Raw genomic sequence first — 72,089 nt, 5'->3', positions numbered from 1 at the left:
CTGCAGACAGGGGGGCAACGAGGGAGGATCCAGATGATGCTCTCTTTTTCCTTGGAGTGCAGTCGCAGAGGTAGGGACACTTCACGAGGCGGAAGCTAACGGCAACCGATGCTTGCTCCAGCTGAAAGGACTTGGGCCCGGAGTCTAGCCAGGAGTGAGGCCCCCTCCAGGGTGCAGGCTGAAGAGAGCGTCCAGAGCTGCAGAGGTACTTTTATGTCAGAGTAGGTTGGCGACCGACAATGTCTCAGGTGCCCAGTATGGCCCTGACTAAAGCTAAAATCCAACCTAATAATAACTAGGGCCACAAATAATTTTTAAACACAAACAAATCTGTCACCCTTGTTTCAAAAGAGCTCTGTGTGCACTAATTACACTGCCCAGGTATTGAGTTTCACCTACTCCTATAGCAACTATTCAGCAATATCCATGGGTCACAACGCTCTGTGGTAGCCCTTGGGGGGTGTATGGTAGTGGTGGTATGGTATCGGTATATGAGGGGTTAATGTTAACCCTATAGCTCGTGACGCCAGGCTGAGGGCTGGTATGCTGAGATAATGCTCCGGCCTATCGCCGCCCTTCCCAGTAACGATAGGTGCATGAAATGACTGAAGGTCCACAAGGAGATTGAACTTGAACAACTTTACTTAAGTGCTTGCGATACATCCAAGGCACAGTAACAGTCTCATACAAACAGTCCTTATATGGCTCAGTGACTGACAGTTGTTGCGGACCTTGAGCTATTTAGAAAGTCTCTGAATTTAGGGTAGATATTTGCAGATCCGTCCGGATTTAGGGGTTATTTTAGGTCCGGTGATGCTGCAGAGTATCTGGGGATTGATACACTCTCTATTCTGAATTACTCAGCCGTTGCCGCAAGGCTCGGGCCTAAATCACTGCAATAGTTGCTGTGCAGATCCTTCTCGTTTGACAGCCCAGGAACAAGAGAGAGAAAACATGTCCGCCACTCCCTTATATGGGCAGGGGGCAGGGTGAACCCGATTGGTCTGAACATCTGTCATTCACCATTACACAGAGTAATGGGATTGCATACGTCACCGGGCCTCCAAAGGTCCTTAAGCAGAATACCCTATAGTTTACCTAGTCACATGACCCGCAGGTCCTGCAACGCTATGGAACCGGTTATTAACCATTTATTTACATATATTACTATATTTACATCACCCTTACATAAATTACTAGGCTATTAGTTGGAATAGAGGCGACAAGGGGTAGGCTACACAACAGGGATCCCTACGTCCTAGGGACTCTGGCTATGGGGACCCACACATACATAGGTACCGTATAAGATGTGGTATCAAGACACCACATTATCTTCTATTTCACACCTTTTAGTACAATAAATCTCAGTGCACTCACTGTTTAGACATTCATATTGTTCTTTTATTCTTCTTCAATTTCTGTAGTTTTCAGAAGGTGTTACATACACAAGTTTCAAATAGCTTTCATTTCAAGTTAGCAGAGGTCTTATACGCTACTTGTGATTCATCAGGGTCTGACGGATGTTTCGGGGGGAATGCCCCCTTACTCATGCGTCACTCATTTCCAGTAATCAGTACCAAGACATGTGTTAAGGAGAGCACACTTTTGGTCTGGTGACCCTAGGGAACGCTGCTTCAATTGTATCCACATTCTAAGAATGGCAGAGCCACTACAGACAGTACAGTGACGTTACCATACAGCACTAACTTTTCCAGGCCATAAACTTTACATGCCAGAAGAGGCCTTAGCTGCTCCACTTATTTTGGCACCAGGACCAGGTTAGTTCAAGTTTTATTATTATTATAGTAAAAGGGCCACTGTTGCTTATTAGGGGTACAAAGATCAGTACTTTTATTTTGTAGGGGTACAAAAGGGTTATTATTCTAATGAGGCAATATATTTTTGTAGGGGGTACAAAGATTTGCATGGGCTTACTAAGAAGATCAACATTTCTTTGCGTGAGAGCACTATTAATATGTCGGGAAAAGAAGGGGAAGCATTATTAATTTGTGGGGCACAAATGGGGACAGTTTAACAGTGGAGTTTACAATTATTGTCTATAACAATTAGTGTCTGTGCAACAATATAATGGTACTATTGCTTGGGACTATCATTTTGGGGGTACTATCTGGCACTGTTATTTTTAGGGCTTCTGCAGATATGGTAATTTTTTAGGTTGTGACTAGAGGAAGTCTTCATGGTGGTCTTGGATAAATGGAATGAAGAGTGAAAAGTGAATAATTTTAAGAGAAGATTCTAACAGTAAAAGTGCCCATACAGCCAACAGTTACCTCCTCTGACCTTCTCATAAACACGAAAATTTGACAATGCCAAAAATGTATATGTTGTCTATGAAAAGAAGATGGATAAGCTGCAGCTAGATTGCTCTGACAGTGGCTTATCTCTCCCAGAACAATAGGGTTGGGCAGTTGCAATCGAGCATGCCCAACCCTTCTCCTTCCCCCCAACACTATCTGTCGAGGGTGTGTCAGTGCACCTTTAGTCACTGGATGTTTCTGTACTGTACAGGAAAGGTAGGTGTGGCACAGCACTGTGAACTAAAACAAAATGTACAAAGCTTTCAGAAGCCGAACTCAATGATTCCCCAGTCTAACCAAATACAACAATGAGAAGCAACGACTATTAAATTACTAATTACACTTACATCCTTCTATGGAGCAATATAGAAACTGTTTTGTTTGCACCTACCCCTTCCGAGTGCCATGGATTCTTCTGATGTAAGTGTCTTGGACTTCTACTTTGAACACATACTGAGCATCGGATAAGTTTTGCACGTATTTATAAATATCTGCCTCTGCATATATCCCCTGGTGTGACCATTAGCAATGTGGTGCCAATCGTATATTTCTGCATTTCAATACACTTTATTCATCCATAAGTTGACAGAGATTTTTCAGCTCTTTGGTGGCTCCAACGAAGAGTTGAAACATCTCTGTCAACTTGTGAGTGAATAAAGAATCACTTCTTCATATTAGCAGCATGCTCCATGGGATGGAATATACCAAGTGTAATAGTTTGTAGAACCACTCCAATAGCGGCAAAACAGCAGTCAGAGACAGGGAGACTGTAGTAATGTTTAAACAGGGTTTCTCCTGTCTTTTATTATTCAGCAACAAAACAAGTACAGCCTTTACACATAAACACAAAATAAATCCTGCTTTTCCAGGACTTACTATACAGACAATCTTCCCTCTCTATACAGGTGGCTTACTACCATTCACCCAAGAAAACTCAACAAATGTGTGATTAACACAGGTAAATATCTCTTTTTAAGGATGTGTTTACACGGCAGAATTTCTGCATGGAATTCTGCATGAAAATTCTGCATGAATTTATAGCCAATTTACTTCAATGGAATTCCTGCAGCAGAAATTCTGCTGTGTGAATGGGACAGAGAAATCCGATTGAAGTGAATTGGCTATAAATTCATACAGAATTTTCATGCAGAATTCCATGCAGAAATGATGGTGTGTGAACAAAGCCTGAGGCTGCAGCCTTCAGGGAAAAAGCTCCCAACAGAGAGTCAGATTTCTCTTAGCCTCCCAGCAGACTAACTAGGACTTGACAAAAGTCCTAGCCTCCCCTAGGTATTACGTTATGAGCTCCGGCCACACATGCTGGCCGTGAGCGCATGGTCCCCTTACCCGCTGTAGCCCCAGTCCGTCACTCTCCAGGTGTTTCTCCTGCCTCCGCCTTTGCTTCTCTGCTCCGGCGCGCGTGTCCCCGTCCCCTAGGGTGCGCGCGCAACGGAGCTTTAAGATTTAAAGGCCCAGTACGCTCATTAATGTAATACACCTGTGGCTCATTTATAAAATCCTCCACCGTCCTCAGTTTCCTGCTTTGTTGCCTTGAGCCTGAGAGAAAGCATTCCTGTTATTGCCTTGCCGTGTATCTGATCTCTTGCTTTGTGACTTGACCTTGCTCCTCCGCTGCCTGCCTACTGACCTCCTGCTACGTCTAGACTACGCTATTGTGCTGCCTGCCCTGACCGTCTACTATCCAGACTACGAGCTGCCTTATCCCTCCTGTGCCTCGCATCTCCTCAGCCGCCTGTGTGGTCAAGCCGTGCCAGGGGTAGCGACCTGCTTGTCGCCTGCAGCAGCAAGTCCATCCCGTTTTGCAGCTGGTGAAAACCAGCGGCACCTTAGACTCCGCTCCCTGGTATGGTCTTAGTCATCTGCCACACAGGTCCAGCGAACCCACATCCACCGGGGTTCCTGTCTTCAGAAACGTTAGTGTTACACTAGGATTTAGCTATTTTTAGATTTCCCATATCTCACCCAGCTTGCCCTGGTATCCACATACATAAGGTACCTTGGGGAAATATAGCAATCCCCAATGACCATTTCTGTCACTGTCATATGACATTGATGGAAATGTAAGAGCTGTAGAAAGATGTATACAAAGAAGTATAATTTAGTTAGTCAGGCTAGGTTCACATATATCAAGTGTCTGGCGTGCACCGGAGATAAACTGATGCTAGAACTGATCCCATTAATTTGAATAGGACAGTCCACAATCATCCAATGTCCCAATTTTTACACCGGAAGGTTGGACACGCCAGACAGCACTTGACAGGCCAACGCAGCTTGCTGCGTTCCCCTGTCCAGTGCCAGAAACAATAGACACCAAATGCCATACAACTGATGACAACTGATTCATGTTTTCATCAGTCGTGGCACCAGTTGCATCGAGATTTAGGCTGAGTTCACTTATGCCAGATGCCAGACATATGTGAACCCAGTCTAACAGCTTTATACACTGCTCAAAAATAAAGGGAACACTAAGATAACACATTCTAGATCTGAATGAATGAACTAATCATATAAAATACTTTTGTCTTTACAAAGTTGAACGTGCTGACAACAAAATCACACAACAATTATCAATGGAAATAAAATTTATCAACCCATGGAGGTCTGGATATGGAGTCACGCTCAAAATCAAAGTGGAAAGCCACACTGCAGGCTCATCCAACTTTGATGTAATGTCCTGAAAACAAGTCAAAATGAGGCTCAGTAGTGTGTGTGGCCTCCACGTGCCCGTATGACCTCCCTACTATGCCTGGGCATGCTCCTGATGAGGTGGACAGTCTGTGGTGCAACATGGCGTTGGTGGATGGAGTATGACATGATGTCCTAGATGTGCTCAATCGGAATCAGGTCTGGAGAATGGGCGGGCTAGTCCATAGCATCAATGCCTTCCTCTTGCAGGAACTGCTGACACACTCTAGCCACATGAGGTCTATCATTGTCTTGCATTAGGAGGAACCCAGGGCCAACCACATCAGCATTTGGTCTCACAAGGGGTCTGATTATCTCTTCTCAGTACCTAATGGCAGTCCGGCTACCTCTGGCAAGCACATGGAGGGCTGTTCGGCCCCCCAAAGAAATGCCACCTGACACCATTACTGACCCACTGTCAAACTGGTCATGCTGGGGGATGTTGCAGGCAGCAGAACATTCTACACGTCGTCTCCAGACTCTGTCACGTCTGTCACATGTGCTCAATGTGATCCTGCTTTCATCTGTGAAGAGCACAAGGCGCCAGTGGTGAATTTTCCAATCTTGTGTTCTCTGGCAAATGCAGAAATGATACTTCTTTGTATACATCTTTCTACAGCTCTTACATTTACGTCAATGTCATGTGACAGAAATGGACATTGGATTGCTAAATTTCCCCAAGGTACCTTATGTATTTGGATACCAGGGCAAGCTGGGTGAGATATGGGAAATCTAAAAAGAGCTTAATCCTAGGTGAGGCTAGGACTTTTGTCAAGTCCTAGTTAGTCTGCTGGCAGGCTAAGAGAAATCTGACTCTCTGTTGGGAGCTTTTTCCCTGAAGGATGCGGCCTCAGGCTTTGTTCACATGCCAGAATTTCTGCATTTGCCAGAGACAGGGCCGCCATCGGGGGGGTACAACCCATACAACTGTATGGGACCCGAAGCTTCAGGTGGCCCGGACATCCCTGGACCTTTTTTTTAAATTTATTTATTTTTTTATTGCCTTGTCAGTGAGTGTCTGCGACTGTCACTCACTGACCACTGGGTGCGGGCCGGGCCTCATTGTCCGGGGGGCCCGCAGATTTCATTACTTCTTTCTAGGGTGTGGGCCCCTTAAGAGTAATGGCAGGGCCGGACAGGCCAGGGGCTGATGGGAATAGGGACGTCACATGGCCCGCGCAGGCACGCACGTCTACTCCAATCACCTGACCTGTCCCTGCCCACGTCGTCCCCCCTCGATCTCCTGCTGAGACGATCCTCAGTGACTGGAGCAGCAGCTGCCTCCGCTGGCTCACGTCGCTGCACCGATCCCCGGCGGCGGCAGGGTAGGTGAACATGCAGGGGGGGGCTGGGGGCGTGTTATGGGGGTGACAAGAGGTGCATGGGGGTTATGAGGGTGATGAGAGGTGCAGGGGGTTTATGGGGTGATAAGAGATGCAGGGGGTTATGGGGGTGATAAGAGGTGCAGGGGGTTATAAGAGGTGTAGGGGGGTTATGGGGGTGATAAGAGGTGTAGGGGGGTTATGGGGGTGATAAGAAGTGCAGGGGGGGTTATGGGGGTGATAAGAAATGCAGGGGAGTTATGGGGGTGATGAGAGGTGCAGGGGGTTATGGGGGTGATGAGAGGTGTAGGGGGTTATGGAGGTGATGAGAGGTGCAGGGGGTTATGGAGGTAATGAGAGATGCAGGGATGGGTTACAGGGGTCATGAAAAGTGCAGGGGGGTTATGGGGGTGATGAGGAGAGGTGCGGGGGGGTTATAGTAGTGATGAGGAGATGTGTGGGGGGGTTAAAGTAGTGATGAGGAGAGGTGCGGGGGGGTTAAAGTAGTGATGAGGAGAGGTGCTGGCGGGTTATGGGGGTGATATGAGGAGTGGTGCGGGGGGGTTATGAGGGTGATGAAGAGAGTTGTGGAGGGGGTTATAGTTGTGATAAGATGAGTAGTGGGGGGGTTATAGTAGTGATGAGGAGAGGTGCGGGGGGGGGTTATAGTAGTGATGAGGAGAGGTGCGGAGGGGGGATTATAGTAGTGATGAGGAGAGGTGCGGGGGGGGGGTTATAGTACTGATGAGGAGAGGTGCGGGGGGGGGGTTGAGCTGTGGGGGCCCAGACCTTGAGCTGTGTAAGGGGCCCCGAAATTTCTGATGGCAGCCCTGGCCAGAGAACACAAGTTGTAAGCACAACCCCAACCAGTGGCTGTCGGTCCCTCATACCACCCTCATGGAGCCTGTTTCTGACTGTTTGAGTGGACACATGCACATTTGCTGCCTGCTGGAGGTCATTTTGCAGGGCTCTGGCAGTTCTCCTACTCCTCTTTGCACAAAGGTGGAGGTAGCGGTCCTGCTGCTGGGTTATTGCCCCTTCTATGGCCTCCTCCACATCTCCTGGTAGTACCTCCATGCTCTGGGCACTACACTGACAGACACAGCAAACCTTCTTGCCACAGCTCGCATTGATGTGCCATCCTGGATGAGCTGCACTACCTGAGCCACTTGTGTGGGTTGTAGACTCCATCTCATGCTACCACTAGAGTGAAAGCACCACCAGCATTCAAAAGTGACCAAAACATCAACCAGGAAGCATAGGAACTGAGAAGTGGTCTGTGGTCACCACCTGCATAACCACTCCTTTATTGGGGGTGTCTTGCGAATTGCCTATAATTCCCACCTGTTGTCTGTTCCATTTGCACAACAGCATGTGAAATTGATTGTCAATCAGTGTTGCTTCCTGAGAGGACAGTGGGATTTCACAGAAGTGTCATTGACTTGGAGTTACATTGTGTTGTTTAAGTGTTCCTTTAATTTTTTTGAGCAGTGTACATCCATTGTGCTAATGTGGCTGCAGGCTAACAAAAATGTATAATTTGAGTCTCTGTTCACACTGAAAACCTTAGTCCCTTCTGAATTCCACTCCTCTGTCTATACTGAGTAAATTACAGCATTAAAACCTGATCTATCAAGATCTATTATGAGAGGAAACAAAATGGGGTTCATCACATTTGTAAAGGATTCTTAAAAAAAAAAAAAAAAAGGGAACCCTAATGCTTGTGTAAACAAATCCAACGCTGTGTAAAGGCAAGCATGATATTTAGACTCTCTGAAAGAACATAGCTGAGTACAAACCCTTAAAAACTTACAATATAAAACATGTAACAACACAAAATGTAGGGGTTAGTGAAAAAAATAAAAAAATTTAAATAAATACATTTTAAGTGAATGAGGATGAACCTTAACAGTTTTGCTGGTAATCTACCATTAAATTGGTAACAGAATGTCGCAGATACACTTTGCCCTGTATAGCCAATTTTTTAAAAAAGCTATTCTAAAAGTGTACCTTAAATCTGTATTACTGAAAATCTCAAATTGCACAGAATTTGGCTTCTGTAATGACCATTTCTTATTTCAATTCCCATGATTCTTTGCAGGTAATCAGCGTCATTGATGACACTTTCTGGTTTCAGAGATTGTGGTAAAATAGCCGTGAATTTACTATTAAGAAAGAAAATGACAAGAAATAAATTACTTGTAAATGACTGCTTAATAATTCTGTTAAAATATATATTAAGATATGGCTGTAGAGTTCATGAAATAGAAAGAGGAAAGTCCCTTTAATCTTACACAATACATGACATTTTAAGGATTCCTATATGTTACGTGAGATAAACATTCTAAAGGTAAAGAAGGATCAGAGAATTTAAAGAAACATATGTATGTATCAAGCATGTCAAATGTACCCATTCCTCTGTGAAAGGGGTACTCCGGTGGAAAACTTTTTTTTTTTTTTTTTAAATCAACTGGAGCCAGAAAGTTAAACAGATTTGTAAATTACTTCTATTAAAAGATCTTAATCCTTCTAGTACTTATTAGCTGCTGAATATTAAAAAGGAAATTATTTTCTTTTTGGACCACAGTGCTCTCTGCTGACATCTCGGTCCATTTTAAGAACTGTCCAGAGTAGAAGAAAATCCCCATAGCAAACATATGCTACTCTGGACAGTTCCTAAAAGGGACAGAGATGTCAGCAGAGAGCACTGTGGTCATGATATCAGCAGAGAGCTCTGTGTCCCAAATAGAAAATGATTTCTCTGTAGTAATCAGCAGCTAATAAGTACTGGAAGGATTAAGATTTTTTTTAATAGAAGTAATTTACAAATCTGTTTAACTTTCTGGCACCAGTTGATTTAAAAAAAAAAAAAAAGTTTTCCACGGGAGTACCCCTTTAACCCCTTAACGACGCAGGACGTATATTTACGTCCTGCGCCGGCTCCCGCGATATGAAGCGGGATCGCGCCGCGATCCTGCATCATATCGCGTCGGTCCCGGCGCTCATCAACGGCCGGGACCCGCGGCTAATACCACACATCGCCGATCGCGGCGATGTGGGGTATTAACCCTTTAGAAGTGACAGTCAAAGCTGACCGCCGCTTCTAAAGTGAAACTGAGAGTATCCCGGCTGCTCAGTCGGGCTGTTCGGGACCGCCGCAGTGAAATCGCGGCATCCCGAACAGCTGACCGGACACCGGGAGGGCCCTTACCTGCCTCCTCGGTGTCCGATCGACGAATGACTGCTCCGTGCCTGAGATCCAGGCAGGAGCAGTCAAGCGCCGATAATGCTGATCACAGGCGTGTTAATACACGCCAGTGATCAGCATAGGAGATCAGTGTGTGCAGTGTTATAGGTCCCTATGGGACCTATAACACTGCAAAAAATTTTTTAAAAAAAGTGTTAATAAAGGTCATTTAACCCCTTCCCTAAGAAAAGTTTGAATCACCCCCCTTTTCCCATAAAAAAAAATAAAACAGTGTAAACAAAATAAATAAATAAACATATGTGGTATCGCCGCGTGCGTAAATGTCCGAACTATAAAAATATATCATTAATTAAACCGCACGGTCAATGGCGTACGCGCAAAAAAATTCCAAAGTCCAAAAAAGCTTATTTTGGTCACTTTTTATAACATTAAAAAAATGAATAAAAAGTGATCAAAAAGTCCGATCAAAACAAAAATCCTAACGATAAAAACCTCAGATCACGGCGCAAAAAATGAGTCCTCATACCGCCCTGTACGTGGAAAAATAAAAAAGTTATAGGGGTCAGAAAATGACATTTTTAAACATATAAATTTTCCTGCATGTAGTTATGATTTTTTCCAGAAGTGCGACAAAATCAAACCTATATAAGTAGGGTATCATTTTAACCGTATGGACCTACAGAATAATTATAAGGTGTAATTTTTACCGAAATATGCACTGCGTAGAAACGGAAGCCCCCAAAAGTTACAAAATGTTTTTTTTTTTTCGCTTTTGTCGCACAATGATTTTTTTTTCCATTTCGCCGTGCATTTTTGGGTAAAATGACTAATGTCACTGCAAAGTAGAATTAGCAACACAAAAAATAAGCCATAATATGGATTTTTAGGTGGAAAATTGAAAGGGTTATGATTTTTAAAAGGTAAGGAGGAAAAAACGAAAGTGCAAAAACGGAAAAACCCTGAGTCCTTAAGGGGTTAATCTATGCTCCCATTTACAAATGGGAAAAAAAAGTGAACCCTTTAGAATTAGCTGGACTTCTGCATACTATTACTGATATGTGGTCTGATTGTTCTGTAAGGGTGCGTTCACTCCGCGGAATCTCCTCTCACTGAATTCAGCGAGTGGAGATTCCATCTGGCGGTTGCCGCCAAAAATACTTCAGCACTAGGGCCGCGGGGCACTGAGCCGTCACCATTGACGGCTATGCAGTGCTCGCGGAATCCGTGCAAAGAATGAACGTTTTCTTTGTTTGCACAGAAAAATTTCAGCTGCGGAATTGTCCACCGCTGAAATTCCGCAGTGTGAATGGGTCTCGCGGAGACCAGTTCACACTAATGTTAAGTTCACCCCACGGAATTCCGCTTGCGGAATTCCGCCCGTGGAATTCCGTGGGAATTCCGTAGTGTGAACGTACCCTAAGGGTATAGTGACACATACCATATCCATTGCAGATTTGCTGCTGCGGATTTCGTGATGGTAAATCACTAGCAATAATACATAAAAATAATAGTTAAAAACAGCATCAAATCAGCAGCATATGCAGTACATGTGCATGTACCCTAAGCCAATATTATAGAGAAAGAATCTAAGTAAACCAATACCACACAAATATACAATTTCTGTCTTTAAGAATATTGAGTAAATATTAACAATGTAGGGGGATAAAGTAAGAGACTTCCCCTATAGCACCAATCACTTAAATAAACATTTCCTGTAGTTACAAATAAGATTAGCACAACATTGTGCATCAGTTTAACAATATTTCTGTAAGACTCACCGCAGACGGCAGGTACCCAGGGAGTAGATGACCCGTAATACCACGGTAGTCTGGAGCAGGTGAAGTAGTAGATCCGCTGGACCTGTGTGGCAGATGACACAGGCCGTGCCAGGGAGCGGAGTCTAAGGTGCCGCTGGTTTTCCCCAGAGCCTGCCGCAAGGCGGGTTGGACTTGCTGTGGCGGGCGACACCCAGGTCACTACCCCTGGCACAACTCGACCACACAGGCAGCTGAGGTGAAGCGTGGTACCAAAGGAATAGGCAAGACGTAGTCGGGCAGGCTAGAGGTCAGGGCAGGCGGCACAGGAGCATAGTTAGTAGGGTAGCAGAAGGTCAATAGGCTGGCGGCTAGAAACACAGTCGGGTCACGGAATACAGAGGTCTGGTACATGGCAAGGAAATAACTAATAGTGCTTTCTCTAAGGTGCAGGGCAAATAAAGATCAGGCAGGGGTGCTAAGGAGGAGCTAGAACTTATAAAAAAGGTGCAGGTGCAATTACTAATTACGGACGCACTGGCCCTTTAAATTTCACAGCTCCGGCGCGCGCTAGAAGGCGGGGGCACTCGCGTCAGAGCTGAGGGACAGAGGCCAGGGACTGAGGTGAGTTATGGGCTAGGACTCGCATGCGGGCGCGTCCCGCGATGTGAATCTCAGCCCCGCCGGGGGCCGGGACACAGGGAGAAGATGCGCTCACGGGCAGAATGTCCGGCCGGAGTGCCGCTTATGGGACAAAAAATTTTTGAGGAGATTACGGTCCAAGATGTTTTCCTCAGGCTCCCAGGACCTCTCCTCAGGACGAAAACCCCTCCAGTAAATCCAAAAACTTTTTTTGCCACGTACACTTTTAGAGGCCAGGATTTCTTTAACTTGAAAAATATCAGAGGAACCGGAGACAGGAGTTGGAGCGGAATTATTTCTTTGAGAATAACGGTTGATAACCAGAGGTTTGAGAAGAGAAATATGAAAGGAGTTAGGAATGCGTAAAGAAGGTGGCAAGCGTAGTTGCTGGATTGATTTTTTGTGATACCTCGAATGGACCCAGGAAACGAGGACCAAGTTTGTAACTTGGGATTTTAAACCAGATGAATTTAGAAGATAACCAAACTTTATCACCAGGAGAGAAGGATGGAGGAGATCTTCTTTTTTTTGTCTGCCTGAGTCTTCATTCATGAGGATGCCAGAGATAAAGATTGCCGAGTCTGTGGCCAAATGGAGGAGAAATCTCTGACAAGTTCATCTACAGCAGGGAGACTGGAAGAGACTGGGACAGGAAGAGGAGACCTAGGATGATGACCAAAAACAATAAAAAACGGAGATGTCTTTGTGGACTCAGAGTCCTTCTGATTGTAGGAAAATTCAGCCCAGGGAAGAAGATCTACCCAGTCGTCCTGACGGGTGGGCAGATTTATCCTTTCCATTGGACTGGGGGTGGTAGGCAGAGGAGAAATCCAAACTGCTGCCAAGGCAGGAACAGAGGGCTCGCCAGAATTTGGACACAAATTGCATTCCGCGGTTCGAGACTATGTTTTGTGGAAGACCATGAAGACAGAAAGAAGTGCTTGGCCAGTTGTGGAGCAGATGGGAGTCCAGGAAGAGGAATGAAATAAGCCATTTTAGAAAACCGGTCTACCACAACCCAGATGACTGTGTTATTGTGTGATGATGGAAGGTCAGTAATAAAATCCATAGGAATGTGAGTCCATGGAATCTCAGGGATGGGCAACGGCTGCAAAAGTTCCGCGGGTCTCTGTCGGGAGGTCATGTCTCGAGCACAAGTGGTACAGGAACGCACAAATTCAGAGACATCGTGTTCCAGACGTGGCCACCAATAGTGTCGAGAGATAAGAAGAAGTGTCTTGCATATTCCAGGATGGCAAGCCAATAAGGAAGAATGACCCCAGTTTAGAACTATGCGTCTCAATCTGACTGGTAAAAAGTTTTACCAGGAGGTTGCTGTAGAAGATCGGCAGGGGCTGCAGAAATCAGACGATCAGGAGGGATAATATGTCTTGGAGTAGGATCCAAACCCACCACATCAGAAGATCTGGAGAGGGCATCAGCTCTGATATTCTTATTAGCTGAACAGAAATAAATGAAAAAATTAAACCGGGAGAAGAACAACGACCACCTTGCCTGACGTGGGTTCAAACATTGGGCTGACTGAAGGTACAGGAGGTTCTTGTGGTCAGAATAAATACTGATCGGATGAGGTGATCCTTCCAACAGGTGTTGCCACTTCTCTTATAGCAAGCAGTCCGCGATCTCCGATGGAGTAGTTTCTCTCCTCAGGCGAGAAGGTTTTAGAAAAGAACCCGCAGGTCACAGTTTTACTCCATGGCACTTTTCTGGGTAAGAATGGAGCCTGCTCCGATGGAGGAAGCATCAACCTCCAAGGCAAAAGGTTTTTCCGAATCCGGTCTTGATAGCACGGGAGCTGAAGCAAAAGCAGACTTTAAGCTGGAGAAAGCTTCCTTTGCCTCAGGGGACCACAACTTCGGGCTAGCGCCCCTCTGTGTGAGACCTACGATGGGAGCAACCACAGAAGAAAAATGTGGGAAGGAACTGGCGGTAGTAGTTCAGGAAACATTGAAAAGCCCCGCAGACCGGTAGGGCGAGGCCAATCCAAAACCGCAGACAATTTTATTGGATCCATTTGTAATCCTTCATGAGAGACAATGTATTCTAGAAAAGGAAGACTGGATTTTTCAAAAAGGCATTTCTCCAGTTTGGCATAGAGATGATTCCTCCGTAGGCATCGTAGGACCAGACGAACATGAGTACGATGTTCTTCCAAGTTGGAAGAATAAATCAGTATGTCATCCAGATAAATGACTACACAGGTATAGAGAAGGTCTTGGAAGATATCATTGACGAATTCTTGGAAAACCGCTGGAGCATTGGAAAGGCCAAAAGGCATCACTAAGAGGGGCATTTACTAAGGGGTTTAGTCATTTTTTTTTTTTGGACTATTTTTGGCGCTAAATTGTCGCAATTGGGCCTACCCTATTTTTCGTGCGACTTTCTCTAGCAAGAGCTGGAAAGTCAAATTTTTTTTCCTACTTGATTTACGCTAGTTTGCATTTTTCACTTGCAGTGGTCAGGTATTTATTAACTGCGACAGTCGCAGCTGCGCAATAAACAGTCACAACGGCCGTAAAAAATGACTAAATTTACTCCAGCTCTAACATGGAGCAGGAAAAGCTACTGCCGTCCGGGCTCCAACATACTTTCTCCCTGCTACCCTCACTTCGCTACCGGGACACTGCAGTGATTTACATCCCCCCCCCTCTCACCTGCCAGCGCCACATAACTCCCATCTGTCTGCTAACTGTTGCAAGACTACAAGTCCCAGCATGCCCTTACAGTGAGGACACGCTGGGAGTTGTAGTCTTGTAGCAGCGGTAGCTGAGCGGCGCGGGCGGGAGACAAGGGGGGGGGGATGTATATCAGTGTCCCCATAAGTGAGGGTAGCGGGGAGGCAGTATGAGGAGCCCGGGCGGCTGCACTGTAATGTCAGCCCGGGCTCCTGCCCTGACAGCCAAAGGCTTTGGCTGTCAGGGCATGCTGGGTGTTGTAGTTTTGCAACAGCTGGAGGGCCACAGTTTGCAGACCACTGGTTTGTGGTCTGTAAACTGTAGTCCTCCAGCTGTTGCAAAACTAAACAGCTGAAGGGGACCGGCGAAGACGTTTACTTACCCTTCCGAGGCTCCACCAGGCACTTACCCTGTCACGCGGCAGTGTCTTGCGGCAATGTCGTGCGGCGCTGGATCCTACGGAAGCCGGTAAGTTGCCCAAGCCCTAAAACAGTGTTTCCCAACAGGGGTGCCTTCAGATGCTGCAAGACTACAACTCCCAGCATGCCTGGCAGCCTTTGGCTGTCCATGCATCCTGGGAGTTGTAGTTTTGCAACATCTGGAGGCCCCCTGGTTGGGAAACACTGGCCTAAAACAGTGTTTCCCAACCAGGGTGCCTCCAGATGTTGCAAGACTACAACTCCCAGCATGCCTGGCAGGGGCGGATCCAGAGTCGAGTCTCGGGAGGGGCACTATTAGAGTATTTTGTGTTGGCGGAGAGAAAATAAGATGTTGCTTACAGAACTTACAATATTATTAAATGTATCATACAGTCCTAACCTTGTTTAAGACTCTTAGGCCATGCTCACATGTCAGAATAATAATCAAATATACCAATTGCCACAGAATGGGAAAGTGCTAAAGAAGTTTTTACCATTTAAAACTACAGCTTCCAGTATGACCTAAGTAGTGGTAAGGGGATGCTGGGAGTTGTTGTTTCACCCATCATTACTGCAAAACTTACAAGTGACTCCAGCTCTGATGGGACACACACAGGAGAATACAGAATGATATCAGTGACTACAGGTTACGTCTTCTCTATAGTCTTTCCTTATCTAATTCTGATGGTACATAGTGTTGCTCGCGAATATTCGCAATTCGAATTTTATTCGCGAATATCGCATATTCGCGAATTCGCGAATATTCGCGAATATAGCGCTATATATTCGTAATTACGAATATTCTTTTTTTTTTTTTTTTTTCACAGTACACATCACAGTGATCATCCCTCTCTGCTTCCAGCTTATGTGGTGTAAGAAGGCTCTAATACTACTGTGTGAGACCGGTGTGCGCATTTTCGCATATGCGAACATTTGCATATGCATATGTTCGCATATGCGAATTGTCGTTTATGCTAATTTTTGTATATGTACATTTTCGCATATGTTAATTTTCGCACACGCGAATATTCGCATATGCGAAAATAAAACGAGAATGTTACGAATATGCGAATATTCGCGAATATGACGAATATTCCTCCATATATTCGCGAATATTCGCGAATTCGAATATGGCCTATGCCGCTCAACACTAATGGTACATACCGCCAGGACTTGTTCCAGCTAAATCTTCTCTCTGCAGAACTTGACGCCCAGATAGCTCCTCACTATGTCAGCGCATTCTGATCCTCTATATGAAAACAATTATTATTATAAACCTGCCAGACATTGTATTCTTCAAATATAATACGGGCACATACCTTCTGAATATAATTCTGACACACTGTACCCTCTGAATAAACAACACACTGTACCCTCTGAATATAATACCGCCACACACCGTACCCTCTGAATATAATACTATCATACACTGTACCCTCTGAATATAATACCGCCACACACCGTACCCTCTGAATATAATACTATCATACACTGCACACTCTGAATATAATACCGCGACACACCGTACCCTCTGAATATAATACTATCATACACTGCACCCTCTGAATATAATACTACCACACACTGTGCCCTCTGAATATACTACCACACTGTGCCCTCTAAATTTAATACTACCAAACACTGCCCTCTCTGAATATAATACTACCACACACTGTGCCCTCTAAATTTAATACTACCAAACACTGCCCTCTCTGAATATAATACTACCACACACTGCACTCTCTGAATATAACTTGCTGTGCAGTGCACTCTCTGAATAAAATACCCAAATGTATTGTTGCCCATAAAAAACGTACCACCCCAGAAATTCCCAGAACTATACTTCTGAAATGCAGAACACTCTGTGCCTTCACATATAGCAATAATGCCCCATCTTGTGCCCCTACATATAATAATTATGACCCATCCTGTTCCCCCCACATAATAATGCCCTGTGCTGTGCCCTTCACATATAATGCCCCCGTTCTTTGCCCCTCAAATATAATGCCCCCATCATGCGCCCCTCACATATAATGCCCCCTGTCCTGTCCCCTCAAGGGGCATTATATGTGAGGGGCACAGCACAGGGGGCATTATATGTTTGGGGCACATGACAGGAGCATTATATGTGAGGGGCACAGCACAGGGGGCATTATATGTGAGAGGCGCATGATGGTGCATTATATATGAGGGGCACAGGATGGGGGCATTATATATGAGGGGCACATGATGGGGGCATTATATATGAGGGGCGCATGATGGGGGCATTATATGTGAGGGGCACATGATGGGGGCATTATATGCGAGGGGCATAGCACAGAGGGCATTATATGTGTGGGACACAGCACAGGGGGAATTATATGTGAGGGGCGCATGATGGCGTATTATATATGAGGGGCACAGGATGGGGGCATTATATATGAGGGGCGCAGGATGGGGGCATTATATGTGTGGGGCACAGCACAGGGGGCATTATATGTGTGGGGCACAGCACAGGGGGAATTATATCATATAATGCCCCCTGTGCTGTGCCCCATACATATAATGCCCCCTGTGCTGTGCCCCTCACATATAATGCTCCCTGTGCTGTGACCCACACATATAATACCCCCTGTGCTGTGCCCCACACATATAATACCCCCCTGTGCTGTGCCCCCCACACATATAATTTATATGTGTGGGCACAGCACAGGGGGCATTATATGTGAGGGGCACAGCACAGAGGGCCCCCCTGTCATGTGCTCTTCACATATAGTGCCCCCAGTGCTTAGCCCTGCAGCCCCTCACATTAAAAATTCCCCTTTCTCTCCCCCCCCCCTAAGTTCCTTCCCCCCTCCTCCTGTACGATATAGTGCCCTTAACAGTGGCACATATTCTATCCCCCAAATCCCCTGGGCCCTGAGCATACTCTTAGTACTTACTGTATGCTGGCCGCGGGGATGGGATTTCCGGGCGCTGGCGCAATGATGTGACGTTATCGCGCCGGCCTACAGTGGATCGCGACCCTGCAGCTCGTGACAGCCAAAGGTTAGTGAATGGTGGAGCGGAAGCTTACAGCTTCGGCTCCACCATTCTAGGGGGGGGGGCAGCAATCTCGGGGGGGGGGGCCCGTTGCCCCCCCCTGGATCCGCCACTGATGCCTGGACAGCCTTTGGCTGTCCAGGCATCCTGGGAGTTGTAGTTTTGCAACATCTGGAGGAACCCTGGTTGGGAAACACTGGCCTAGAACAGTGTTTCCCAACCAGGGTGCCTCCAGATGTTGCAAAACTACAACTCCCAGGTTGGGAAACATTGTGCCCGGCCTCCGCCCCACCTTACTGTAAGGGCATGCTGGGAGTTGTAGTCCTGCAGCTGGGGGCAGGGGACAAGCTTGTCACTTGCCCACACATCTCCTGCACCACACAACTACAACTCCCAGCATATCCTTACTGTAATGGCATGCTGGCAGTTGTAATCGTGCAGGGCGGGAGATGTGTGAGCAGGTGATAATATATGCAATAACCCATTTTTTTTTTCTTTTCATTTCAGATCCGTGTATCCCGTGGACTCCTTCGGATATGGTGGACTACTATGATGACCAGCATTTTTCTTTGTTTGCTTTTAATAAAATGGTTAACGAGGGCTTGTGGGGGAGTGTTTTTTCCTTACTTTACTTGACAGGCTTAGTAGTGGAAGCTGTCTTATAGACAGAGTCCATTACTAAGCTGGGCTTAGCGTTAGCCACAAAAACAACTAGCGCTAACCCCCAATTATTACCCCGGTACCCAATGCCACAGGGGTGCCAGGAAGAGCCGGTACTAACAGGCACAAAGCGTCAAAAATGGCACGCCTAGGCGGTAACAGGCTGGCGTTATTAAGGCTGGGGAGGGCCAGTAACAATGGTCCTCGCCCACCCTGGTAACGTCAGGCTGTTACTGTTTGATTGGTATTTGGCTGAGAATAAAAATAGGGGGGACCCTATGCGTTGTTTTTTTAAAATAAATAATTAAATATTTTAAAAAAACACATAGGGTCCCCCCTATTTTTATTCTCAGCCAAATACCAACCAAACAGTAACAGCCTGATGTTACCAGGGTGGGCGAGGACCATTGTTACTAGCCCTCCCCAGCCTAAATAATGCCAGCCTGTTACCGCCTAGGCCCAGGAGCGCCATTTTTGACACTCCGGGCCTGTTGGTACCGGCTCTTCCCAGCACCCCTGTGGCGTTGGGTACTGGGGTAATAATTGGGGGTTAGCGCTAGCTGTTTTTGTGACTAACGCTAAGCCCGGCTTAGTAATGGACTCCGTCTGTAAGACAGCTTACACTACTAAGCCTGTCCAATAAAGTAAAAAAAAAAAAAACACAACAGGTTTAAAAGAAAATTTATTACAAAAAAATACTCCCCCACAAGCCCTCGTTAACCATTTTATTAACATCAAGCAAAGAAAAACTCTGGTCGTTGAAGTAGTCCTCCGAATCCGAAGGAGTCCACAGGATACACGGATCTGGAGAAGAAGTAACAAAAAATAAAAAAAGAGTAAGTACATTTAGGGAGAAAAAACTGTGTTAAAAAAATTTAAGAAACACACACACACACACACACTAAACGCCGTTTACCACTATTCTGAGCCATGACTACAATTTAGTTATTGAATTATTTAGATGTGGTGAAAAAGCTAAAAAAGAACTGAAAAACTAAATATCCAGAAGGAAACCTAGCAGCCAAACCTATTCAGACAGCAGGAAAAAGGAACAGACTATTTTTTCTACTACATGAAGTAAATTTCCCACTTTTGCCTACATGTGCCAAATTTATTAATGCCGTGCAACAATTTAGTAAATTTGTTGCAAAAGTGTAGAAAATGAAGTAGAAAAAAACAGGGTAAAAACCAGACTACATAGTAAAAAATTAGTAAATGCCCCTCAAAGTACTCAAAATGTCCATCGCGGGTGTTGAAAGCCGTTTTCCATTCGTCTCCCTCTCGAATTCAAATCAGGTTGTAGGCACCACGTAAATCCAGTTTGGAGAAGACTTTGGCCCCCTGAAGTCGATAAAAAAAGTTCTGAGATCAGAAGAAGAGGATAATGATTCTTGACCGTGACCTTGTTCAGACCTCTGTAATCAATACAAGGACAGAGAAAACCATCCTTCTTACTGACAAAGAAGAATCCGGCTCCAGCTGGTGACGAAGACTTCCGGATAAATCTTTTTGGAGGTTCTCTTGGATGTACTCTTGCATGGCTTGAGTCTCTGGGACAGATAAAGGATAGATTCTACCCTGAGGTGGCGTAGTCCCAGGCAGTAAATCAATCGGGCTGTCGTAAGGACGATGTAAAGGCAAAGTCTCAGCCTGTCTTTCGCAGAAGACATCAGAGAAATCTTGACAAGGCGTAGGCAGCCCTGGCATGGGAGAAGTTGAAGAAAGAATTTTAGGCTGGACCGACTATAGACAACGATTATGGCAGCATTGTCCCCAGCGAGTGACCTCTCCGGATTTCGAATCAAGCTGCGGGGAATGGAGTTGGAGCCAAGGAAGACTGAGAGGTATCTGGGAAGTACAATGTGGTAGCACAAAGAATTCAATCCTCTCCTTATGTGAGACCCCCACTTGCAGAAGGAGAGACTCCGTGCGATATAGTACTTTACAGTCCAGATTTTGTCCTGTGACGGAAGAGATGAACAGAGGCTTGGCAAGGTGACTCACTGGAAGGCGATTTTCATGCACGAGTGAGGAATCAATAAAATTGCCAGCAGAACCAGAGTCCAAAAATACAGTAGCAAAGAAAGAAGTCTGAGCAGAAATGTGGACTTGTATGGAAATATTCAAACGAGAAGAGACGGTGCACACACCCAGAGAAGTCCCTACTACATATCCTGAGTTCGGATATTTTCCTGGATTCTGAGAATGGGCAGGGCAGTCTTTGAGGAAATGCTCCAGACTGGCACAGTATAGGCACAAATTCTTGCTGCGATCTCGGAATCTTTCCTCCTGGGTGAGGAGAGTATGATCCTCTGGCATAGCCTTTTCAGAAAATCCACTTTCTTTTAGGAGCTCCTCCTGCCTTTCGGACAAAAGAACATCAATTCGTGCGGCCAAATGGATCAGCTCACACAGGTTAGACGGAAGATCTCGAGCAGCAAGTGCAACCTTTTATGCTACTAGAAAGTCCTTTTCTAAATATAGCACACAAGGCCTCGTCTTTCCAGGCCAATTCAGAAGCAAGGATATGAAACTGGACTGCATAGTCTCCCACAGAGGAAGTCCCTTGACTCAGGTTAAGAAGCGCAGACTCGACAGAGGAAACACGTGTGGGTTCTTCAAAAACGCTGCTTAATTCAGCCAGGAAAGCTGTGAGTTTGAAGGTAATTGGATCGCTACGATCCCAGAGCAGAGTAGCCCAGGCCAGGGCCTTCCCAGACAAGAGACTGGTCACAAAGGCAACCATAGCACCCTCCGTAGGAAACTGATCCGCCATGAGCTCCAGGTGCAAGGAGCACTGCATCACAAAGCCTCTACATTGCTTAGAATCTCCATCAAACTTTGAGGGAAGGGGAAGACGAAGCTTTGAAGCTGAAGGAACTGCAGAGACCAGTAGAGACTGCTGCTGCATAGGCAGATAGGCAGAAGTAACTGTGCCATGGCGGACAGTTGATTTAATTGCTGCGACTGGTGGGCCAACTGCTGCGGCTGACGGACCACTTCGGAGGAGAGATCCGAATCCACAGGCAGGGGTACCTCAGCGGGATCCATGGCTGGATCTTACTGTAAGACTCACCGCAGACTGCAGGTACCCAGGGAGTAGATGACCCATAATACCACGGTAGTCTGGAGCAAGTGAAGTAGTAGATCTGCTGGACCTGTGTGGCAGATGACGCAGGCCATGCCAGGGAGCGGAGTCTAAGGTGCCACTGGTTTTCACCAGAGCCCGAGGGTTGGACTTGCTGCGGCAGGCTACACCCAGGTCGCTACCCCTGGCACAACTCGACCACACAGGCGGCTGAGGTGAAGCGTGGTACCAAAGGAATAGGCAAGACATAGTCGGGCAGGCTAGAGGTCAGGGCAGGCGGCACAGAAGCGTAGTCAGTAGGGTAGCAGAAGGTCATTAGGCTAGCAGCTAGAAACACGGTCAGGTCACAGAATACAGAGGTCTGGTACACGGCAAGGAAATAACTAGTAGTGCTTTCTCTAAGGCGCAGGGCAAACAAAGATCTGGCAGGGGTGCAAAGGAGGAGCTAGAACTTATAAAAAGGTGCAGGTGCAATTACTAATTACAAGCGCACTGGCCCTTTAAATTTCACAGCTCCGGTGCGCATGCGCTAGAAAGTGGGGGCGCGTACGTCGGAGCTGAGGGACAGAGGCCGGGGACAGAGGTGAGTGACGGGCTAGGACTCGCAGGGGCCGGGACGCAGGGGAAGAATGTCCTGCCGGAGCGCCGCTTGTGACAATTTCTGGATGTCTTGTTTGCACAATCCTGTTCTGGTCATGCCGTAGCATCTTAATATGGCTAAGGTCATGACTTGGGGTCATGAACTGCTGCCCTGGGGAGTTGTTGGGGGTTGTACTAAAATATTCCACTTTTACTCCTGAAGTGTAGTGACAGTCTCAGAATGTGTAGATAATTTGTGTAACGGTGGATTGATGTACAACCTTTTCTTTTTCAATGCTTTTGGAGCCTTTTCTAGTTTCATACATCTAAACAGTGGCGTTGCGACCCGGGTGCGGGGGGTGCGGCCCGCACCGGGTGACACCAACCTTATGGGGTGACACCAAGACGCTCCGCAGCACCCACCCCCCCATCTGTGCCCGACCGACCTCCCATCCGTCAGCACCCCCCCCCCCCCCCGCGCTGTGTGTGCGGTGCGCCCGTCCGTCAGCAACCCCCCTCTTTCTCCGGCACTGTGCGCCCGTCCATCATCACACCCCCCCCCTCACCTTCACCAGCACTGTGCCCGGCCTCCGCTCCCACGTCTGCGCCGGCCTGACGTCACACCGCATGGCCGCGCAGGAGGACGTCAGTTACGTCACTCGCACGGCGCCCGGTGAGAAGGATCGCTGCGCTGGATGGGTGAGTGTGTGTGTCTGTCTCTATCTATGTTTGTGTATGTGACTGTGTGTGTGTATGAGACTCTGTGTGTGTGTGACTCTGTGTGTGTGTGTGTGTGACTGTGTATGTGTGTGTCTGTGAGTGTGTGTGTCTCTTTGACTGTGTGTGTCTGTGTGTGTCTCTCTCTCTGTGTTGTATGTGTTTTTTGTGTGTGTGTGTGTGTGTGTGGGGGGGGGGGGGGGTGGGGGGGGGTGGGGGTCGGTATAACCAGCAATCTATTGTGGGGAGACTTTGACCCATTGTGGGGAACCTGCAAGGGAACCTGCGGCCTAATGTGGGGAAACTACTACCAAGTGTGGGGAGTCTATGCTACCTTATGTGGGGAGTCTATGCTACCTTATGTGGGGAATCTGTGCTACCTTATGTGGGGAGTCTATGCTACCTTATGTGGGGAATCTGTGCTACCTAATGTGGGGAAATTGCTACCTAATGTGGGCTGTGCTACCTAATGTGGGGAAATTGCTACCTAATGTGGAGTAACTGGTACCTACCTAATGTGGGGGAACTGGTACCAAATGTGGGGAATCTATGCTGCCTAATGTGGGGAATAGATGCTACCTAATGTGGGGAAACTGCGACCTACCTAATGTGGGGGAACTGCTGCCTACCTAATGCTCCCCCCCTGGCAGTAGCACCCTCATCATCCACCAGAAACACCCCCCCCCCCCCCCAGCAGCACCTCCATCAGCAGATCCTGATGGTGGATGATGGCGGTGCTCCTGCCAGGAGGATGATCCTGCGGATGGATGATGGGGATGATACTGCCAGGGGGGATGGCCAGAGTAGCACCCTCATCATCCTCCGGCAACACCCCCCGAGTAGTAGCACCCCCATCATCCACTAGCAGCACCACCAATACCCCCCTCCCGTCGTAATAGCATCAGCTAACGGATGTTGAGGGGTGTTACTGAGGTTGTGGTATTATATTCAGAGGGTGCACTGTATGGCAACGTTATATTCAGAGGGCGCAGTTTGTGGTAGTATTATATTCAGAGGGCACAGTGGGTGGTAGTATTATATTCAGAGGGCGCAGTTTGTGGTAGTATTATTAGAGATGAGCGAACTTACAGTAAATTCGATTCGTCACAAACTTCTCGGCTCGGCAGTTGATGACTTTTCCTGCGTAAATTAGTTCAGCCTTCAGGTGCTCCGGTGGGCTGGAAAAGGTGGATACAATCCTAGGAAAGAGTCTCCTAGGACTGTATCCACCTTTTCCAGCCCACGGGAGCACCTGAAAGCTGAACTAATTTATGCAGGAAAAGTTATCAACTGCCGAGCAGAGAAGTTTGTGACGAGTTGAATTTACTGTAGTTTGCTCATCTCTAAGTATTATATTCAGAGGGCGCAGTGGGTGGTAGTATTATATTCAGAGGGTACAGTATGTGGCGGTATTATATTCAGGGGTACAGTATGTGGCAGATTTATATTCAGGGGTACAGTAAGTGGCAGATTTATATTCACGGGTACAGTATGTGGCAGATTTATATTCAGAGGGTACAGTATGTGGCAGATTTATATTCAGAGGGTACAGTATGTAGCAGATTTATATTCAGAGGGCGCAGTTTGTGGTAGTATGATATTCAGAGGGTACAGTATGTGGTAGTATTATATTCAGTGGGTACAGTGTGTGGCGGTATTATATTCAGGGGTACAGTATGTGGCAGATTTATATTCAGAGGGTACAGTATGTGTTGGTATTATATTCAGAATGTACAGTGTGTGGTAGTATTATATTCAGTGGGTATGGTGTATGGAAGGTTTATAATCAAAGAGTATAGTGTATAGTAGTATTATATTTAGAGGATACAGTGTCTGGCAGGTTTATAATAATAATTGTTTTCATATAGAGGATGAGAATGCGCTGACATAGTGAGGAGACGTCTGGGCATCACATTCTGCAGAGAGAAGTTTTAGCTGGATCAAGTCCTGGCGGTATGTACCATCTGAATTAGATAAGGAAAGACTATAGAGAAGACGTCACCTGTAGTCACTGATATCATTGTGTATTCTCCTCACTATAGAGAAGACGTCACCTGTAGTCACTGATATCATTCTGTATTCTCCTCACTATAGAGAAGACGTCACCTGTAGTCACTGATATCATTGTGTATTCTCCTCACTATAGAGAAGACGTCACCTGTAGTCACTGATATCATTGTGTATTCTCCTCACTATAGAGAAGACGTCACCTGTAGTCACTGATATCATTGTACATTCTCCTCACTATAGAGAAGACGTCACCTGTAGTCACTGATATCATTGTGTATTCTCCTCACTATAGAGAAGACGTCACCTGTAATCACTGATACCATTGTGTATTCTCCTCACTATAAAGAAGACGTCACCTGTAGTCACTGATGTCATTGTGTATTCTCCTCACTATAGAGAAGACGTCCCCTGTAGTCAGATATCATTGTGTATTCTCCTCACTATAGAGAAGATATCACCTGTAGTCACTGATACCATTGTACATTCTCCTCTCTACATCAGAGCTGTAGTCACTTGTCATTTCTACAGTTAGGTCAGTGAAACTACAACTCCCAGCATAACCTCACCACTGCTCAAAGGGGTACTCTACTGGAAAACATTTTTTTTAATCAGCTGGTGCTACAAAGTTAAACAGATTTGTAAATTACTTCTATTTAAAAATCTTAATCCTTCCAGTACTTATTAGCTGCTGTATAAGCGATTCACAGGAAGTTATTTTCCTTTTTAATTTATTTTCTGTCTGACCACAGTGCTCTGTGCTGACACCTCTGTCCATGTCAAGAACTGTCCATAGTAGGAGCAAATCCCCATAGCAAACCTCTCCTGCTCTGGACAGTTCCTGACATGGACAGAGGTGTCAGCAAATAGCACTGTGGTCAGACTGGAAAGAACTACACAACTTCCTGTGGAGCATACACCAGCTTATAAGTACTGTAAGTATTAAGATTTTAAATAGAAGTAATTTAAAAATCTGTTTAACTTTCTGGCACCAGTTGATATAAAAGTAAATGTTTTCCAGTGGAGTACCCCTTTAAGTAATTCTGGGAGCTGTATATTTAAATGGTGAAAACTTCTTTAACACTTTCCTATTCTGTGGAAACTGGTATATCTGATTATTATACTGGAATTTCTCACAATGCGCTACACCAGTGGTGTCTGTCACAACAGGCTAAAAACTTACTGAGGGGGGGGGGGGGTAGGTATGGGGGTGACACCATTTTCTACCGCACCGGGTGACACCAACCCTAGCAACGCCACTGCATCTAAATATGATGTCTTCTGAGGTCTTCTGGAAGGACAGATATTTTTAGTAATCAGGCATGTTCTTTTATTTCAAGGGCAAAGTATCTATGAAACCCATACTCCTAATCTCATCTTCTCAACTGAAACAAAAGTCATTAACAAAGAGGTTAATTTCTTTTTTTCTTCTTGCACTCTGGATGTTCACTCAATGTGCACACGTGAATATAACAACTGTGTTTCAGTTGGGTGGTGGCCTGTGCAATACCTTCTATTATTGCCCCTCAATAGAATATTGTCATGCAGTGTGCACATAAACCATACCATACAGTGCCTAACTAACATGAGCATACAGTATTGCCACCACCATATAATTAACTAATAATAAATGGAATAGTGCCTAAGTAGTAGTGCCACACATGGCATGAGAAAGAATTTTCATGGTTGCAAAATTCAGTTCATCAGTGGCAGATGATGCACTGAATAGAGCTGACCCTTACTCTAAAATTATTTTGTTTAATTAAAGGGTTATCAAGTCTTTTTTTTTTCCATTCTGTCCGGGCTGCAACAACATAAATAATAAACTTTTACTTTACCTCCCCCCACTCCCCCGGGGCAACAATATCAGTTTCCCATCCTACGGCCCTGGTCTTCTTCTGCATTCTTGGGCCCAACACGTCACACTACTCTGAGTTTACCACCCGCAGCAGTGATGTCCCACCTCTGCCGGTGATACGCTGAGATGCAGGCCCATTACATGACACTGTCCCTCAGCATATGACCAACAGTGGCTGGAAAGCGCTCTGCAGCACAATAAAGGGTCCCCATAATCAAGAAGAAGACTGAAGACTGGGGGTGAAGGACGGGAGACCAATGTTGGCCGCACTAGGGGAGCAGTGGCAGGCAAGTGAGAATGTTTTATTTTTGTTGTTGCAGCTTGGCCTAGTGGAAAAATCTAATAAATAAATAAAAGAAAAGAAAAGAAATGCTAGATAACCCCTTTAAAGGTAAAATAAAAAGAAATTTAATTGTTAAAATTTTTTATTGTGCCAATGTAGAAGATGCCAATTTTATCACTTGGCACCTGCAAGCATCTTTTTAATCTTTCTTTAAAATACTTTGAGCTGGTTAGAAGTAGATAATTGCTTATAATAATTTTGCTTCCAGCTTATGGTATAATACTTTTTGTGCCACCTAAGTTGACATTTTCTACATTTGGGAGAATGTATAATTATTGGCTTACAGGGATCATTTCTGAGTTCACAACAGAGCAGACAGAACTACCCCTTGGAAAAACTTCATAACTGCAAAGATAAACTCTACTGGAGTACTAGGCAAAAAAAAATTAGGCAGCTGTGGAAAGATAATTCAAAGTAAGTATGCTTCAAAGAGTAGAATTTATTTTATCAGATAACAAAATGCAAAGCAAATGAACAGACGGAATTTTGAATCAAATTAATATTAGGTCTGACCACAACATCCATTCTCCTAGGTACTCTTTTTGAAGGAACTAGGCAGGAAGATTGTTCCAAACATCTTGAAGAACTAACCACAGATTGTCTATGGAGGTAGGCTTGCTCAGCTCCTTGTCACGAAGCCGGCTGGCAGGTAGTGGACCCTCTGTGCCAGAGAGGGATTGGCGTGGACCGTGCTAGTGGACCGGTTCTAAGCCACTACTGGTTTTCACCAGAGCCCGCCGCAAAGCGGGATGGTCTTGCTGCGGCGGTAGTGACCAGGTCGTATCCACTAGCAACGGCTCACCTCTCTGGCTGCTGAAGATAGGCGCGGTACAAGGGAGTAGGCAGAAGCAAGGTCGGACGTAGCAGAAGGTCGGGGCAGGCAGCAAGGATCGTAGTCAGGGGCAACGGCAGAAGGTCTGGAAACACTGGCAAGGGACACACAAGGAACGCTTTCACTGGCACTAAGGCAACAAGATCCGGCAAGGGAGTGCAAGGGAAGTGAGGTAATATAGGGAGTGCACAGGTGATAACTCTAATTGGAACCACTGCGCCAATCAGCGGCGCAGTGGCCCTTTAAATCGCAGAGACCCGGCGCGCGCGCGCCCTAGGGAGCGGGGCCGCGCGCGCCGGGACAGAACAGACGGGGAGCGAGTCAGGTAGGAGAGCCGGGGTGCGCATCGCGAGCGGGCGCTACCCGCATCGCGAATCGCATCCCGGCTAGCAGCAGGATCGCAGCGCCCCGGGTCAGAGGACGTGACCGGGGCGCTGCAGCGGAGGAGGTGAAGCGAGCGCTCCGGGGAGGAGCGGGAACCCGGAGCGCTCGGCGTAACAGTACCCCCCCCCTTGGGTCTCCCCCTCTTCTTGGAGCCTGAGAACCTGAGGAGCAGACTTTTGTCAAGGATGTTGTCCTCAGGTTCCCAGGATCTCTCTTCAGGACCACAACCCTCCCAGTCTACTAAAAAAAAATTTTTTCCTCTGACCTTTTTGGCAGCCAAAATCTCCTTGACCGAGAAGACGTCCGAGGAGCCGGAAACAGGAGTGGGAGGAACAGATTTGGGAGAAAAACGGTTGAGGATGAGTGGTTTGAGAAGAGAGACGTGAAAGGCATTAGGGATACGAAGAGAAGGAGGAAGAAGAAGTTTATAAGAGACAGGATTAATTTGACACAGAATTTTGAAAGGACCGAGATAGCGTGGTCCCAACTTGTAGCTAGGGACACGGAAGCGGACATATTTAGCGGAGAGCCATACCTTGTCTCCAGGGGAAAAAACGGGGGGAGCTCTTCTTTTCTTATCCGCGAACCTCTTCATGCGTGAAGAAGCCTGTAAGAGAGAATTTTGGGTCTCTCTCCATATAATGGAAAGGTCACGAGAAATTTCATCCACAGCGGGCAGACCAGAGGGCAAGGGGGTAGGGAGGGGGGGAAGAGGGTGACGGCCGTACACCACGAAAAATGGGGATTTGGAGGAAGATTCAGAGACCCTGAAGTTATACGAGAATTCGGCCCATGGAAGGAGATCTGCCCAGTCATCCTGGCGGGAGGAAACAAAATGTCGCAAATAATCACCCAGGATCTGGTTAATTCTTTCTACTTGTCCATTGGACTGGGGATGATATGCAGAGGAAAAATTTAATTTAATCTTGAGTTGTTTACAGAGAGCTCTCCAGAATTTAGACACGAATTGGACCCCTCTATCCGAGACAATCTGCGTAGGCAACCCGTGAAGACGAAAAATGTGTACAAAAAATTGTTTAGCCAACTGAGGCGCAGAAGGAAGACCAGGAAGAGGAATGAAATGTGCCATTTTGGAGAATCGATCAACGACCACCCAAATAACGGTGTTGCCACGGGAAGGGGGTAAATCAGTAATAAAATCCATACCAATCAGAGACCAAGGCTGTTCGGGGACAGGCAGAGGATGAAGAAAACCAGCGGGCTTCTGGCGAGGAGTCTTATCCCGGGCACAGATAGTGCAGGCTCGCACAAAGTCCCCAACATCCGTCTCCAGAGTTGGCCACCAATAGAAGCGGGAGATGAGTTGCACAGATTTCTTGATGCCCGCATGACCTGCGAGATGGGAGGAGTGACCCCATTTGAGGATTCCGAGGCGTTGGCGTGGAGAAACAAAGGTCTTTCCTGGAGGAGTCTGTCTGATGGAGGCAGGAGAAGTGGAGATCAGGCAGTCAGGTGGAATGATGTGTTGCGGAGGGAGATCAACTTCTGAGGCATCCGAGGAACGAGAGAGAGCATCGGCTCTAATGTTCTTATCGGCAGGACGAAAGTGAATCTCAAAATTAAATCGGGCAAAGAACAGAGACCACCGGGCCTGGCGAGGATTCAGCCGTTGGGCCGACTGGAGGTAGGAGAGGTTCTTGTGGTCGGTGTAGATAATAACAGGAAATCTTGATCCCTCCAGCAGATGCCTCCATTCCTCAAGTGCTAATTTAATGGCTAGAAGTTCTCGATCCCCGATGGAGTAGTTCCTCTCCGCTGGAGAGAAGGTCCTAGAGAAAAAACCACAAGTGACAGCATGCCCGGAAGGATTTTTTTGTAGAAGAACAGCTCCAGCTCCTACTGAGGAGGCATCAACCTCCAATAGGAAGGGTTTGGAAGGGTCAGGTCTGGAGAGCACGGGAGCCGAAGAAAAGGCAGACTTGAGTTGTTTAAAGGAGTCTTCTGCTTGAGGAGGCCAGGACTTGGGATCAGCATTTTTCTTGGTTAAAGCCACGATAGGAGCCACAATGGTAGAAAAATGTGGAATAAATTGCCTGTAATAATTGGCGAACCCCAAAAAGCGTTGGATAGCACGGAGTCCGGAGGGGCGTGGCCAATTTAAGACGGCAGAGAGTTTGTCTGGATCCATCTGTAGTCCCTGGCCAGAGACCAAATATCCTAGAAAAGGAAGAGATTGGCATTCAAACAGACATTTCTCAATTTTGGCATAGAGTTGGTTGTCACGAAGTCTCTGAAGAACCATACGGACATGCCGGCGGTGTTCCTCTAGATTGGCAGAAAAAATTAGGATATCGTCCAGATATACCACAACACAGGAGTATAATAGATCACGAAAAATTTCATTGACAAAGTCTTGGAAGACGGCAGGGGCATTGCACAGTCCAAAGGGCATGACCAGATACTCAAAGTGTCCATCTCTGGTGTTAAATGCCGTTTTCCACTCGTCCCCCTCTCTGATGCGGATGAGGTTATAGGCGCCTCTTAAGTCCAATTTAGTGAAGATGTGGGCACCTTGGAGGCGATCAAAGAGTTCAGAGATGAGGGGTAAGGGGTAGCGGTTCTTAACCGTGATTTTATTAAGACCGCGGTAGTCAATGCAAGGACGTAGAGAGCCATCTTTTTTGGAGACAAAGAAAAATCCGGCTCCGGCAGGAGAGGAGGATTTACGGATAAAGCCCCTTTTTAGATTCTCCTGGACGTATTCGGACATGGCAAGAGTCTCTGGGGCAGAGAGAGGATAAATTCTGCCCCGGGGTGGAGTAGTACCCGGGAGGAGGTCGATAGGGCAATCATAAGGCCTGTGAGGAGGTAGAGTCTCAGCTTGTTTTTTGCAGAAAACATCCGCGAAGTCCATATAGGCCTTGGGGAGACCGGTTACTGGAGGAACCACAGAGTTACGGCAAGGGTTACTGGGAACCGGTTTTAGACAGTTCTTGGAACAAGAGGACCCCCAACTCTTGATCTCCCCAGTGGACCAATCCAGGGTTGGGGAATGAAGTTGAAGCCAGGGAAGTCCAAGGAGAATCTCCGAGGTGCAATTGGGGAGGACCAAAAGTTCAATCCTCTCATGATGAGATCCGATGCTCATAAGAAGGGGCTCCGTGCGGAAACGTATGGTACAGTCCAATCTTTCATTATTTACACAATTGATGTAGAGGGGTCTGGCGAGACTGGTCACTGGGATGTTGAACCTGTTGACGAGAGAGGCCAAAATAAAATTTCCTGCAGAACCAGAGTCCAAGAAGGCCACTGTAGAGAAGGAGAAGGCAGAAGCAGACATCCGCACAGGCACAGTAAGACGTGGAGAAGCAGAGTAGACATCAAGGACTGTCTCACCTATGTGCGGAGTCAGCGTACGTCTTTCCAGGCGGGGAGGACGGATAGGACAATCCCTCAGGAAGTGTTCGGTACTAGCACAGTACAGGCAGAGGTTCTCCATACGGCGTCGTGTCCTCTCTTGAGGTGTCAAGCGAGACCGGTCGACCTGCATAGCCTCCACGGCGGGAGGCACAGGAACAGATTGCAGGGGACCAGAGGAGAGAGGAGCCGAGGAGACGAAACGCCTCGTGCGAACAGAGTCCATATCTTGGCGGAGTTCCTGACGCCTTTCAGAAAAACGCATGTCAATGCGAGTGGCTAGGTGAATAAGTTCATGTAGATTAGCAGGAATTTCTCGTGCGGCCAGAACATCTTTAATGTTGCTGGATAGGCCTTTTTTGAAGGTCGCGCAGAGGGCCTCATTATTCCAGGACAATTCTGAAGCAAGTGTACGGAATTGTACGGCATACTCGCCAACGGAAGAATTACCCTGGACCAGGTTCAACAGGGCAGTCTCAGCAGAAGAGGCTCGGGCAGGTTCCTCAAAAACACTTCGGATTTCCGAGAAGAAGGAGTGTACTGAGGCAGTGACGGGGTCATTGCGGTCCCAGAGCGGTGTGGCCCATGACAGGGCTTTTCCGGACAGAAGACTGACTACGAAAGCCACCTTAGACCTTTCAGTGGGAAACAGGTCCGACATCATCTCCAGATGCAGGGAACATTGGGAAAGGAAGCCACGGCAAAACTTAGAGTCCCCATCAAACTTATCCGGCAAGGATAAGCGTATCCCAGGAGCGGCCACTCGCTGCGGAGGAGGTGCAGGAGCTGGCGGAGGAGATGACTGCTGAAGCTGTGGTAGCAACTGTTGTAGCATAACGGTCAGTTGAGACAGCTGTTGGCCTTGTTGCGCAATCTGTTGTGACTGCTGGGCGACCACCGTGGTGAGGTCAGCGACAACTGGCAGAGGAACTTCAGCGGGATCCATGGCCGGATCTACTGTCACGAAGCCGGCTGGCAGGTAGTGGACCCTCTGTGCCAGAGAGGGATTGGCGTGGACCGTGCTAGTGGACCGGTTCTAAGCCACTACTGGTTTTCACCAGAGCCCGCCGCAAAGCGGGATGGTCTTGCTGCGGCGGTAGTGACCAGGTCGTATCCACTAGCAACGGCTCACCTCTCTGGCTGCTGAAGATAGGCGCGGTACAAGGGAGTAGGCAGAAGCAAGGTCGGACGTAGCAGAAGGTCGGGGCAGGCAGCAAGGATCGTAGTCAGGGGCAACGGCAGAAGGTCTGGAAACACTGGCAAGGGACACACAAGGAACGCTTTCACTGGCACTAAGGCAACAAGATCCGGCAAGGGAGTGCAAGGGAAGTGAGGTAATATAGGGAGTGCACAGGTGATAACTCTAATTGGAACCACTGCGCCAATCAGCGGCGCAGTGGCCCTTTAAATCGCAGAGACCCGGCGCGCGCGCGCCCTAGGGAGCGGGGCCGCGCGCGCCGGGACAGAACAGACGGGGAGCGAGTCAGGTAGGAGAGCCGGGGTGCGCATCGCGAGCGGGCGCTACCCGCATCGCGAATCGCATCCCGGCTAGCAGCAGGATCGCAGCGCCCCGGGTCAGAGGACGTGACCGGGGCGCTGCAGCGGAGGAGGTGAAGCGAGCGCTCCGGGGAGGAGCGGGAACCCGGAGCGCTCGGCGTAACACTCCTTTTGTCTCTTTGTGTTATCCCAGACAGACTTGATGATGTTGAGATCAGGGTGGGGCCATATTATCATTTCCAGGGTGCCTAGTCCCTTTTTACTCTGAAGATAGTTCTAAAGACATTGATTTTTGGTCACAATTGTTTCATAAATACCAGATCTGGCCAGACTTTTCAGGTACTCTGGCGCTAAGACATCTTATCCCCTATCCAAAGGATAGGAGGTAAGATGCCTAACCGCGGGGGTCCCGCCGCTGGGGACCCCCGTGATCTTCCACGCCGCACCCCGTTAGAATCAGCCCCTGGAGCGTGCTCGCTCCGGGTCTGATTACTAGCGATCACAGGGACGGAGCATAGTGACGTCACGGCTTCACCCCGTGTGATTTCACGGCTACGCCCCCTCAATGCAAGCCTATGGAGGGGGTGTGACAGCTGTCACTCCCCCTCCGTAGCGGGACCCCAGCAGCGGGACCCCTGCGGTCAGGCATCTTATCCCCTATCCTTTGAATAGGGGATAAGATGTCTTAGCGCCGGAGTACCCCTTTAATCCCACTGGTTTCTGCAATTTCAAAGCTGATGGCACAGTTGGAAACCTTTCTATTTCAAAGTAAAGAAAGCATGATGTGTTTTTCATCTGTTGCACCACTGCATCTACGGTCCTCAACATTGCCCATTTTTTGTGCTTCTACAAAAGAGCTTAAAGGGGTACTACAGCCCTGAGACATCTTATCCCCTATCCAAAGGATAGTGGATAAGATGTCTCACCGTGGGGGTCCCGCCACTGGGGACCCCCGCAATCTTGTATTCGCCACCCACCTGTTTGAGCTGCACGCCGCGGTGCCAGCTTGCATAGTGGGGCGATGTCAAACGGGGCGGAGTCGTGACTTCACGATACTCCGGCCCCGTGGTCGCCATCCGGCTGTTTGTGAGCTGGCACCGTAGCGTGCAGCTCAAACAGGGGGGTGGCGAATGCAAGATTGCGAGGGTCCCCAGCGGATAGGGGATAAGATGTCTCAGGGCTGGAGTACCCATTTAAACAGCTCTTGAAATCCCAGTCTGCATTAAAATCTTTGACTAAGAAAGACTTTGCTAATGTAGTGTAACTACTTTGTACAGCAGTACTTAGTCTTGCCATAATGTATAACATATAACAGGTGTTTTCCACACCCGCACCTTTGTAGTAGAAGGTGGCTGTTTGTCACTGAGTTTTAAGCCTTCTACACAGCTGTTTCTGTTTCAGCTAATCACTGCGTTTCAACCTACATATGAAAATGATGATTGTTATCACCTTTTTGGTATAGTTGGTTAATTATACACCAGACTATAATCCTACAAATTCCCTGACTTTGTGCAAGTGTGCCTAGAAGAACTGATGCTGTTTTCAAGGCAATGGACGGTCACACCAAATATACATTTGATTTAGATTTATTTTCTGTTCATTCACTCTGCATTTTGTTATCTGATAAAAATAAACTATTGATACTTCTATTTTTGAAAGCATTCTTATTTTGTTGCATTCATTCATTGCCCACACCTTGGTACATAAAATGAGGATGCTGACACTAGGGGAGGATACATGTTAAAGGGTTAGCAACTGGCTCAGTGATAGGAAGAAGCGGGTGGGGATCAATGGAACTTACTCTTGTTAGGAAACCACAGGGGTCAGTACTGACACTAAACTGGGTAAGGTGATCACCACAGAGGAAGATAATAAAATATTACAGAGGGATCTGGGGAAGCTGAAGGCATAGGCACAGACATGACAAATTAAATTTAATGTGGATAAATGTAAGATTATGTACTCGGGCCGTAAAAACAAAATGTACAATTATGTGCTAAAGAATAAAACATTAGGTAAAACTTCTACCAAAATGGATTCTACTGAAAAGGCCAGTATGTTTAACTTTAGTGACCTGTGCAAGGCAGCGGCTACCAAGGCCAACAAAGTCATGGGGTGTATCAAGAGAGGCATAGAGGCTTGTGACAGGGACATTGTTTTTCCTCTATATAAATGATTAGTCAGACCACATAAGAAGTATTGTGTCATATTTTGGGCACCTGTATATAAGAAGGACATGGCCGAACTGGAGAGGGTGCTGAGGAGGGCGAGAAAAATAATTCATGGTATGGATGGATTACAGGACCAAGACAGGTTATCAAGCTAGGGACAATTACAAAGTATAAAAATATGAGAAAACAGTACAGAGATCTTTCTAGTGATATTTTTATACCTAGGCTGGTAACCATGAACAGGGGGCATCCTCTCAGGGCCGGACTGGCCTACCGGGATACCGGGAAAATTCCTGGTAGGCCGCTGCCCTGTGGGCAGGCAGTGGCTGGAGCGTAGGCTGCCTGAGTCCTGACAAGTCACTGTGTCAGTCTGTCAGCAGTGTCTGGACCTGTGTGCACCGCAGCTGCAGCATCACACACAGGTCTGAGGCTCCTGACAGGCTGACACAGTGAGCAGAGGTCCAGAGGTCTGGGGGTACAGAGTCTGTACTGGGAGCTGTACAGACAGGACACTCACCTCTACTCTCTGCCTCCTCACTGCTCCTGGCCCCTCCTCCTGTTGGCACACAGACTGCAGCTGCTCGGGGGAAGATCTACTATACTGGGTGAGAGGAAAAGGGAACCTAATGTTATTACAATGTAAGGGAAAGGGTGTGAGTCCTGTTTTTTGGTGTGTGTGGGGGGGTCTGGTAAGGGGGAGACCTGCTATTTGGGGGCTGCAGAGGGGGACCTGTGATGTGTGGGAGGGGCTGCAGAGGGGGACCTGTGATCCTGTGATGTAAAGGGGGACCTGTGATGTTAGGGGCTGCAGAGGGGGACATTTGATGTGGGGTGGGGGGCTGCAGAGGGGGGCCTGTGATGTGGGGGGGGGCTGCATAGGGGGGGACCTTTGATGATGGGGCCTGTAAAGGGGGAACTGTGATGTTGGGAGGCGGCAAAGGGGGGACCTGTGATGTGAGGGGCTGCAAAGGGGGGACCTGTGATGTGGGGGGCTACAAAGGGGGATCTGTGATTTGGGGGCGGCAAAGGGGGGACCTGTGATGTGGGGGGTTGTAATGTTGGTGGGTGCTGGTGGAGAGGGGAGACCAGTTATGTGGTTGTTGAAGAGGGGGGACCTGTGATATGAGAGTCTGGAAAAGGGTTACCTGTGATGTGGGGGGCTGAAGAGGGGATGCCTTTGATGTAGGGGGCTGGAGATGGGGGGACCTGTGATGTGCGGGCTGGAGACAGGGGGACCTGTGATGAGGGGGGACCTGTAATGTGGGGTAGGGGGTAGGTTCTGGGAAGAGGAGACCTGCTGTTACTACTTTGTAAGGGAGGGACACTTTGGTTCTCTTTTTTTTTGCAATTTATGTTGTTTATTCATTATCTCAAAATAACTATATTTGTTATCTATATATATATATATATATATATATATATATATATATATATATATATATATATAACTCAATGATGTGTATGTTTGAATGTGTGTGTATGTTCCAGCATCACGTCCAAACGGTTAGGGATATTAACATGAAACTTGGCCCACATGTTACTTATATGTCAACAATAAACATAGGATAGGTGATTTAACCCTTACTGATCCCCATTTGCCAGGGGCGAGGTTTATGTTTAAAGTCCCATACATGTCCATGGGAAATTTATGTTACTACATAACTTCCAAACGGCTAGAGATATTTCAATAATACTTGGTCACATGTTACTTATATTACCACTTAAAATATAAGATAGTTAATTTAACCCTTAACTACCCCTCATTTGTGAGGGTCAGGGTTTTTGTTTAAAGTCCCATGCAAATCAATAGGAAATGTATGTTCACACATAACTTCAGTATGGCTCGCGATATTTCAATACCTGGTACACATATTACGGGTCGGGATAGGAGGTCACCATAAGAGGTCGACATAGGAGGTCGGGATAAGAGGATGGGATATGAGGACAGGATAGGAGGTCAGGATAGGAGGACAGGATAGGAGGATGGGATAGGAGGTCGGGATAGGAGGTCGGAATAGGAGGACGAGATAGGAGGTCGGGATAGGAGATTGAGATAGGAGGACAGGATATGAGGACGGAATAGGAGGACGGGATAGGAGGTCAGGATAGGAGGTCGAGATAGGAGATTAGGATAGATGGACTGGATAGGAGGACGGGATAGGAGGTCTGTATAGGAGGTTGGGATAGGAGGTCAAGATAGGAGGTCGAGATAAGAGGACAGGATAGCAGGATGAGATAGGAGGTCGAGATAGGAGGACAGGATAGGAGGTTTTGATAGGAGGTAGAGATAGGAGGTCGAGATAGGAGGACGGGATAGGAGGTTGAGATAGGAGGTTGAGATAGGAGGACGGGATAAGAGGTCGGGATAGGAGGTCGAGATAGGAGGTAAGGATAAGAGGTCGAGATAGGAGGACGGGATATGAGGACAGGATAGGAGGTCAGGATAGGAGGTCGGGATAGGAGGATGGGATAAGAGGTTGGGATAGATGGACTGGATAGTAGGACGGGATAGGAGGTCGGGATAGGAGGTTGAGATAGGAGGTCAAGATAGGAGGTCGAGATAGGAAGACGGGATAGGAGGACGGGATAGTAGGTCGGGATAGGAGTTCAGGATAGGAGGTCAGGATAAGAGGTCGAGAGAGGAGGACGGGATATGAGGATGGGATAGGAGGTCAGGAAAGGAGGTCGGGATAGGAGGACGGGATAGGAGGTCAGGATAGGAGGACGGGATAGGAGGTTGGGATAGATGGACTGGACAGTAGGACAGGATAGGAGGTCAGGATAGGAGGTCGGGATAGGAGGTCGGGATAGGAGGTCGAGATAGGAGGTCGAGATAAGAGGTCGAGATAGGTGGACGGGATAGGAGGATGGGATAGGAGGTCGTGATAGGAGGTCGAGATAGGAGGTCGAGATAGGAGGACGGGATAGGAAGATGGGATAGGAGGACGGGATAGGAGGATGGGATAGGAGGTCGGGATAGGAGGTCAGGATAGGAGGTCAGGATAGGAGGTCAGGATAGGAGGTTGAGATAGGAGGACAGGATAGGAGGTCGGGATTGGAGGTCGGGATAGGAGGTCAGGATAGGAGGTAGAGATAGGAGGACGGGATAGGAGGTCAGGATAGGAGGTCGACATAGGAGGTCGACATAGGAGGTCGGGATAGGAGGTCAGGATAGGAGGTCGGAATATGAGGACGGGATATGAGGACGAGGTGTGAGGATGGGATATGAGTTGAGATATGATGATGGGATAGGAGGTCGGGATAGGAGGTCAGGATATGAGGATGGGATATGGGGTTGGGATATGACAACAATATATGAGGACAGGATATGAAGTCAAAAGCTTCCTCCTCTGTTTATTTTCCTCCCCAACAAGGATTAGGAAGGAAAAACCGGGCAACGCCGGATATTCAGCTAGTGTTTAACTACAATTAAGGGCAACCTGTTATCAGTTTTTTGTTGCCCAAACAACGGGCAGCATAAAACTGGTGCAGGCATCACGATCCCATGACACTCGGTCATTCAAAGTAATCTTAGTTTGTAAATGCCACCGGAGATTAGTCCTCGGGGCGGGTCTCAGCAGGGCAGGTGACGCATCTCTCCCTGTATCAGTGGTCTCCAAACTGTGGATCTCCAGCTGTTGCTAAACTAAAACTCCCAGCAAAATGACAACTCCCAGCATGCATAGACTGTTGTTGGAACACCTAACAGTCCACAGTTTCGAGACCTAGGGGAGATTTATCAATGCCTGTGCAAAGGAAATGTTGCCCAATTGATTGGTGACTGCTTCCAATAATGTTCTACTGTGAGACTGTTATGCTTACTACTATAAACTATTGGGATTGAGCACCCAATCTGTATGCAGGTACCTGCAAAGTCAGGAAAAGGTGTAGTGTTGGACTTTGTAGTGCTGACCACTGTCTTCCAGGGTCTCCTTATACACTGCTAGAGACAAGAGAGACGTGTCAATCAAGCCGGCTGGGCAGGGAGCATCCGCCAGGACCCGCCCCTGTGACTATTTACCTGTATCTTCTTAGTATTTTCAAACTATGTCTCAATGTCGCAATGCCTGCACCAGTGTTATGCTCCCCATGGTTTTTTAACCCTATGAAATATCTACTACGGGAGGGGGGACAGCAAAAAAAACAAAAACCCTCTCTAAAATTCCTCGCTTTTACACTGCCACTGAAATGACGGAATTCTGTTCCTGGTATCTGGCACTTTCGGTTAGGTGACTTGACGTCACATGGCCAGCCCTCCAATCAGCGCCTGAGGCTGGACATTGCTTCAGCCCGTAATTGAATGAGCAGCTGTGTGAGATCAGGTAACCTAACCCAGAAGTGCTGGACACTGGGAACTGAGTTCCGTGATTCTGGTGGTAACCCAAGTGCAAAAAAGTGAGGGATGCTTTTATTTTTTTAATTTTTTTTTTACTGTTTTCCCCAAGTGGATTTTACATAGTGTTAATACCACATTACTGTCTTGTATGTTGAAGCTGCACCCCTTTGCCTTCAGGGAGCAGCCACAGCATAGTTCTCTTATAGAGGCATGGCAAATCAAGTGCCAGGCTTCCCTGTCCCTTCCCTGCAGCCAATGACTGCTACAATGACGCAATGCTGTGTGGTTGGTACGACAATTTTTCCAGGGCTGGTTTTTAGCCCCAGTCCGGCCCTGCATCCTCTACATCTAGAGGAAAGAATGTTTCACCATCATCACAGACAGAGATTCTTTACTGAAAGAGCAGTGAGACTATGGAACTCTCTGCATCATGATGTTGTGATGTATGACTCAATAAACAGGTTCGAGGGGGGCCTGGATATTTTTTTTGAAAAATATACTACTACATGTTATGGATACTAGATTTATGGGGATAGAAAGTTGATCCAGGGTTTTATACTTATTGCCATATTAGAGTCAGGAAGGAATTTTTTGGAGCAATTGGCATCAGCCTCATGGAGTATTTTTGCCTTACACATCAACACAGTAGGCTCTTAGGTTGAACTCGATGGACTCTTGTCTTTTTTTCAACCTAACAAACTATGTTACCTGTCTAAAACATTTACATAAACCCGTACATGCTTAAGAAGGGGTCTGCTATTACTTAAACACCACAGATGGAATCAGAGGAACCAGTAAATCCTGTCACAGTCTGCTCTGTGACACCCTGGCTGTGACACTTCCTGTACCTGCTGGCGGGGCTGGGATTCGCCTTGCGGGACATGCCCACATGCGAGTCCCAGCCCATCACTCCCTTCCGCCCTCCTCTGTCCCTTCTGTCTTCTCGCAGCACTGGCACATATGCCCCCGTCTCCTATAGCACACCGACACTCTAAGATTTAAAGGGCCAGTGCACCTTTAAAGGAGTACTCTAGTGCAGAGTATTCCTGCTCTGTCCTGCCCGGGCTGCAAAATAAATGAAAAGGAACCATCTATCACCTTCCTGGGTTCCCGCGGAGCACCACTACAGCTGATCGGTCCTCCAGTCCATCTCCTTCATACTTCCGGGTGTAACGAAGCGTCACATGGCGCTCAGCCTATCTCCGGCCGTCGCGATGTTCTGCCTCGGCCAGCGATAGGCTGAGCGCCATGTGACGTTTCGTTACAACCGGAAGTATGAAGGAGATGGACCGGAGGACCGATCAGCTGTAGTGGCGCTCTGCGGGAACCCAGGAAGGTGAGAGATGGTTCATTTTCATTTATTTTGCAGCCCGGGCAGGACGGAGCAGGAATACTCTGCACTAGAGTACTCCTTTAATTAGTACATTCACCTGCATCTGCACTTCCTCCCATTCTCTGCCGGAAATTTGTTACCCTAGAGCCATTGTGAAAGTGTTATCTTCTTAGCTTTACCATGTACCTGACCTTCTGCTCCACTTTCCTGACTTTGCTCTTGTGCCGCCTGCCTATAGACCTTCTGCTTTGTTCCTGACTATGCACCTGTGACGCTAGCCCTGACCTCCTGCTATACTGACCACGACTTGCCTAATTCCTCCTGCGCCTCGCATTACCTCAGCCGCCTGTGTGGTCGAGTCGTGCCAGGAGTAGCGACCTAGGTGCTGTCTGCCGCAGCAAAATCATCCCGCTTTGCGGCGGGCTCCGGTGGAAACCAGCGGCACCTTAGACTCCACTCCCTGGCACGGCCTGCGTCATCAGCTACACAGGTCCAGTGAATCTACTACCACCTTGTGTATCCTGCCTACTGCCGTGAGTCTTTACAAATCCCTGTGGCAGAATAATACCTGTATCCTCATAAAGCACATCTGGATAAAACTGTAGATCACATCTGGCCAGGCATCACATGCTGCACTTTGGCCTCTCAAGAAATGCAAGCTCTGGGCCAATCATCTGCATTGTTGACCCTCACAGCCCTAAAGGTGGAATATTTAAAGTCCTGCTCAGTTTCCAGGCCTTGCTTGTGATTGCAGTTCACACCATTATTACCCACATTTGTTCCTGGGGATTTTTTTTTGTGTACCTAACTTCTGCTAGTCCATAACAATTCTTTTGCCCGCCTTTCTGTACCTTGTAGACCTCCTGGCTTGTACCTGGCTTTTCTGACATGGTTTTGTTTGTCTGTTTATTGGTTTACTGTTACCCATTTTGAGCTACCTGGTTTGTGCTTTTGTTTACTCATTGTATCCTGACCTGCTTTCTAACTATTGCACCATGTTTTTTTTATTGCCTTGGACTTTTCCATGCCTTGCATCCCACTAAGCATAGGGACCGTCGCCTAGTTAAGGATCTACCCTTAGGGTGGAGTGGTAAGAAGACAAGGAAAATGGCTGTGGGCAAGATCAGGGCTGCACAATTCCTTGTGTGACATGACAAAATCACAAGCCATACTGCAGTGTGGGCTGCGGATCTCCTCGGTTATGTCTGAAGCACAGGTGTTGGGCCCACTAAGTGACTGTCTCCTGTATTTCTATTGTTCAAGCACTTTATCATATATTTTATTTTGTTTCTCATATGCACTGTAAAATATGCTATTTATGTGTGTTGTATCTTTAAGAGCAGAGGAGCAGTGTAAGCCATGCGACCCTTCCTGCCCAATGGGAACCCCTAAATTCAGTAATATATAGTGTAGTGGGGGATGGAGTTGTCCCCAGTTGATAGCTGAGCACAAGTGAGGTAAAGAAATGAAGTGGTGTGTGGAGAAATCATGAAGGAGGCCCAAGAACAAATATCTTCTCAATCCTATCCAGCCATTCTGCAAGTGATCCACTATACAGTGGAAATTCAAGCCCTGGCGGAGAAAGTAACAGGACCATGTCAGAACCCTAGCCGGCCTGGAGAATCTTTAGTCTCATATCAAGTTAGTATTAATCAATTGGGTGAAAAACACCATAAGTCCCAGCAAGGCAAAAGGCTCTCAAAGGGTTACACTACATCCTGTTACGCCTAGCGCTCCGGGTCCCCGCTCCTCCCCGGAGCGCTCACGGCGTCTCTCTCCCTGCAGCGCCCCGGTCAGTCCCGCTGACCGGGAGCGCTGCACTGACATGGCCGTCGGTGATGCGATTCGCACAGCGGGACGCGCCCGCTCGCGAATCGCATCCCAGGTCACTTACCCGTCCCGGACCCCTCCTGTCATGTGCTGGCGCGCGCGGCTCCGCTCTCTAGGGCGCGCGCGCGCCAGCTCTCTGAGACTTAAAGGGCCAGTGCACCAATGATTGGTGCCTGGCCCAATTAGCTTAATTGGCTTCCACCTGCTCCCTGGCTATATCTGATCACCTCCCCTGCACTCCCTTGCCGGATCTTGTTGCCTTGTGCCAGTGAAAGCGTTTAGTGTTGTCCAAGCCTGTGTTACCTGAACTCCTGCTATCCATATTGACTACGAACCTTGCCGCCTGCCCCGACCTTCTGCTACGTCTGACCTTGCCTCTGCCTAGTCCTTCTGTCCCACGCCTTCTCAGCAGTCAGCGAGGTTGAGCCGTTGCTAGTGGATACGACCTGGTTGCTACTGCCGCAGCAAGACCATCCCGCTTTGCGGCGGGCTCTGGTGAAAACCAGTAGCCGCTTAGAACCGGTCCACCTGCACGGTCCACGCCAATCCCTCGCTGACACAGAGGATCCACTACCTGTAAGCCGAATCGTGACAGTAGATCCGGCCATGGATCCCGCTGAGGTGCCGCTGCCAAGTCTCGCTGACCTTACCACGGTGGTCGCTCAGCAATCGCAGCAAATTGCCCAACAAGGACAGCAGCTGTCGCAGTTGACCGCCACGTTACAGCAACTTCTGCCTCTGCTACAGCAGCAACCATCTCCTCCGCCAGCTCCTGCACCTCCTCCGCAGCGAGTGGCCGCTCCTAGCCTCCGCTTGTCCCTGCCGGACAAATTTGATGGGGACTCTAGACTCTGCCGTGGATTTTTGTCTCAGTGTTCCCTGCATATGGAGATGTTGTCGGACTTGTTTCCTACAGAACGGTCTAAGGTGGCGTTCGTAGTGAGCCTTCTTTCAGGAAAGGCCTTGTCTTGGGCCACACCGCTCTGGGACCGCAATGATCCTGCCACAGCCACAGTCCAGTCCTTCTTCGCTGAGGTTCGTAGTGTCTTCGAGGAGTCAGCCCAAGCTTCTTCTGCCGAGACTGCCCTGCTGAACCTGGTCCAGGGTAATTCTTCAGTGGGCGAGTACGCCATCCAATTTCGTACTCTTGCTTCCGAATTATCATGGAATAACGAGGCTCTCTGCGCAACCTTTAAAAAAGGCCTATCCAGTCGCATCAAGGATGTGCTGGCCGCACGAGAGATTCCTGCCAACCTGCAAGAACTTATCCATTTGGCCACCCGCATTGACATGCGTTTTTCTGAGAGACATCAAGAGCTCCGCCAGGAAAAAGACTTAGATCTCTGGGCACCTCTCCCACAGTATCCGCTGCAATCTACGCCTGGGCCTCCCGCCGAGGAGGCCATGCAAGTGGATCGGTCTCGCCTGACCCAGGAAGAGAGGAATCGCCGTAGGGAAGAAAATCTTTGTCTGTACTGTGCCAGTACCGAGCATTTCTTGGTGGATTGCCCTATTCGTCCTCCACGTCTGGGAAACGCACGCACGCACCCAGCTCACGTGGGTGTGGCGTCTCTTGGTTCAAAGTCTGCTTCTCCACGTCTCACGGTGCCCGTGCGGATTTCTTCTTCAGCCAACTCCTCCCTCTCAGCCGTGGCCTGCTTGGACTCTGGTGCCTCTGGGAATTTTATTCTGGATTCTTTTGTGAATAAATTCCGCATCCCGGTGACCCGTCTCGTCAAGCCGCTCTACATTTCCGCGGTCAACGGAGTCAGATTGGATTGCACCGTGCGTTACCGCACAGAACCCCTCTTGATGTGCATTGGACCCCACCACGAAAGGATTGAATTTTTCGTCCTCCCCAACTGCACCTCTGAGGTCCTCCTCGGTCTGCCATGGCTCCAGCTTCATTCTCCCACCCTTGACTGGACCACCGGGGAGATCAAGAACTGGGACTCTGCTTGCCACAAGAGATGCCTCTCCCCCCCTCCCAGTCCCGTCAGGCAAGCCTCAGTGCCTCCTCATGGCCCACGTCCTTGTGTCACCCTGCCCCGTGCCAAGCTTCACCCTCTGCCCTCCCTCCCCATTCCCACTCCTGCTGTACTGCCTGCCTTTGAGGAAACCCTCCATTCACTCCCGGTGTCCTCGTCCCAGGTAAAGCAGTTGTCGGACAAAAAAAGGGGGAGACCTAAGGGGGGGGTACTGTTACGCCTAGCGCTCCGGGTCCCCGCTCCTCCCCGGAGCGCTCACGGCGTCTCTCTCCCTGCAGCGCCCCGTTCAGTCCCGCTGACCGGGAGCGCTGCACTGACATGGCCGTCGGGGATGCGATTCGCACAGCGGGACGCGCCCGCTCGCGAATCGCATCCCAGGTCACTTACCCATCCCGGACCCCTCCTGTCATGTGCTGGCGCGCGCGGCTCCGCTCTCTAGGGCGCGCGCGCGCCAGCTCTCTGAGACTTAAAGGGCCAGTGCACCAATGATTGGTGCCTGGCCCAATTAGCTTAATTGGCTTCCACCTGCTCCCTGGCTATATCTGATCACCTCCCCTGCACTCTCTTGCCGGATCTTGTTGCCTTGTGCCAGTGAAAGCGTTTAGTGTTGTCCAAGCCTGTGTTACCTGAACTCCTGCTATCCATATTGACTACGAACCTTGCCGCCTGCCCCGACCTTCTGCTACGTCTGACCTTGCCTCTGCCTAGTCCTTCTGTCCCACGCCTTCTCAGCAGTCAGCGAGGTTGGGCCGTTGCTAGTGGATACGACCTGGTTGCTACTGCCGCAGCAAGACCATCCCGCTTTGCGGCGGGCTCTGGTTAAAACCAGTAGCCTCTTAGAACCGGTCCACCAGCACGGTCCACGCCAATCCCTCGCTGACACAGAGGATCCACTACCTGTAAGCCGAATCGTGACACATCCTCTCCACTCTACTCCATACTGTCTACGTGTAATAACATCTGCACCCTGCTTAGTAAAACCCGTAACCCGATGTCGGTGTGTTTCTTTACTCCCTGAATCTGGCCCAGGAGAAGCTGTCTCCAACCTCGGACCGTGTATAGGCTAACAGTACCCTGGCGTCACAAAGTGATCTAGTATTCCTTGCAGCCCTGTGTCACCACATTACCATCTCTGGTTTTACTAGAGCAGGCATAGACCTCATGATAGCTCTGGTAGGTTCAATGCAGAACCTTACTCAGCTGACATAGGAGTTAGCTGGGAAGGGACATCTAAAACATCTAGGAAGAGACATCTAAAACTCAGACTCAATAAGTTCAGGACATGACTGAAAGGCTTTATTACCAGGGACAGTTGATTTATGGATTGCTTGCAAAAATTCAGGAGCTTGATTCATTCCATGCTTATTCAGCAGCTGCCCCTGTTTCAGTTCCCTTGGAACTGGAATAATACCAGGTGAAGACTTCCAGGGAGTGGTGGGTTTCATGGAACTGACCAGGAATGGACACGTCCACATCCCCTTTCTTTCTAGTTTGCTACACTTGAAACTGGAAGGAATTCAAAGCTTTTCATAAAAGTTGCAAATTATATTTTCTTTAAGACCTTTTTCTTCTGGTACTGAGGCCCAGATAGTTGGGATTTCCCTTCTGTAAGAGTGTGTATTTTCCCTTGACCCTGACTCCATTGATTATTTTCAGTGGATTCTTTGTTTTCTATTTTAGGTCATAAGAGTGCTGAGCCGGATAGAGCTATGTATGCTGAGCCTCGGCTATGAAGTTTGAAACAAGGATGTGGACCTGAGGAAGAGTATTGCACTGAATTTAGAAAATAGTCCTCCAAATAAACCAACCCAGCATTGATTTGCCAGTTTACCGGCTGGGTTTTTCTGATTAACTTAAAGACATACTGAAAAAAACTGTCAAAAAATGGCCACTAGGGGTCCCCATGGCTCCTGGGACACATACCAATCCTGCAGTGTCCAGTGGTTATCGACATGTCATGGACACCATGAGTGATTGGCTGCAGGCAGGTCCAGGGCCCTCTGTGAGTCAGAGCAGAGTAAGGGAGGGGGAGGAGTCATCTCAGCGAGAAGAAGAGAGTGACACGCCTCATGCTTCTACATGGACAGAAACCTTACTGAGCAAATGATAGCAAGGAAGTAAAGGTAATTCTGAGAGAAATATAGGTCATAGACACATAAAAATTAGATGTATACGATCAGGATGAGAAACTGCGCAACATATAAGAGTTTCTTTTTTTTGTTGTTGGGGGGGGGGGGATGGGCAGCCTGGTGCGCTCAATAAATCCAAAAGCAAGACGATGATCCAGCACAATTGTAAATAAAAAAAAACAGCTTTATTAGGGATTTAGAAGACAACATGGGACACACATAAAGGTGGTAACGTCAGATGCGTTTCGAGTGCATGCACTCTTCCTCTGTGATGCCTGTCGATTACCACCTGCGGACTTAAATTTTCCCACTCTGGAGGAGGAGTATTGGGAAATAAATCTTTCACCTGCCGACCACAATGGGCAATGGCCAGTTACAAAAGGACAAAACATGCAAATAGTGAATCAATATAAATGTGAAACATTTCCTGTATATCAAAAAGTCTTAAAAACATATACATGTAAAATTCCTTGCTTATAGTAATAAATCAAATGTTATGACAAAGGTATGTTAATAATAAAACAACAACTCACATCGAATATTTAAACCGCAAGGTGATCAGGTTCCCAGTGTGAATTGCCAATATGCATCTCTTGCGGCAAGCTTGTTTTTTACATTACCTTTGTGTGGACCTAGTTTATCATGTTCATTGTTGTAGATTTTAAAACTTTTCACATTCCCCCCATGCACTGTTTGGAAATACAATAATGCAGCAGATTTGTTTATCATTGAGGACGGGTTGACATCATTAAAATGTTCTAGCGCTCTTACTTAAAATTTTCGTGAGGTTTGTCCCACATATTTCAAATTGCACTGTGTGCATTCTACATTGCTCATGTTGTAATTTGAATATTGTTTGATTTCAAACTTCTTGTTGCCTTCTGCATTTTCCAAATATTAACAGGGTTTGGCATAATTACACATCCTGCACACAGTGTGACCACACTTAAAAAATTCTTCATGGCTTAACCAATTTCCCTCCCTCTCCATTTCAGTAAGAACAGTGCTGGATGACAACTTGTCACCTAATGTGGGTGCTCTTTGGTTAAGCCATAAAGGATTTTTTAAGTGTGGTCACACTGTGTGCAGGACGTGTAGAAAAATGCAGATGTCAGCAAGAAGTTTGAAATTAAGAAACAATTTTTAAATTGTAACATGAACAATTTAGTTTACATCATAGAATGTACACAGTGCAATTTGAAATATGTGGGACAAACTTTGCGAAAATTAACCCCTTAAAGGGGTACTCCCGTGGAAAACTTTTTTTTTATTTTTTTAAATCAACTGGTGCCAGAAAGTTAAACAGATTTGTATATCACTTCTATTAAAAAATCTTAATCCTTCCAGTACTTTTTTAGTGGCTGTATCCTAAAGAGAAATCCAAAAAAGAAATACATTTCTTGTGATGTCCTGACACAGTGCTCTCTGCCGACCTCTGCTGTCCATTTTAGGAACTGTCCAGAGAAGAAGAAAATCCCCATAGCAAACATATGCTTCTCTGGACAGTAAGAAGCCCCTATGGTGCCAGAACAGCAAAAAAAAAAAAAAACACATGGCATATTATTTTGGAAACTACACACCTCAAGGAATGTAACAAGGGGTACAGTGAGCCTTAACACCCCCCAGGTGTTTGACAACTTTATATTTTTCCAAAAATTACTGTTCCAAAAATCTGTCAGACACCTGTGGGGTGTAAATGCTCACTGCACTCCTCATTACATTCTGTGAGGGGTGTAGTTTCCAAAATGGGGTCACATGTGGGGGGGGGGGTCCACTGTTCTGGCACTATGGGGCTTTGAAAACACACATGGCCTTCAATTCCGGACAAATTTTCTCTCCAGAAGCCCAATTGTCACGATGCCGGCTGGCAGGAGGTGGATCCTCTGTGCCAGAGAGGGATTGGCGTGGACCGTGCTAGTGGACCGGTTCTAAGTCACTACTGGTTTTCACCAGAGCCCGCCGCAAAGCGGGATGGTCTTGCTGCGGCGGTAGTGACCAGGTCGTATCCACTAGCAACGGCTCAACCTCTCTGACTGCTGAAGATAGGCGCGGTACAAGGGAGTAGACAGAAGCAAGGTCGGACGTAGCAGAAGGTCGGGGCAGGCAGCAAGGATCGTAGTCAGGGGCAACGGCAGGAGGTCTGGAACACAGGCTAGGAACACACAAGGAAACGCTTTCACTGGCACAATGGCAACAAGATCCGGCGAGGGAGTGCAGGGGAAGTGAGGTATACATAGGGAGTGCACAGGTGAACACACTGCTTAGAACCACTTGCGCCAATCAGCGGCGCAGTGGCCCTTTAAATCGCAGAGACCCGGCGCGCGCGCGCCCTAGGGAGCGGGGCCGCGCGCGCCGGGACAGGACCGACGGAGAGCGAGTCAGGTACGGGAGCCGGGATGCGCATCGCGAGCGGGCGCCACCCGCATCGCGAATCGCATCCCGGCTGGAGGCGGTATCGCAGCGCACCGGGTCAGTGGATCTGACCGGAGCGCTGCAGTAGCGAGAGTGTAGCGAGCGCTCCGGGGAGGAGCGGGGACCCGGAGCGCTCGGCGTAACAGTACCCCCCCCCTTGGGTCTCCCCCTCTTCTTAGAGCCTGAGAACCTGAGGAGCAGACTTTTGTCTAGGATATTGTCCTCAGGTTCCCAGGATCTCTCTTCAGGACCACAACCCTCCCAATCGACCAAAAAAAAAGTTTTCCCTCTGACCTTCTTGGAGGCCAGTATCTCCTTTACGGAGAAGATGTCCGAGGAGCCGGAAACAGGAGTGGGAGAAACAAGTTTGGGAGAGAAACGGTTGATGATGAGTGGTTTAAGAAGAGAAACGTGAAAGGCATTAGGAATACGAAGAGAAGGAGGAAGAAGAAGTTTGTAAGAGACAGGATTAATCTGGCACAAAATTTTGAAAGGACCAAGATAGCGTGGTCCCAATTTGTAGCTAGGGACACGGAAGCGGACATATTTAGCGGAGAGCCATACCTTGTCTCCAGGAGAAAAAATGGGGGGAGCTCTTCTTTTCTTATCCGCAAACTTCTTCATGCGTGATGAAGCCTGTAAGAGAGAATTTTGGGTCTCTTTCCATATGGTGGAAAGATCACGAGATATTTCATCCACAGCGGGCAAACCAGAGGGCAAGGGAGTAGGGAGGGGGGGAAGAGGGTGACGGCCGTACACCACGAAAAATGGGGATTTGGAGGAAGATTCAGAGACTCTGAAGTTATACGAGAATTCGGCCCATGGTAGAAGATCTGCCCAGTCATCCTGGCGGGAGGAAACAAAATGCCGTAAATAATCACCCAGGACCTGGTTAATTCTTTCTACTTGCCCATTGGATTGAGGATGATAGGCAGAAGAAAAGTTTAATTTAATCTTGAGTTGTTTACAGAGAGCCCTCCAGAATTTTGACACGAATTGGACGCCTCTGTCCGAGACGATCTGTGTGGGCAACCCGTGAAGACGAAAAATGTGTACAAAAAATTGTTTTGCCAACTGAGGCGCTGAAGGGAGACCAGGAAGAGGGATGAAATGTGCCATCTTGGAGAATCGATCAACGACCACCCAAACAACAGTGTTGCCACGGGATGGGGGTAAGTCTGTAATAAAGTCCATACCAATCAGAGACCAAGGCTGTTCGGGGACAGGCAGAGGATGGAGAAGACCAGCGGGCTTCTGGCGAGGAGTCTTATCCCGGGCACAGACAGTGCAGGCTCGCACAAAATCCACAACATCCGTCTCCAGAGTCGGCCACCAATAGAAACGAGAGATGAGTTGCACGGATTTCTTGATGCCCGCATGACCTGCGAGATGGGAGGAGTGACCCCATTTGAGGATTCTGAGGCGTTGGCGTGGAGAGACGAAGGTCTTCCCTGGAGGAGTTTGCCTGATGGAGGCTGGAGAAGTGGAGATCAGGCAGTCAGGAGGAATGATGTGTTGCGGAGAGAGCTCTACTTCCGAGGCATCCGAGGAACGAGAGAGAGCATCGGCCCTAATGTTCTTATCGGCAGGCCGAAAGTGAATTTCAAAATTAAATCGGGCAAAGAACAGAGACCACCTGGCCTGGCGAGGATTCAGCCGTTGGGCAGACTGGAGATAGGAGAGGTTCTTGTGATCGGTGTAAATAATAACTGGAAATCTTGATCCCTCCAGCAGATGCCTCCATTCCTCAAGTGCTAATTTAATGGCTAGTAGCTCTCGATCCCCGATGGAGTAGTTCCTCTCCGCCGGAGAGAAGGTCCTGGAAAAAAACCCACAAGTAACAGCATGCCCGGAAGAATTTTTTTGTAGAAGGACCGCTCCAGCTCCTACTGAGGAGGCATCAACCTCCAATAGGAAGGGTTTAGATGGGTCAGGTCTGGAGAGCACGGGAGCCGAAGAAAAGGCAGACTTGAGCTGTTTAAAGGCGTCTTCCGCTTGGGGAGGCCATGACTTAGGATTGGCATTCTTTTTGGTTAAAGCCACGATAGGAGCCACAATGGTAGAAAAATGTGGAATAAATTGTCTGTAATAATTGGCGAACCCCAAAAAACGTTGGATAGCACGGAGTCCGGAGAGGCGTGGCCAATCTAAGACGGCAGAGAGTTTGTCTGGATCCATTTGTAGTCCCTGGCCAGAGACCAAGTATCCTAGGAAAGGAAGAGATTGACATTCAAACAGACATTTCTCCATTTTGGCATAAAGTTGATTGTCACGAAGTCTCTGAAGAACCATGCGGACATGCTGGCGGTGTTCTTCAAGGTTGGCAGAAAAAATCAGGATATCGTCCAGATACACAACAACACAGGAATATAAGAGATCACGAAAAATTTCATTAACAAAGTCTTGGAAGACGGCAGGGGCGTTGCACAGGCCAAAGGGCATGACCAGATACTCAAAGTGTCCATCTCTAGTGTTAAATGCCGTTTTCCATTCATCCCCCTCTCTGATGCGGATGAGATTATAAGCACCTCTTAAGTCCAGTTTGGTAAAGATGTGGGCACCTTGGAGGCGATCAAAGAGTTCAGAGATGAGAGGTAGAGGATAGCGGTTCTTTTCCGTGATTTTATTAAGACCGCGGTAGTCAATGCAAGGACGTAGGGAGCCATCTTTTTTGGACACAAAGAAAAATCCGGCTCCGGCAGGAGAGGAGGATTTGCGGATAAAGCCCTTTTTTAAATTTTCCTGGATGTACTCAGACATAGCAAGAGTCTCTGGGGCAGAGAGAGGATAAATTCTGCCCCGGGGTGGAGTAGTGCCCGGGAGGAGGTCAATAGGACAGTCATAAGGCCTGTGAGGAGGTAGAGTCTCAGCTTGTTTTTTGCAAAAAACATCCGCAAAGTCCATATAGGTCTTAGGGAGACCGGTTACAGGGGGAACCACAGGGTCACGGCAAGGAGAACTGGGAACCGGTTTAAGGCAGTCCTTGAAACAAGAGGAACCCCAACTCTTGATCTCCCCAGTGGACCAATCCAGGGTTGGGGAATGGTGTTGAAGCCAGGGTAGTCCGAGGAGAATTTCGGAAGTGCAATTGGGGAGGACCAAAAACTCAATTTTCTCGTGATGAGGTCCGATGCACATTAGGAGGGGCTCCGTGCGGAAACGTATGGTACAGTCCAATCTTTCATTGTTAACACAATTGATGTAGAGGGGTCTGGCGAGACTGGTCACCGGGATGTTGAACCTTTTGATGAGAGAGGCCAAAATAAAATTTCCTGCAGATCCGGAATCCAAGAAGGCCATAGTAGAGAAGGAGAAGGTAGAGGCAGATATCCGCACAGGCACAGTAAGACGTGGAGAAGCAGAGTTGACATCAAGGACTGTCTCACCTTTGTGCGGAGTCAGCGTACGTCTTTCCAGGCGGGGAGGACGGATAGGACAATCCTTCAGGAAGTGTTCGGTACCGGCACAGTACAGGCAGAGATTCTCCATGCGGCGTCGTGTCCTCTCTTGAGGTGTCAGGCGAGACCGGTCGACCTGCATAACCTCCACGGCGGGAGGCACAGGAACGGATTGCAGGGGACCAGAGGAGAGAGGAGCCGGGGAGAAAAAACGCCTCGTGCGAACAAAGTCCATATCCTGGCGGAGCTCCTGACGCCTTTCGGAAAAACGCATGTCAATGCGAGTGGCTAGATGAATGAGTTCATGTAGGTTAGCAGGGATTTCTCGTGCGGCCAGAACATCTTTAATGTTGCTGGATAGGCCTTTTTTAAAGGTCGCGCAGAGGGCCTCATTATTCCAGGATAGTTCAGAAGCAAGAGTATGGAATTGTACGGCGTACTCGCCAACGGAAGAATTACCCTGGACCAGGTTCAACAGGGCAGTCTCAGCAGAAGAGGCTCGGGCAGGTTCCTCAAAGACACTTCGAATTTCCGAGAAGAAGGAGTGTACAGAGGCAGTGACGGGGTCATTGCGGTCCCAGAGCGGTGTGGCCCATGACAGAGCTTTCCCAGACAGAAGGCTGACTACGAAAGCCACCTTAGACCTTTCAGTAGGAAACTGGTCCGACATCATCTCCAAGTGCAGGGAACATTGAGAAAGAAAGCCACGGCAAAATTTAGAGTCCCCATCAAATTTATCCGGCAAGGATAGTCGTAGGCCTGAAGCGGCCACTCGCTGCGGAGGAGGTGCAGGAGCTGGCGGAGGAGATGATTGCTGAAGCTGTGGTAGTAGCTGCTGTAGCATCACGGTCAGTTGAGACAGCTGGTGGCCTTGTTGCGCTATCTGTTGTGACTGCTGGGCGACCACCGTGGTGAGGTCGGCGACAACTGGCAGAGGGACTTCAGCGGGATCCATGGCCGGATCTACTGTCACGATGCCGGCTGGCAGGAGGTGGATCCTCTGTGCCAGAGAGGGATTGGCGTGGACCGTGCTAGTGGACCGGTTCTAAGTCACTACTGGTTTTCACCAGAGCCCGCCGCAAAGCGGGATGGTCTTGCTGCGGCGGTAGTGACCAGGTCGTATCCACTAGCAACGGCTCAACCTCTCTGACTGCTGAAGATAGGCGCGGTACAAGGGAGTAGACAGAAGCAAGGTCGGACGTAGCAGAAGGTCGGGGCAGGCAGCAAGGATCGTAGTCAGGGGCAACGGCAGGAGGTCTGGAACACAGGCTAGGAACACACAAGGAAACGCTTTCACTGGCACAATGGCAACAAGATCCGGCGAGGGAGTGCAGGGGAAGTGAGGTATACAAAGGGAGTGCACAGGTGAACACACTGATTAGAACCACTTGCGCCAATCAGCGGCGCAGTGGCCCTTTAAATCGCAGAGACCCGGCGCGCGCGCGCCCTAGGGAGCGGGGCCGCGCGCGCCGGGACAGGACCGACGGAGAGCGAGTCAGGTACGGGAGCCGGGATGCGCATCGCGAGCGGGCGCCACCCGCATCGCGAATCGCATCCCGGCTGGAGGCGGTATCGCAGCGCACCGGGTCAGTGGATCTGACCGGAGCGCTGCAGTAGCGAGAGTGTAGCGAGCGCTCCGGGGAGGAGCGGGGACCCGGAGCGCTCGGCGTAACACCAATGGCGCTCCTTCTCTTCTGAGCATTGTAGTGCACCCACAGAGCACTTTACATTCACATATGGGGTATGTTCTTACTCAGAAGAAATGGAGTTACAAATTTTGGGGAGCTTTTTTTCCTATTTTCCCTTGTGAAAATGAAAAATTTAGGGTAACACCAGAATTTTAGTAATTTTTTTTTTCTAATTTTCACATCCAACAAAAATTCGTCAACCACCTGTGGGGTGTTAAGGCTGAGGGTATTTATTTTTTAGCGTTTATGTCAGAACCTCTGTTAAATCAGCCACCCCTGTGCAAATCACCAATTTAGGCCTCAAATGTACATAGTGCGCTCTCACTCCTGAGCCTTGTTGTGCGCCCGCAGAGCATTTTATGCCCACATATGGGGTATTTCCGTACACAGGAGAAATTGCCTTACAAATTTTGGGGGTCTTTTTTTCCTTTTAACGCTTGTGAAAATAAAAAGTGTGGGGCAACACCAGCATGTTAGTGTAAAATTTTATACTAACAGGCTGGTGTAGCCCCAACTTTTCCTTTTCACAAGGGGCAAAAGGAGAAAAAGCCCCCCAAAATTTGTGACACAATTTCTCCCGAGTACAGAAATCCCCAATATGTGGTCCTAAACTGTCTCCTTGAAATACGACAGGGCTCCAAAGTGAGAGAGCACCATGCGCATTTGAGAACTAAATTAGAGATTGCATAGGAGTGGACATAGGGGTATTCTACGCCAGTGATTCCCAAACAGAGTGCCTCCAGCTGTTGCCAAACTCCCAGCATGCCTGGATAGTCAGTGGCTGTCCGGGAATGCTGGGAGTTGTTGTTTTGCAACAGCTGACGGCTCCGTTTTGGAAACACTGCTGTACAATACTTTTTCATTTTTATTGGGGGGACAGTGTAAGGGAGTGTACAGTATATGTAGTGTTTTACCCTTTATTATGTGTTAGTGTAGTGTAGTGTTTTTAGGGTAAATTCGCAATAGCGGGTTTACAGTGAGTTTTCCGCTAGGAGTTCGTGCTGCAGAGAAAAATTTGCCGCAGCTCAAACTTCAAGCAGGAAACCTACTGTAAACCTGCCAGTGTGAATGTACCCTGTACATTCACATGGGGAGCAAACCTCCAGCTGTTTCGAAACTACAACTCCAAGCATGTACTGACTGACCGTGCATGCTGGGAGTTGTACTTTTGCAACAGCTGGAGGCACACTAGTTGGAAAATCTTCTGTTAGGTTCTGTTAACTAACTCAGCATTTTCCAACCAGTGTGCCTCCAGCTGTGGCAAAACTACAACTCCCAGCATGTACTGATCGCCGAAGGGCGTGCTGGGAGATGTAGTTATGCAACAGCTGGAGGTACGCAACTACAACTCCCAGCATGCTGAGACAGCTGTTTGCTGTTTGGGCATGCTGGGATTTGCAGTTTTGCAACATATGGAGGGCTACAGCTTAGAGACCACTGCACAGTGATCTCCAAACTGTGGCCCTCCAGATATTGCAAAACTACAAATCCCAGCATGCCCAAACAGCAAACTACTGTTTATGCATGCTAGGAGTTGTAGTTTTGCAAGGTCTAGAGGGCCACAGTTTAGAGACCACTGCACAGTGATCTCCAAACTGCAGCCCTCCAGCTGTTGCAAAACAGCAAATCCCAGCATACCTAAACAGCTGTCTGGCCATGCTGGGAGTTGTAGTTTTGCAACATCTGGAGGGCTACAGTTTAAAGACCACTGTAAAGTGGTCTCAAACTGTAGCCCTCCAGATGTTGCTAGGCGACTCACCGGCTTCCATAGGATCCAGGGAGCTTTATCGCCGTCCTCTTCTACCGCTGATCACCGCAGCCGATCACCGCCTGCTGCCGCCGCCTTCTACCACCTCCTCAGTTTCCCCATTCTGCCCGGCCTATTGTGGGTGGGCAGAATGGAGAAACCGAAAGTTAACCCCCGCCCCCAATTTGCTATTGGTCATCACTTAGTCGTCATTTAGTTTACAGTGAAATCATGTGCATCAAATCCTGCACATCAAATTATCCTACGTGTGAACATACCCTAAGCAAGGAATTTTACATGGATATGTTTTTAAGATTTTTTAATATACAGGAAATGTTTCACATTCATATTGATTAACTTTTTGCATGTTTTGTGCTTTTGTAACTGGCCATTGCCTATTGCGGTTGGCAGGTGAAAGATTTCTTTCCCAATACTCCTCCTCCAGAGTGGGAGTATTTAAGTCCGCAGGATGCAATGGATAGACGTCACAGAGGAAGAGCGCACATGCGCTGGAATTGAGTCTGACGTTACCACCTTCATGTGTATCCCGTGTTGTCTTCTAAAACCCCAATAAAGCGCGTCAAAGGAAGAAAGGATGGCACTTCGCAATGTGGATACAAATAGAACAACGTCCATTCCGCGGTTGGATGCCGCTTCTACTGGTTCCTACCTGTAGAAGCGGGGTTCAACCGCGAAACAGACGTTGTTCCATTTGTCTGCTCCCTCTCTTGTATCTGTGTAACCCACCGAATCTTGTAAGGTATTAAAACTGCATTATTTGTATCCACATTGAGAAGTGCAATCCTTTCTTCCTTTGACGTCAATTAAATGAATAGACTATGTTATTCAGGACAGGACAGATGATCCGAGCAAGGAACTCATTGTAACTGCTTCCTACACTGGCCAACAAATGAGGATCCTGAAGGGGGTCAGGGTACACTGCATAAACATGGGTTTCTAAACTAGAGAACCCCATAAATTAAAATAAATAAGCCTTAAATGCTTCATTAAACTATAGTAATGAAGTAGAAAAGACTTTCCACTGAGTCTGACTATAGACTGTTTTAACTTTTATACTCTAAGCAGCAACAGATTTTTTGTGAATCGATAAATCATTTAGACACCTGATATTCCATACAGGTGAACACCAATTTACGTCAGCAGAAGAGAAATCAATGAAATGATACTGTATTAAAAATTGTGATTCAACCTATAAACGCACTGAGATCCATAATATTGAATAGTCTTATTTTATGAGTACATTAGCCTAGTTGCATAGGTGTCCTTTTATCAATACTCTGTGCTCATCATCAGTTTTGGGTTAAAGCTTAGTTCTTCTAGTCCAGAGCTCTATATCCGATGTATTGTACTGTACTGTACAAAAATGGAGACACTTATTGCAATCTAGGACAATTGATTTAACCCCTTAACGACCAGGCTAATTTTGGCCTTCATGACCGAGCTCTATTTTTCAATTCTGGTATGTGTCTTCTTATGTGGTAAAAACTTTGAAATGCTTTTACTTATCACTTATAAGTGATTCTGAAATTGTTTATGCAAGACACATTGTACATTATGTTAATTATATATTTTGGTCCCAAATTAGCATTTTTCTAAATTTGAAATTATTTGCTTGTTAAAAAGAAAGTTATATCCCATAAATTAAATGCTAAGTCTTCTGTCTACTTTATGAATTTATTGATGAGAATGATTTGATACTTTTTTTTTTTTACTTTTTAGGACATTAGGTTTCTAATTTTAGCAGCAGTTTTTCAATTTTTAAAGAAAATTTTAAAATCAGATTTTTTAGAGACCCGTTCAATGCTCAGGTGGATTTGATGGAGGGCTTCTTTTTGAAGGATAATTTGACATTTTTTTGCTGGTACCATTTTGATCACTTTTATAGCATACTTGCCATTTGCAAAAACGTTTTATATAATGTAGATAATAACATTCTATGCATAATTGCATTATTTATTGGTTTATTATGTGTATATTTGTGGGTGAAAAAAATGCTGTCTTGTTCCTGCAGCTATTACCTGTGTTTCTCTGTGTGAAGACAACATTCAGGAAGTGAGGGCAAGGCAAGCAGGGCTCTGTTCAGGCTCCTGGCTTGTCAATCATTCTGCTGTGTGAGCTGGGAGGCATGTCATAGAGCCTCACTGCACAGAGCCCTGCTTGTCCCCCCACACTTCCTGTATTTTGTCTCTGCACAGAGACACACAGGCATTATCAGAAGACATCAGGGGAAATGAGGGGAATGTCATAGGCAGACATTTAAAAAAAAAAAACTGAAAAACACACAAATTTACTAAAGTTCCCATATACAATTTGGTGGATTTCAGCTCTGGAAAATCCAACAGCTCAGAGCATGTGTAAAAAAAGCAAGATGTAGGTAAAAGTCTCCACGGTGAACTACTGCTTCATTCACCTGGGGCACAAGGGACCTCAGTTCTAATGATTGGTGGGAGTTCCACTGGTCAGACCCCATCGGGGAAATAGATAAGAGGGGCAAGCTTAAGCTGTAATCAGTAATAGCACAGCACAGCAGAGTACAGAGTAGCCAAGCTGAAAAGGTGGTATAACAACGCTATAGCACCAGAGCTTAGAAGCTGAGATGCAGCCAGGTGGTGTAGGCTTGATGAGAAAACAGGCAGTGGATCGGTAACTGAGCGCTGTATTTTCTGCATCAGAAATTCTCCCACTGTATCCAGATGCTGGATACCCTAATCTGATCTGTGAATGTACCCTCTTAGCATGTACGGGCATTGTTATTGTATGAAGTACAAAAAGTGACGCTGTAAGGCTACATGGTGACTGTGACCATGACATGTATTAAGTGGCATTGAGCTCCTTGTTGCGCTCCCTGACTCATGCTGCATCGCAGCTAAAGTATGCTAATGGAGTTATGTTGCGACCTACAGATTATAGCGACCATTAGATTAAATGCATATTGCTTAATACAATGTAAAACCAGCCTCATACATACTGTAATTCAGGACAGGATTAATTCCTAATCCTAAATTTAGTTTCAAATTTATTTACATTTGCATTTGAGGCTTATTTACATTTGCATTTGAGGTTTTCACAATTTTGAAGGTAAGTAGAGGTATAATTGTTGTGAAATATTGTGGAATGCTTACTGAAATCTGAAGAATGTGTGGGGATTCATCTGAAAACAGATACATAACTGTAAAATTAAACCAGACATGGTGTGCAGCTCACAACTAAAAGATCCAAGGTTTAAGTGGTTAAATGCCGATCCCCACCAGCGAGAAAAATAAATAATGTAAATTATAAACCACACCTCAAAGACCTCACCATATAACATGGTGCATAATGATATTAATTGAAGACAGAATATATATGAAAAAAGGCAGATATTTTATTAAGACAATATAAATAATATAAAATAGGATAAGCATACACACACAATATATGAAAAAAGGACCAATTAACCTCCTACCACTGGGCCCTAGTGGTGGATGTTATAATGAATTGGCAGCAATGATTGCTATGTGATGCCGGCTCAATGGGAGCTGTCCTAGATAAGTCCAGTAACTAATGGTTCGGGTGGTAAATTTCCATTGGATGTAGGTCATTCTGGGCATATAGTTCTTATAAATTCATGATACATTGTTTTGCGGTTTTCTTTTGCCAGCGTTTTGTTTTCTTTGGCACACATTTCTTGTTGGAAAAATTTTCTCAAAAAACAATAAATGCATTTCACCCATGGAGTCCTGCTAGTTCTGTATGGTAACGGACCTGTTACACTCACCAGTGTGGTCACTTGCTGCGACAGACCTGATGGATAAACCGCTGATAGTTTGTCACTGGGAAAAGTTCTCACAGAGGCAGCCGGTGTTGGTCTGTGCTGAATTAGGCACATTCCAGCAGATACGGTGAAGATGGGGCTCCGGCAGGAGCACGGGGGTCACAGTCAGGCTGGAGCTCCTGCAGGGATAAGATGAGGCTCGTGGTCTCACTCGTAGCGGGTGACGTCTGGAGCTGAAGCAAGCTCTGATCACAGGTAAATCCCGGATGGTTCAAATGGATATTGGATGTTCCCGATAAATGCCGTTGGTGCTGTGTTCACATGAATAGGGTCTAGACGCGTTTCAGGGTATTTCATATGCTCATACGACCCCTTCCTCAGTAGATGAAAGTGTGTTAGGAATAATGGGATGCAGTCCTGTTTAAATAGCTGGTCCACATTTGTTTCTCATTTAGTTGCAATACATAAAACCTGTGAAATGGCCTATAAGGAGATGGATTTTCATAGCATATATGACATTACAAAACCTGGATTTTCTAGCATGTTTAGCGTAGTTGATGTTCAGCCCTAGTTCACACTAATACATTCTTAAGAACAAGGTACTTATAACCATTTGGAGACATAAGATATCAATTACAGTGGGGATCAAAAGTTTGGGCACCCCAGGTAAAAATTTATATTTATGTGCATAAAGAAGACAAGGAAATATGGAAAAATCTCCAAAAGGCCTCAAATTACAGATTAGACATTCTTATAATATGTCAACAAAAATTTGATTTTATTTCCATCATTTAAACTTTCAAAATAACAGAAAACAAAAAAATGTTGTCTGCAAAAGTTTGGGCACCCTGCAGAGTTACTATCTTGTACTGCCCCCTTTGGCAAGTATCACAGCTTGTAAACGCTTTTTGTAGCCAGCCAAGAGTCTTTCAATTCTTGTTTGAGGTATCTTTGCCCATTCTTCCTTACAAAAGTCTTCCAGTTCTTTGAGATTTCGGGGCTGTCTGTCACGCACTGCTCTTTTAAGGTCTATCCATAGATTTTCAATTATGTGGCGGTCAGGAGATTGTGAAGGCCATGGCAAAACCTTCAGTTTACGCCTCTTGATGTAATCCCCAGTGGATTTCGAGGTGTGTTTAGGGTCATTATCCATTTGTAGAAGCCATTCTCCCTTTAACTTCAGCTTTTTCACAGATGGCATCAAGTTAGCATCCAAAATTTGCTGAAATGTTATTGAATCCATTTTTCCTTCTACTCATGAGATGTTCCCTGTGCCACTGGCTGCAATACAACCCCAAAGCATGATTGATCCACCCCTATGCTTAACATTTGGACAGAGGTTCTTTTCATTAAATTCTGTTCCCCTTCTTCTCCAAACGTACCTTTGTTTATTCCGTCCAAAAAGTTAAATTTTAACCTCATCGGTCCACAGAACTTGTTTCCAAAATGTATCAGGCTTGTCTATATGTTCATTTGCAAAGTCCAAACGCTGATTTTTGTGTTGAGGATGTAGAAGAGGTTTTCTTCTGATGACTCTTCCATGAAGACCATATTTGTACAAGTATCTCTTTATAGTGGAATAGTGTACCACAACTTCAGTGTCTGCCAGATCTTTCTGGAGGGATTGTGCAGTCAAACGTGGGTTTTGAATTGCTTTTCTCACAATCCTGCGAGCTGTTCTGTGTGATATTTTTCTTGGTCTTCCAGATCTTACTTTAACTTCCACTGTTCATGATGACTGCCATTTCTTAATTACATTCGGAACAGAGGATATTGACATCTGAAATTTTCAGTTTCCGATTTCTAGACAACTGCTTAGAAGAACCCATGGTGCTGATTGTTGGGGCAAGGTCAGATGAGTCTGGGCATTTAACCCCTTAAGGACCCGGGGTTTTTCCGTTTTTGCATTTTCGTTTTTTCCTCCTTACCTTTAAAAAATCATAACTCTTTAAATTTTGCACCTACAAATCCATATGATTGCTTATTTTTTGTGCCACCAGTTCTATTTTGTAATGACATCAGTCATTTTACCCAAAAATTTACGGTGAAACGGAAAAAAAAATCAATGTGAGACAAAATTGAAAAAAGAAACACTATTGTGTATCTTTTGGGGGCTTCCGTTTCTACACAGTACATTTTTCGATAAAAATGATACCTTCTCTTTATTTTGTAGGTCCATACAATTAAAATGATACCCTACTTATGTAGGTTTGATTTTGTTCTACTTCCGGAAAAAATCATAACTACATACAAGACAATGTATATATTTAAAATTGTCATCTTCTGACTCCTATAACTTTTTTTTATTTATCCTCATATGGGGCGGTATGAGGGCTCATTTTTTGCGCCGTGATTTGAAGTTTTTAGCGGTGCCATTTTTGCATTCATAGGACTTATTGATCGGATTTTTTTTGCGAGTACGCAATTGACCGTGCAGTTTAATTAATTATATATTTTTATAATTCGGACATTTCCGCACGCTGTTTTTTTTTTTTATGGGAAAAGAGGGGTGATTCAAACTTTTATTAGGGAAGGTGTTAAATGATCTTTATTCACTTTTTTTCACTTTTTTTTTTTGCAATCTTATAGCTCCCATAGGGTGCTATAACACTGCACACACTGATCTTTTACATTGATCACTGGTTTCTCATAAGAAACCACTGATCGATGATTCTGCCGCTTGACTGCTCATGCCTGGATCTCAAGCACTGAGCAGTCATTCGGTGATCGGACAGCGAGGAGGCAGGTAGGGATCCTCCAGCTGTCATGTAAGCTGTTCGGGATGCCGTGATTTTGCCGCGGCGATCCTGAACAGCTCCCCGAGCTAACCGGCATGGTTTTACTTTTACTTTAGACCTTTGAGATTGACATCACCTGGTCTTCCCAGATGATGATTGAGAACAATACATGACACTGGCAGGCCTCAGCTTTGCAAAGGGGGCAGTGCACGCTATAAATTCTGCAGGGGGCCCAAACTTTTGCAGACGCCACTTTTTTTTGTTTCCTGTTATTTTGAAAGTGTAAATGATGTAAATAAAATCTAACTTTTGTTGACATATTATAAGACTGTCTAATCTGTAAATTGATGCCTTTTGGGGATTTTCCATCTTTTCTTGGCTTCTTTATGCACATTAGTAAAATGTTTTACCTTGGGTGCCCAAACTTTTGATCCCCACTGTACATAGCATATTCCTGAAATTAACAAAGGATAAATACAGTATTTATCGGCGTATAACGCGCACTTTTTAGGCTAAAATTTTTAGCCTAAAGTCTGTGTGCGTGTTATACGCCGATACACCCCCAGGAAAGGCAGGGGGAGAGAGGCCGTCGCTGCCCGCTTCTCTCCCCCTGCCTTTCCTGGGGTCTAGAGCGCTGCTGTCGGCCCTTCTCACCCCCTGGTTATCGGCGTCGGTGCCCGTTCTGCCCCCCTGACTATCGGTGCCGGCGCCGATAGCCAGGGGGAGAGAAGCGGCGCCGACAGCCAGGGGGAGAGAAGGGGCAGCGGCACCCATTGCCGGCGCCGCTGCCCCGTTGCCTCCCCCCATCCCCGGTGGCATAATCACCTGAGTCGGGTCCGCGCTGCTGCAGGCCTCCGTCGTGCGTCCCCGGCGTCGTTGCTATCCGCTGAACGGCGCGGCTCATGACGTCAGTGCGCCGCGCCGTGCATAGCAACGACGCTGGGGACGCACGACGGAGGCCCGCAGCAGCGCGGACCCGACTCAGGTAATTATGCCACCGGGGATGGGGGGAGGCAACGGGGCAACGGCGCCGGCAATGGGTGCCGCTGCCCCTTCTCTCCCCCTGGCTGTCGGCGCCGCTTCTCTCCCCCTGGCTATCGGCGCTGGCACCGATAGTCAGGGGGACAGAACGGGCAGCGGCGCCGATAGCCAGGGGAATAGAAGGGCCAACAGCCGCGCTCTAGACCCCAGGAAAGGCAGGGGGAGAGAAGCGTGCAGCGACGGCCTCTCTCCCGCTGCCTTTCCTGGGGGTATATCGGGGTATACACGCGCACACACGCACCCTCATTTTACCAAGGATATTTGGGTAAAAAACTTTTTACCCAAATATCCTTGGTAAAATGAGGGTGCATGTTATAGGCCGGTGCGTGGTATACCCTGATAAATACGGTATCTTATTAGCAGTATAAAAAATATAAAAATAAGAATAGAAGATTATAATAAAAATAATAAGAATAAGAATAATAGTAAAATAAAGATTTTAGTAAAATAAAGAATTAAAGATAAAGATGGAGATGAAATAATGCATCAAGGATAATATATATATATGTATATATATACATATATATCTAAAAATAGAAATGAAAATACAATTAAAAAAAAAAAGAAGAAGAAGATAACTAGGGGCTTGGAATAGGACCAAACGAGCACCGCTGTCTCAAAACAATCCGGTGGCACCTGCCGGTCCCAGACCAAACCCCTCAGAGGAAACCAAACAATTCAAAACTGGAGATGAGGTCTTTAAGTTCCAATGTATTGAACTCATAGATCTTCTTTCTCTCTGCCTTTGACATCCTAATCATATAGCTCCCGCCAAAGGTCTTTTGGCTCTTCCCACGTATTGTTTTCTGCAACTACACTCCAAAATATATAATATTCCCTTTGTGTTACACATAATGCAGTCCTCAATTTGCCACTTCAAGTCATTCAAATGAGAATGTACCACCGTGGTTTTTCTTGAACCGGTGGAAACCAAACAACTACTACAAGACCCACAGCGATGAAAACCTTTTGAACTCATCCAAGATTGAGTAATTTTATGTTTTGTAGGGGGCTTTACTGAGGGAGCTACTGTGATAAGTTTGGTGCTTCCGTGTAAATTATCGTCTGATGGCGTGGCAATAGTTCACCTAATGTTTTATCTTGCTTCACTATCTCCCAATATCTGGTAATGATTCGTTCTACTTTCTGGTGTGCATTATTGAAATGTAAAACTATCTAAAATCGGGTATAGAATTTTGAGATACGATTTCTTTGGTGGTAAAAAAAAGTTGTTCTGTCTAAAGCCTTGACCTTCTCTAGTAAATTTTTTAGCATAGTGTCTGGATATCCTGTCTTTTGGAACTGGCTAGTAAGTTGTTCAGTCTCCTGTAGAAATGTTTCATTCTCTGCACAATTCCGTTTTAAACGGCGATGCTGTCCAGTAGGGACATTTAATAACCAACATGGTAAATAGAAACTCTCAATTGATATAACTGTTCTTAGCTGTAGGTTTTGTAAATGTGTCACATTTTAAATGTCCTTCTATGACCCTAATCTCTAAATCTAAAAAATCTATGTGTGTGCTACTAATGGTGGACGTGAAATTTTAAATGTGACTATTACTATTCATGTTGTGAATAAATGTAACCAAAAGCCCTTCCAAATTAAAAAAATATTGTCAATGTACCGCAGCCAGAGCACCAGGTTTGCACCAAGCCTGGGAATGATGGTATTTTCTTCCCATGCAGCCATAAATATATTGGCATAACTTGGAGCAAACCTGTTGCCCATGACGTTGCCAGTGTGTTGTAAATAATAGTTGTAAATAATAATCACCCTCAAAATAAAAATAATTCTAAGTTAGGATAAAGTAGATTGCCTGTGTTACAAAGTCCACCTGCTCAGGTAGTACATTCTCATTCGAATGACTTCAAGTGGCAGATTGAGGACTGCATTCCGTGTAACACAAAGTGGAGTATTATATATTTTGGAGTGTGGTTGCAGAAAACAATATGTGGGAAGACCCAAGAGATCTTTAAAAGTTAGAGTGGCGGAACATATTAATAACATCAGCAAAGGAGAACAAAAACACCCATTGCATTTTTTGAAAGTACATAAAAAAGATCCATCTAGTTTGAAATTTACAGGTCTCCAGGTAGTGAAAAAGGATTGGAGGGGTGGGAGCTATATGATTAGGATGATGTCAAAGGCAGAGAGCAAGTAGATCTATGAGTACGATACATAGGAACGTAAAGGCCTCAACTGCAGTTTTGAATTGTTTGGTTTTCTTTTGAGGGGTTTGGTCTGGGACCGGCAGGCGCCGCCGGATTGTTTTGAGATGGCGACACTGGTTTGGTCCTATTCCAAGCCCCTAGTTATCTTCTGTAAGGTTATATTTGCATCTATTTTAATTCTTATTTTTATTTTTTACATTTATTTTTATTGTTATTTTAAATTTTATTTGTATTTTTATTTGTTTTCATGTTTATGTTTATTTTATTTTGTTTTTAATATTCTTATTTCTTATTATAATGTTTGATGCATTATTTCATCTCCATCTTTATCTTATTTATTTTACTATTATTATTTTTATTATAATCTTCTATTCTCATTTTTATATTTTTTATACTGCTAATAAGATATTTTTCCTTTATTCTTTCAGGACTATGTTATATAATTGATATCCTATGTCTCCAAATTGTTATTAGTAACTTGTTCTTACGAATGTATTAGTGTGAACTAGGGCTGAACACTACTAGAAAATCCAGGTTTTGTAATGTCATATATGCTATGAAAACCCATCTCCTTATAGGCCATTTCAAAGGTTTTATGTATTACAACTTAATGAGAAACAAATGTGGACCGGCTATCAAACAGGACTGCATCCCGTTATTCCTTACACACTTTCATCTACTGAGGAAGGGGTCGTATGAGCATATGAAGCACCCTGAAACGCGTCTAGATCCTATTCATGTGAACACAGCACCAACGGCATTTATCGGGAACATCCAATATCCATTTGAACCATCCAGGATTTATCTGTGATCAGAGCTTGCTTCAGCTCCTGATGTCTCCCGCTACGAGTGAGACAGCGAGCCTCATCTTATCCCTGCCGGAGCTCCTGCCTGACTGTGACCCCCCGTGCTCCTGCCGGAGCCCCAGCTTGACCATATCTGCTGGAATTTGCCTAAGTCAGCACAGACCAACATCGACTGCCTCCGTGAGAACTTCTCCCAGTGAAAAGCTATCAGCGGTTTATCCATCAGGTCTGTCACAGCCCGTGACCACACTGGTGAGTGTAACAGGTCCGTTACCATATGGAACTAGCGGGACTCCACGGGTGACATGCATTTATAAGAACTATATGCCCAGAATGACATACATATAATGGACATTTACCACCTGAACCATTAGTTACTGGACTTATCTAGGACAGTTCCCATTGTGCCGATATCACATAGCAATCATTGCTGCCAATTCATTAAATTCATACTAACATCCACCACTAGGGCCCAGTGGTAGGAGGTTAATTGGTGCTGTTTTAATATATTGTGTGTATGTTTATCCTATTTTATATTATTTATATTGTCTTAATAAAATATCTGCATATTTTCATATATATTCTGTCTTTAATTAATATCGTTATGCACATATTATATGGTGAGGTCTTTGAGGTGTGGTTAATAATTTACATTAGATACATAACTGTAATGGTCCTGTTAAGAACAGAAGCCATGCCAATTTTAGATATAACTATGCATATTGCAGCATTGTACTGTCTCTCATGGATTTGTGAGCCTAGAAGGAAAACATGATTTTATAACTTTGCAAACAGTGTGTTGACTCGCTCTTGCAAATACGTGCGGATGCAGGATAGAAGCAAGGAAGCAGTATTTTCCAAATCAAAGTTCAGTGTTTTATTCACAACTGTCACACAGCACACAGTCTTTAAATGCAGAACAAAGGAAAATGTAAAAAAAGTCCACATGTACTCCTTAGGTGTTTGTTCATGCGGCATCAAGCAAGTCTTTTCTAGGCCTTCAGGCAGGCTGCTCACCAGCTTCCAAACTAGGAGCAAACGTAGGGAAGAACTCCACTCTCAGATCTCTCTGGCAGTGTGAGTTGAAACTAGCAAATCCTCCTTAGCTGGTGAAACAGGTTGTCTTTAAGGCCAACAAAAGGCAGGCTGTATTGTGGGGAATGACCCCCCACCCTGAACTTGGTCATTCCCAGTAAGAGCCATCCCGGATTGGCCTTCCAGCCACACTACAGCCATGGTGTCAGTCTGCATCGCAGCACAGACACTGAATGAATATCGGCTCTTACTTCACCAAAGCCAGGAGCCTTGGTGACACATATCGCCCATCCACCACAATACCTTTTACCTTCTCACATACCCCCCCTTTCTTCAAGCCTGAGGGGATGAACACTTGTACAACAGTGGACTCATGATAGAGCATCGGTATTGCCTAGCAAACGACCCGCTCTGTGTTCAACCCTAAACTTGAAGTTCTGTAATGACAGAATGGTGACTGTGGCATTTTTGTCCTTGGCTTGGCACATGCACTTAAGGGGGGAATGATCTGTCATGAGACAACATTTTCTGTCCAACAGATAATAGCGGAGAGACTCGAGTGCCCACTTAATGGCCAGGCACTCTCTCTCTCAACTATACTATACCTGGTCTCGGCCGGGGGGAGTTTTCGGCTGAGAAAGACAATGGGATGCTCTTCCCCGTTGACTTCCTGGGAGAGTACAGCACCGAGACCTACCTCAGAGGCATCGGTCTGTAGAAAATTCCCTTTTGAAGTCAGGCATCACCAACACTGGAGACCCACATAGGGCCGACTTCAAAGCGGAAAACGCCTGCACTGCCTGTTCGTTCCTTCAGATGGTTTGTTAAGGGCACGGCCACCGTCGCAAAATGGGGGATAAACCTCATATAGTAACCCACCATTCCTAGGAACGACTTCACCTGTGAGAGGTCGGGGCCAATTCCGGATGGCCTCTATTTTGTTTACCTGGGGTTTTACAACTTCACACCCAATGACATACACCAGGTATTTGGGCTCTTCCAACCCTATGGCACACTTATGGGGGGTTAGCAGTTTACCCGGCCTTCCTAAGGGAGTCTACCACTGCCTGTACTTTTGGAAGGTGACTCTCCCAGTCTGTACTGTGGATGATGATATCATCCAAATAAGCTGAGGCATACCGACGATGTGGCCAAAGTACAATATCCATTAGCCTTTGAAACGTAGCGGGAGCGCCATGTAAACCAAAGGGTAACACCTTGTACTAGAACAAACCTTCTGGTGTGATAAAGGCTGTTTTCTCTTTGGCAGCCTCCATCAAGGGCACCTGCCAGTACCCTTTGGTGAGGTTCAAAACAGAAAAATACCGAGCCTTTCCTAACCTTTCAATAAGCTCATCAACTCGGGACATGGGGTATGCATCAAACTTGGACACCTCATTAAGTTGTTACAGAATCGCAATGTACCATCTGGCTTGGGTATTAGGACTATCGGACTGGCCCACTCACTCTTTGATTCCTCGATGACATCCAGTTTTAACATCTGCTGTACTTCTTCCGAGATGGCTTGTCGCCATGACTAAGGTACCCGGTATGGTTTCAACAGTATTTTTACCTGGGGTTCGGTGACAATGTCATGGCGGATGACAGAAGTACGCCAAGGAAGATCGGAGAACACATCAGTGTTCCTACTGATGAACTCCCTGACCTGCTGAGTCTGTGGAGAGGAAATTTTCACTGTGGCAACTACTTCCTTTGCACCAGACTGAGGGACAGGAAACTCCAACGCTAACAAACCTGTCCGGAGGCTGTCATCCATACCCATCTCCCTATCTTTCCAAAGTTTCACTAAGTTTACATGGTACACTTGCTCTGGCTTCCTTCGCCCGGGCTGGTGTACCCTGTACATCACCTCCCCTACCTTTTTGATCACTTCGTAGGGACCCTGCCACCTAGCCAGGAATTTACTGTCCACTATTGGTACCAGAACCCGATCTCCCGGGTTAAAATTCCGAACCCGAGCCTAGCGATTATAAACTCTGCTCTGAGCTCTCTGAGCTGCCTCCATATGTTCCCTCACCAAGGGCAACACTGTTTCCATCCGTTCAGGCAATTGAGTGACATGTTCAATTACACTTTTATGCGGCGTGTGCTGTTGTTCCCATGCCTCTTTAACTATGTCTAACAGACGACGGGGATGTCTGCCGTATAGCAGTTCGAAAGGCGAGAACCCAGTAGAAGCCTGGGTCACTTCTCGCACTGCGAACATGAGATAGGGCAATAAAAGATCACAATTTTTTCCATCTCTAGCCATCACCCGCTTCAACATATTTTTTTATATTTGGTTAAATCTTTCTACCAGGCTGTCCGCTTGCGGGTGATACACGGAGGTCCGTAGCTGTTTTACCTGCAGTAATTTACTGAGCTCTTTCATTACTTTTGACATAAATGAGGGACCCTGGTCAGTCAGTACCTCTTTAGGTAAGCCCATTTGGGAAAACATCTCCATTAGCTCCTTAGCTATGAGTTTGGCAGAGGCAGCGCCTCGGGATACCTAGTCGCATAGTCCAGGACTGCCAGGATGTGTTGGGGCCCCCTAGCGGATTTTGGCAACGGGCCTACCAGATCCATAGCGATCCATTCAAATGGGACCTCGACAATCGGGAGGGGATCCAGGGGACTACGGTAGTGTGGCTGGGCGCTAGTTATTTGGCATGTTGGGCAAGATTCAAAATACCTCTTGACCTCTTCATACACACTGGGCCAGTAAAAATGCTGCAAAATTCGGTCCTGCATTTTCTGCTTGCCTAGTTGCCCCCCTAGAACATGTTGATGGGCTAACTCTAACACCAGTCTCCGATATGCTTAAAGGGGTATTCCAGGAAAAAAATTATTTATTTTATATCAACTGGCTCCAGAAAGTTAAACAAATTTGTAAATTACTTCTATTAAAAAATCTTAATCCTTTCAATAATTATCAGCTGCTGAAGTTGAGTTGTTGTTTTCTGTCTGGCAACAGTGCTCTCTGCTGACATCTCTGCTTGTCTCGGGAACTGCACAGAGTAGACGAGGTTTGCTATGGGGATCTGCTTCTAAACTGGGCGGTTCCCGAGACAGGTGTCATCATAGAGCACTTAGACAGAAAAGAACAACTCAACTTCAGCAGCTCATAAGTACTGAAAGGATTAAGATTTTTTAATAGAAGTAATTTTAAAAACCTGTTTAACTTTCAACTGTGGTTGTTTCCAACTCAGGTTCCCAGGGCTCCAGGGTCACCCCTGAGTAGGGCCAATCTATTGGGGACACCCCTGCCTCGCAGGTCTGGGAAGCTCTTATCTGGGGCCACAAAGACACAAACCCTGGAGAGTCTCTCCCAATAATCAGTTTGTGTGGCAACTTTGTAGCCACGACCACCTCATGAGTCCATCCGCTGTTTGGGGTTGACACGGTCACCAGGGTGGTGGCATAGTCTTTTAAGTCACCGTGAAAACACAATACCCCAGCCTGTCATCCCGTGTAATCCATGTGCGGCACCAAGTTGGACATCACTAGGGTTAACATACTCCCCGAGTCCAACAATGCCTCCACAACACCTCCTCCCACCTTCACCTGGCAGAAGTGACCCGAGTCTCCTGCCCTGGGGATACCGGTGGCACACAGTCTCTGGGCATACAGGGACGGCCGGAGTGCATAGTTTGTGTCCATTGGTTCCTGCCACTGGGGACAATTAGCCCTAACATGTCCCGGTTAATGACAGCCCCAACATAGCAACGGGGCAGGGCTTTCCAGGTGCCTGGGCAAGGGTGGGGACCTCCTGGGTTTAACCGCCCCCTCCTGCAGTTTTACGGTGGCTTTGAACTTCTCTACATTGTGAACCGTACCCAGTGCGTTGCTAGGGGACGTCTGGCCAATCCAGCTCTGGAGGGTGTAAGGTGAAACCCTCTAGAACATATCAGCCTGGAGACGGTCCAGCATGACAGTGGGACTCAGGACCTCCGGCTGTAGCCACTTCTGCAGATGCTGCAACAAGACATAATATTGCGGCCGGGCAGGTTCAGCTGGCTTAAATTCCCACTGCCTAACTATCTGGGCCCGGACCCA

Source organism: Hyla sarda, chromosome 2 (genome assembly GCF_029499605.1).
Source record: "Hyla sarda isolate aHylSar1 chromosome 2, aHylSar1.hap1, whole genome shotgun sequence".
NCBI lineage: Eukaryota > Metazoa > Chordata > Amphibia > Anura > Hylidae > Hyla > Hyla sarda.
The sequence above is the reverse complement of the archived record's forward strand: the minus strand, read 5'-3'. Positions refer to the sequence as shown.